This window comes from Urocampus carinirostris, chromosome 3 (genome assembly GCF_059441175.1).
Source record: "Urocampus carinirostris isolate Australia breed hairy pipefish chromosome 3, RoL_Ucar_1.0, whole genome shotgun sequence".
NCBI classification, from domain to species: domain Eukaryota; kingdom Metazoa; phylum Chordata; class Actinopteri; order Syngnathiformes; family Syngnathidae; genus Urocampus; species Urocampus carinirostris.
In genome coordinates, this window is record NC_142351.1 from 13,730,457 (window position 1) to 13,802,545 (window position 72,089).

At 41.4% G+C, this 72,089-nt stretch overlaps 2 protein-coding genes and 1 pseudogene across 2 annotated transcripts; 2 read left to right on the forward strand and 1 right to left on the reverse strand.

Annotated features, from left to right (window-relative positions):
* The first annotated feature begins 1,869 nt into the window (after window positions 1–1,869).
* Window positions 1,870–39,084, forward strand: LOC148368743 (voltage-dependent L-type calcium channel subunit beta-3-like). The gene is made up of 14 exons (XM_088330776.1): window positions 1,870–2,169; window positions 8,285–8,377; window positions 20,221–20,340; window positions 22,458–22,580; window positions 22,652–22,767; window positions 23,702–23,781; window positions 23,861–23,880; window positions 24,002–24,079; window positions 26,809–26,867; window positions 26,964–27,064; window positions 27,143–27,294; window positions 27,363–27,458; window positions 29,347–29,517; window positions 36,903–39,084. Exons 1-14 carry the CDS (start codon window positions 2,104–2,106, stop codon window positions 37,308–37,310), a joined length of 1,683 nt encoding a protein of 560 aa, XP_088186902.1. The 5' UTR covers window positions 1,870–2,103; the 3' UTR covers window positions 37,311–39,084.
* On the forward strand, window positions 34,832–34,974 carry LOC148368744 (U2 spliceosomal RNA; annotated as a pseudogene).
* A 7,330-nt stretch (window positions 39,085–46,414) lies between the features above and the next one.
* ddx23 (DEAD (Asp-Glu-Ala-Asp) box polypeptide 23) lies at window positions 46,415–62,490 on the reverse strand. Its single transcript, XM_088330777.1, has 17 exons — window positions 62,371–62,490; window positions 61,688–61,845; window positions 61,331–61,444; window positions 58,542–58,635; window positions 58,403–58,468; window positions 58,167–58,305; window positions 57,948–58,081; window positions 56,729–56,841; window positions 56,327–56,470; window positions 56,021–56,246; window positions 54,689–54,834; window positions 54,438–54,615; window positions 51,816–52,058; window positions 51,593–51,744; window positions 51,398–51,506; window positions 48,271–48,445; window positions 46,415–47,439 (listed from the first exon to the last, which is right to left on the reverse strand). The coding sequence occupies exons 2-17, from the start codon at window positions 61,843–61,845 to the stop codon at window positions 47,216–47,218; spliced, it is 2,415 nt and encodes an 804-aa protein (XP_088186903.1). The 5' UTR covers window positions 62,371–62,490; the 3' UTR covers window positions 46,415–47,215.
* Between the last annotated feature and the right edge of the window lie 9,599 nt (window positions 62,491–72,089).

Consider the following 72,089-nt stretch of genomic DNA (forward strand, 5'->3'; position numbering starts at 1 on the left):
CCCACACTTTTTGCTAAGGGTTGTATGGTTTGAAGCAGTATTCTGTCCATCTATTCATGATCTCCTTTCTTCAGATAGCTTATTCCCTCCCTCATCTTGAGTGTTGCTCACTTTTGCCTGTTTTGTTTGTGAGGTATTTTAGAATCTGGAAGGCTTTCTTTGAATTGTTCTTGTTGAGGCACTCTTCTAACCCTGAGCATTGGTCTTCGATCCATTTCTCCTTTGTTTCTCTCAAGCTTTTTCTGTTTTTCTTGCTGGCTGCTCTATACTTGGCTGGTCCTCCAGGGCTTTTTCTTTTGTTCTTTAGTTCTCGCCTCGTGTCGCACTGTTGGTAAATTTGTTTGTAACCCCTGGATTGAACTTCTTCTGGTGTTTTCCAACAATTTCTTCTGTTGCTTCAGTCATTGTCTCTGAGAAGTTGGTGGTCAGGGTTTCAACATCTTAGTCCAAAAAGAGCAAAGGAGCAAACTTCCCGCCGATAAAGGCTTGGAAGCTCTCGACATCCTGTGGGTCTTTCAGTCGCTCAAGGTCAAACTTGATCCGTGGGTTCCGTGACCTTCTGGAGGCGAACGCGGAAGTTCATCATGACAAGGTCATGATCGCTTCCCACATCGGCTCCTGGATATGTGTGCGTGCTTGCTGTCTTGATTTTCACTTTGAAACGTTGTGGAAACATGATGTAGTCAACCTGACTGTGGTCGATTCCATCCGGGTGGTGCCATGTCCATTTTCTGGAGTTCTTGTTGTTGCCAAGAGTGTTTGACAACACCAAGTTGTTGTAGCTAGCTAGTTCAAGAAGCTGTTGTCCTCTATAATTGTTTTGTAGGTTAGGGCTTGTTCCACATGTTTTGTTCCGGCCTCTATGAGCATTCACACCAATTTGGTTGTTCCAGTCGCCTTGCAGGATGATATCTTTCTTTGGTGCTCTGTTTATGATGTCATTTTCGTTGTATTTGTAATAATGTTTTTTAGTCAAGTCATGTTTATTTGTATAGCCCTTAATCACAAAGAGTCTCAAAGGGCTGCACAGACCACAGATTATGGCAAACCACAGGCTATTATGACACCATCCCCTGATCTAAAACCTACATGAGGGCAAGGAAAAACTCAAAAACCTCAACATGAGGAAAATGAAGAAACCTTGTGAAGGGACTGCACATGAGGTAATCCCCTTTCCAGGATAACCAGGCTGCAATGGATGTTGCAATAACAAATAATACACAGATATTGTCAACATGAAATATAGGTTATTCATGTGCTATAGAATAGAAGAGTGTTTTAAGCCTAATTGTTTTGTATTATACTATTACAGTAGAGGTCTTTTTGTAGTATTTATTTTACTAAATTTTGTGCAAGCTTGGGGAGCAACTGAACACATGGAACGGCAAAAATGATGTTGGCAATTACTTTCATTTTGTTTCTGTCGCATTTTATGTTAGTTTTGCCGGAGATCAAAGCCAGGAGAGAAAGCTTACCACGTGTTGTGAGTCATCATTTTATTCATATTTAGTTTCTTTTGTCTTTTGTTAGCATATTTGGTATTGGAGTAATCCAAAAGTAATTGAAAGTAATCAAGTTAAAGTAACCCTACCCAACACTGCTTGTGGTTGACAGGTATCAGTAATGGTCACGTGGCCACCCTATTAGCATCAGACTAGAAAATGCTATTTTGGTGAAACCTCACTTTTCATATCCACGACGTTCATAGAATATATAACCTATAAATATTACTGAATCAAAATTAAAAAAATAAAACTATCCAAACGGTTCCATTATCGAGAGAAAGTTGTTTCTTTTTCATAATACCGAAGCAGTTTGGACCGCCCCCGGCATGGGGGCACTTAGTACGGACCTGTGCTAGCAAGAAGCCTCAGCTTCAGTCCCAAAGGCGCGTCATCAGTTTCTTCCATTCCTTATTGCGCGCTATTCTCCCACACGCTTCTGAATGTGGTCGCCATCGCGTTGCGGCTTCTACGCGCCTTTTAAGCACGGATTTGGATGCCTTTTCTGTCGCCTTCCGTCTCCCTCCACCTTCAATAAGTAACCCATGTCTTCGTGCATCCTGCCTTCTGCTCACGCTCCGCGGTGCTCGCCGTCAGCAGCATGTCCACTCCGCCAGTAGAGCCGCTTTCGGCCGTGGAAAGCGGCCCCCAGTCGCATTACTTCCAGGTAGGTTGAAAGAGACGACGATATCTTGCTATATTCTGGCTGTTTTTGCGTGGAAATGAAGTAGTCGCATTTTGAGGTCGGACTAGTTTCTTCCTACGGAATCTGCAGTTGGCGATCAGTCGTCAAAAATGGAGATAGCATAGTGATGGGGAATTTATCACGCGATTTTGACAATATTGATACTGAAGCTGCTTTAAGTGTGTCGTTTGTCTGCAATACCTCAATGTAAATGAAGCGATTATCACCACTGTTGGTTTGCTTCACCTGTAGCCTCCATCTTCCAGGCCTGTAGCACGGATTTATTTCTTATTTTGAATTCAATAATTTGCCAAAAGAGCAGTGGTTAGCGCTTGTGCGGCACAGTTCATGTCATGGGAACCTGTCGTGGGTTCAAATCCAGCTCCAGACTTCCTGTGCGGAGTTTGTATGTTCTCCCCGTGCTTGCGTGGGTTTCCTCCGGGCACTCCGGTTTCCTCCCACGTTCCAAAAACATGCATTTCAGGTGAATTGGCCGGTCCAAATTGTCCCTAGGTGTGAATGGGCGAATGAGTTGTCTGTCCCTGTGTGCCCTGCGATTGGCTGGCAACCAGTTCAGGGTGTCCCCTGCCCACTGCCCGGAGATGGCTGGGATGGGCTCCAGCCCCCCCGCGACCCTAATGAGGATAAGCGGTACGGCTAATGAGATGAGATGAGAATTTGCCAAAAGGTGTATTCTAACTCTTCTCTTCTGAGTCCCGCCGTCTTCATTTGTGTTTTGAGGAGAACTCAAGCCCCCCTTTTCTATCAAAATGATGTCCGGATGGTACCTTCAAGTACAAAACAAGTCACTGAGTTTCCATCCATCCATTACAGTGGGACCTCGGTTATCGCGGTTAATGGGGACCAAAACCATCCGCAATAAGTGAAAATCCGCGAAGTAGCGGCGCACCTTCCAAAAAAAAAAGATATTTTTTTTCTTTTTTTCTTTTTAATTATTATTGTATTTTAGACCCGGTTAATAGGGACCAAAACCACCTGCGAAAAGTGAAAATCTGCGAAAATCCTTAAAATTTTTTTTGTTTTTTTTGTTTTTGTTTTTTGTTATTATTTTATTCTATTATTATTATTTTTTAGACCTTGCGAAGCTCTGAACCCGCGAACATGGAACCACGAAGTAGTGACGCCCCTTCAAAAATGCTTAAAAAAAACCCCACTTCTATTTTTTTAATTATTTTTTAAATTATTTTATTTTATTAATATTATTTTTTAGACCTGCGAAGCTCTGAACCCGCGAACATGGAACCACGAGGTAGCGACGCCCCTTCAAAAATGCTTAAAAAAAAAACTACACATTTTTTAAAAAAATTTTTTATTTTATTATTATTATTTTTTAGGTCCGCGAAGCTCTGAATCCGCGAACGTCAAAGCGCGAAGTAGCAAGGTTCCACTGTATATGCACCGCTTATCCTCAGTAGGGTCGCGGGAGTGCTGGAGCCCATCCAACCATCTCCGGGCAGTGGGCAGGGGACACCCTGAACTGGTTGCCAGCCAGTCGTAGGGCACACAGAGACAGACAATGCACTCGCTCATTCATATGTAGGGACAATTCGGACCAGCCATTTAACCTGACATGCATGATTTTGGAATGTAGAGTGCCCGGGAGGAAATCCACGGAAGCACGGGGAGAACATGCAAACTCCACACAGGAAGGTTCGATCTCATGACCTCAGAGCTGTGCCGCACACGCGCTAACCACTGCGCTGCCGTGCCGCCTCGCTGAGTTTCAATGCCTTAAAATTTAAGAGACGCTGTGTACTGTTTGAACACGAGATATCAGTGAGAATTGTGAAGTGCAACCGTAAAGTGCTATAAAGCACAAAGAAAAATACAGACTACGAATATTCATAATGACCAAACTGCAATAATAAACCTTAAATAAACAACACAACGCCTATTTACTCACAGCAAGACGGACTATGTAGAACAAAAACAAAGTTGATTTGTGTCAACAAGTTTATCTACTTTACCAAATAAAAAAACAAAACCACAGTTCTTTCAGCATCGTTGCTGCTTGCTGTAGATTCGGTTGTGCTTATTACATTTACAGTGAAGAGAATAAGTATTTTAACACCCTGCAATTTTGCTGTTTTACCCGCTTAGAAGTCATGGAGGGGTCTGAAATTTCTATTGTTGGTGCATATCCACTGTGAGAGAGATAAACTAAAAAGAAAAAGTCCAGGAAAAAAAAATGAATATATATATATATATTGGTGTACACTATTTGAAATGATCAAAAAATATACAAAATATGTATAATTTGACAGTTATGAAATCATATCCGGGTGGTACCTTCATGTCCAAAAGAGGTCACAGAATTTTAATGCCTCAAAATTAAAGGGACAATGTGTAATATTTAATATTGTTATATTTTGTCGTGCAACCGAAAACTACAAAGCACAAAAATAATTCAAACTATAAAGTGTCATACAGACCGAACCGCACGATTTTTCTTCGTATTTCTCAAACATCAGATTTGTTTGCACGTTTTTATGATAGTGTATTTTTGCTTATTGTTGAAATGAATATTGTTGTCATGAACCAAAACAGGATCAGGACCCAAACGTGTAACATTTCTCACACAAGCCGTTAATTGTATGGGAAATGGGGAGTCATGCACGTTAGGCAGCAGTCTGGCGTGAAATGATAGGAAGCCAGAGGCCGATGTGATCGATACCTATTGGTAAATTGTCTGCACAAAATCACAGATGTGAAAATAAAAAAAATAAAAAAATATTAAGACTCATATGAAAATAATTGGTGGACATGGAGAAGGCATTCGACCAAGTTCGGGAGTATGGGGTACCGCACAGTCCCTGTATGCCCGGTGCCAGAGGTTAGTCCGCATTGGCGGCAGTAAGTCGGATTCGTTTCCGGTGGGAGTTGGACTCCGCCAGGGCTGCCCTTTGTCACCGATTCTGTTCATAACTTTTATGGACAGAATTCCTAAGCGCAGCCTTGGTGGGGAAGGAGTCCGGTTTTGGGTGGCTCAGCATTGCATCACTGCTTTTTGCAGATGATGTAGTGCTGTAGGCTTCCTCTGGCCGTGATCTTCAGCTCTCACTGGAGCGATTCTCAGCCGAGTGTAATTCGGCCGGGATGAGGATCACCACCTCTAAGTCCGAGACCATGGTACTCAACCGGAAAAGGGTGGCATGCTCCCTCCGGGTTGGTGATGAGATCTTACCCCAAGTGGAGGAGTTCAAGTATCTTGGGGTCTTTGTCACAAGTGAGGGTAGGATGGAATGAGAGATCGACAGACGGGTTGGTGCAGCGTCTGCCGTCATTCGGACCCTGTACCGGTCCGTCATGGTGAAGAGGGACCTGAGACGAAAGGCAAAGCTCTCGATCTACCGGTCGATCTACGATCCTATGGTCATGAATTGTGGGTTATGACCGAAAGACCACGATCCCAGATATAAGTGGCTAAAATGAGTTTCCTCCGCAGGGTGGCTGGGCTCTTCCTTAGAGATAAGGTGAGAAGCTCAGTCACACGGTAGGAACTCTATGTAGAGCCACTGCTCTTCTGCATTGAGAGGAGTCAGTTGAGGTGGCTCGGGCATTTGATAAGGATGCCTTCTGGACGCCTCCCTCGGGAAGTGTTCCGGACATGTCCCACCGGCAGGAGGCGCCGGGGAAGACCCAGGACACGCTGGAGAGACAATGTCTCTATACTGGTCTGGGAACGCCTTGGGATCTCATCGGATGAGCTGGAGGAAGTGGCTGGGGATAGGGACGTCTGGGCTTCCCTGATTAGGCTGCTACCCCCGCGACCCGACCCCAGATAGGCTTAAGATAATGGATGGATGCATGAAAATAATGTAATGAATTGGTAATAGATTAATCTAAAATTCGTGTGGCCTGCACTCATATTAAAGGGACAGTGTTTCTCATTTAGCACCTCTCTAGTGGTTAAAATATTTTATTCTTTTAAGCCCCAGTGAGTAAAATTTGACTTATATGTAGGGATTTTGTAAAATGTATCAATTACATTTTTTATTAACTCCCAAAACACATAGCTACCCGGGCCAGTGACGTTTACTTTAGACCAGGGGTTTCCAACGTGGTGCCCGTGGGCTTCAGGGTGTCACCGGAGGACATTTGAGGTCCCTAATGGACCGGTTCTGAAAATAGCTCACCAATGCTGGGTCATTGTTATTTTCAATTAAAATTATTTTTTACTAGTTGACTGAATTAACACTATTATCAATTATTACCTGGTAACTTAGTAATAACATAGTGATAACATGATAATTTATTATGGAAATTCAAAAAATATATTTCAGTTCATCAGGCTTCATGGACAAAAAAGTTCTATTCAAGTATTGATAATTATTTTTAAGCAATGAATTAAAAGAGTAGAATGGGAATCGATTTGTGTATTGAACATTGAACTTGTTGTTAATTTATTTTTACAGGAAATTAGAGAAATTAAATTCCAATTTATGGGTTTTATAAGGCAAATGACAAAAAAATGTGCAGTTTTTAGCTATCTGGTTACTTTTTTAGCAAAACCCCGCACAGAAAGGTTTGTAGCTGGATTTGAACCCATGACCTCAGAACTGTGCTGCGGAGTGCTCACCACTCACCGTGCCGACCTAATTTTTAATAATTTTTTGTTATTTTTCTAGAAAAAAATACCAAAATAAGATTTGGGGAAAAAAAAGTCGAAAATGTAATAAAAACCATATTTAAAGAAAAATATTCACCAAAATAAATAACCTCTACTACCACCGGAACCCAAAGTGACAAAAGGATCTTAATAAAAAACTTAATCCGGTAATTTTAAGAGACCTGATGATTAAGTATTAAAGAAGAAAAAAAACATGAAACTGGTGCTGGGCAAATTTTATTAAACATTTTTGACGGACAGTGTACCTCAAGATTTTTTTGATGAATAAAAGTGTCAGTTGGCTTGAAAGAGGTTGACAATAATAATAATAATAATAATAATTTCCTTGTATTGTCATTCTGTGTAACAATGTACACAGAACGAAATGTCGATTGCACCTGACCCGTTGTAGCGAGCCGATGCAGCCGCAGCCAACAGAGGGCGCCGCCGACCACTTTTTCAGTCTTAGGAATGACTCGGCCGGGGCGCGAACCACCGACCTCCCAGTCTCAAAGCGGGCGCCTTACCATCTAACTGATGTAGATCATCGGTTCTGTACCCAATACCCCACCCTAACTAGGAGTCGCAACCTGATAGTCCTTATTGTCATGATAACAGGTGAGGCTGCTAGTTCAGGGTTGTCAAACTCATTTTAACTCGGGGGCCACACGATAGAACAAACATTCTGTTGGGGGCCGAACTAGTAGATTAAAGAGAAAGAAAAAGAGAGCTAAAGAAATAAGAGAAAGAGGGGGGGAAAAGAAGAGAGAGGGCAGGACAAAGAAAGAGAGAGAGGGAGAGAGCGTGAGAAACAAAAGATAAAAAGTCGCGAGAGAGGGGGAAAAGAAAAGGAGAGGAAGAAAGATATCCAAAGAGAAATAGAAAGACAGAAGGAGAGAAAAGAGAAAAGAAAGCGCGAAGGGTATGAAGAGAGAAAGAGAAAAGGAAAAAAGGAAGTTAGAGCAAAAGAGGTTAAAAGACAGAGAGAGAAAGAGCAACAAAGGAAGAGAAAAAGAGAGACACAGAGAGTGAAAGAGCGAGACAGAGTGGAAGAAAAGGTGTGGAAAAGAAATAAAGAGAGAGAGAGAGGGAAATAAATACAAGTACAGTGTCTTTGTTCGAGGCACCTGGCTTTGGCAACATCAAGTTGACATATTTCAACCTGCAGCTTGTTTTTCTCTTGCGCTTCTCTGAGTGTTGTCTCGCGGGCCGGATTCAATCCCTTAGCGGGCCTGATCTGGCCCGCGGGCAGCCTGTTTGACACTTGTGCGTTAGTTGATGTGAAAATATGCCTGGACTCATTTTGTAATTGATTAGCCGTGCTCTTTGGTCAGCGAGTGTCTTTTTCCTAAAATAACAGACAAAAGAATATCTGTTATTACCATAGCAATGTCAGAAAGCATATAAGTCAAATACATCTAAGGATATCAAAACGCATCGAAATATTGATCCGATTTTTGTCCACAGTTGCCCAGGAAGTTGCCGAAACGCAAAAGCCGCTTCAAACGGTCGGATGGCAGCACATCCTCAGACACAACGTCGAGTTTCATCAAACGCCAGGTACCACAATATTTTCATTACATTTGCCTTCCCTTTTCTTTGACATTTATATATATATATATATATATATATATATATATATATATATATATATATATATATATATATATATATATATATATATATATATATATATATATATTCAGTGTTCATTTTACCTGTGAAAAGTGATGGGTCCCGGGGACTCACATGCTCAAAAATCTATGGGTCCCAACAGAGATCTATGCGTCCCCAAAATTTTGTGTGCTCCATGTCGTATTTTCCCTTACAAAATACAAAAAAAAATCTTTTTTTTTTTTCCAAACATGTTTATTTATGTAGTTTAACATGTTATATTGTACATGTGTTTCCTTATATCATATATATTGTTTATGAACATTTTGTTGTGAGATCCTGAGTTGCTCGACAAAAGTTCAAAAATGAAGTCGCTTGGACTTTCACTGTAGAAGGAAAAAATACATGCAAATATAGTTAAGTAGAATAATACATTTTCTTATTCAAATTATTAATTCATTTTCTGCATTAAATTACTGTTGGTAATATACTGATTAAAAGGGATCACCACAAACCTGTCTTTTTTCATTTTCTCCATTCATACTTGCTTTTTTTCTTAACTTCTTCATACAACATAATCATTCGTAATATAATGCATCAAAGCAAGTAAGCCGTTTGAGAGCCGGCTCTCTTCAATGAGTTGAGCCGAAAAAGCCGGTTCTCTAAAAAGAAACGGACTTTCACTACACAATTTGAACTGGAGATCTGCATGCGGACAAAAACTCGAACCGCGAGACCCAAACAACAATGGCAAATCTGCCTGAAGAAAAGTTTGGAGTGCGGTAAATCTTTGTTTAAAAATGATAATGATAATTTCGTGTCAAAAAAGTTGCGTCCCGGGGACGCACGTTGATTTGACACGATGCGTCCCCAGCAAAAATAATGCATCTAGGACGCAGGGATGCGAGCAAACGCGAACACTGTAGATATAGATATAGATTCAAATAGAGTAATTTGTGGTGTTGCATTAATCAGAAAAAAATAATTGTCGTGCCTTCAAAATCAATGATGGACCGTGCAGTTTACACCCACGCCTTCACTACAGTCTGAATTAGCGATGTGTCGTTGGCAAACGAATCACCTAATTAAGCCGGTTCGTTTGCCAACGTCACATTTTTTCAAGGTGTTCTGTATCGTTGACTTTAAATGTGTTGAGTATAAAGTGGTTAAAACTGTTTTGTATTTTATTTTTAGAGGACATTTGTAATCTATGTTTCCTGTGTTTTTCATTCAATGTGTTTTACATTACAAATGTAATGTTCTTTCTTGTATTACATAGTTTATTTGTTGTTGCACTGAATAGTCAATATTTTTAATTAACATTTTTGTTTTTCAGAGATTCTAAGTTGCTTGAAGTTGACATTAAAGTTCCCTAATATAAGTTCAAATAATTTACACTAAGGTTGAGTGAAAAATAAATGCTACTATAATTTAGTGGAAGAATAGATTTTTTTTCTAAATTATTAATTAATTTTGTGTATTATGTAACATTGTTGGCAATATACTAATTAAGGAAACCACAAATACTGTCTTTTCTCTTTTTTCACCCACTTTTCTCTTCTATTTTTGTTGTTGCTTTATTTAATTTTTTGCAAGTGATTACTAGCCCTCAATAACTATTTTATGGCTATAAAACCTTTATTGCAGCTGCAGCTACAGCAGCAACATATAAAAAAGCATCAATATTAACGGCGGGCAGTTGAAGCGATAGTTTTGGTGAATTACCGCCCCCTATGTTTGTAATAGCGGTAACGTTTCTCCATGCCTTCCAGAATCCAAATTTGAACCAATTTGAAATCTGATTGGCTGAACCCACAGTGATATCACAGCGATGTTGTGCCGCCTTCTCAAAGAATATGGGGAGATTCCTGAGCCAAGCAACAAGCAATCCTGAAATGCGATTGGTTGAATGTTTACATATGAAAGCACACGTCTGGAAGTAGGGCATGCAGGGGAGAAGTAATTAAAGGAAGCTGACAGTCAATATGGAATTACTGTCCTCTGTTTACTATCATTTGTGGCTTTATTTGGGCAATGCACAAAAACAGCATCAGTCATTAATTAACAACTATTGCTCGACCTAATATAATTAACATCACATGATTCAGATATTTTTTAGGCCAGCAGAGAAGTCCTGGCAGGCCCTCACTGCCAGCCACTGTTAGAAATACAGTACAGTGGGACATTGTCTTCTTAGATGTAGTTTTTACTTTGATCAGAAGAGGGCACAACCATGTTTAAACCTGGTAGCTCTATGAAAAAAATCCCTGCAGAGGCTCAATTTGTAATTAAAGTTTTTGGGTCACGCACATTTAAGAGACCAAAATTAAGATTTGCGAAAGTGCTCGTGCTGTTGAATGACATTTCTGCCTATTAGAATATCTACTGTTGGGGTATTTCTTTAGTCGCTGCTTAGTTTATCACAGTTTATGTTATGTTAGTGCTTGACCCTGAAAAAGACATGACCCCAACAGACGTCACAGGGTTTTACTGAACTTAACAGAAGGCCGTGCTCAACTCTTACTAAAGCAATGCAATTCAAAGTATGTCTGATGGATTCATCATTTGATTGCAGTGCTATTTCAATTAGCGTACCGTAAATTCCGGACTATAGAGCGCACCTGATTATAAGCCGCACCCACCACATTTTAAGAGGAAAACTGATTTTGTACTTACACAAGCCGCACCTGTATATAAACCGCATGCGCACACATTAAAAAATGTAACACAAACACAAAATTAACCCAAACCCGACTTTAAGTCCCGCGATTGAAACGAAATGTCCTTCATTAAAGAACACAGTCCAAAAATCACAGCCGGCAAAATGAACGGAAAATGATATCGATACTTAAGGTTTCATGCAGACCTGCAGAGTCCGGGTCCCGTTGAAAGTAATCCAAAGAAAAAGTGTATATTTTCAAAGGTAAGCGTGGGAAAAATATATATCCACTATTGTCCGCCGCGTCCACAAACAGGTCTGTCTGTTCCTCACCTTTACCCCACTTCCCGTCACCCCCCGTTTGTTCCGCCCCTCCTTTTTCATTCGCCCGTGCAAAACATACCAGAATAGGTGTCTAAAATAAATACAAATAAATACATTACAAAAATATACAGTTGCAAATACATATTATACATGGGTTACACATATTTACAAAGAAAGACGGGACACCGAGAGAGTTTTCAAAGCTTTAATAATATAACTTTCATCCCAAACAGTGCCTGTGACAGGGCAGTTAATGGTAGCAACACGCTAGGAACACGCTCGCAACACAGTAAACGAGTCTGGTAAGAAAAAACATACCGTACTTGTAAAAATCACGGTAAACCGTCCTCATCTTCCTCCTTAGAACTGAAGCCATCAAAGTTGTCTTCCTCAGTGTCGGAAAGAAACTTTGTCATATAGACGTCGTCCCACGCTCCCTTATTCCAAAACACGCTAGCAACACGCTCGCAACGCAGTAAACGGCTCTGGTAAAGGTTACGTGCAGTAGCTCTGTTTCCTTCTTTATCGGACTGCTCGATTGCTTTTAGATTGAAAGCTGCGTCATGTTACTTTCTTTTTGCATTTTGCATGATGAGGGTATGTTTACGCTAATTTCATTTATGCACAAGCCAAGAAGTTGCAGTCTTCCTCGGCGCATATATTCCACCAGTCTAAATCTTACCTTTTGTACTCGAGTGCCGCTGGTGGCCGTTAGAAAGTTTACATAAATTGGCCGCATCACTGAATAAGCCGCAGGGTTGAAAGTTTGGGAAAAAAGTAGCGGCTTATAGTCCGGAATTTACGGTTATTGCATTTTTGTTTTTCATGACTGTGCAAGCATACAACATGTTTCTCTATGTGTGGTGTTCAGTAGCGTTTACACAAAGAAGTGGGGCAGCTGCAAGAAAAAGGGGAGCAAAAAAAGCCTGAGCAGACACCTTCTACGGCAGGGAACATTAGTTATCTTGATCAGGAGGGTTGGAACATAAAGACAACTTCCAAATCCCTTGAACATATTGCAATCGCGTGAAATATTCATGATATTCCGTGAAAAGGCGTCGGGGTGACATGATGCGTGGGTTTAATGCTCATACACGAGCGCCTCTCAGTCATTACCTCAGGTACACACTGGCACCTAAAGGTGATCTCACAAAATGTATTTAATGCAAAGAAGGCTGCCCCCCTCCAACAGAGCAGAGAGTGTTTCTTGTCTGTGTTTGGGTTGGGGAGGGGTGGGTGGTCCATGGAGGAGCTGTGGCGTATGACTCATTTCTGCAGCAGCACGCTGCCCGAAGTAGGACTCAATGTTGCTGGGCCTTTCTCTGATTTGGGAATTTGTTTAACAGTGGTTGCAAGTAGCGGATTTTCTGGCCTCAAAACACCAGATTGGACAGAAATTTGATAAGCCGTACGGCTTATATACCGCAGAATAAGCAGAATAAGATTAAAATTGCATTCAGTAAATATAGGTTTGCGTTGCCAAGTGAGGTTTTGGGGGGGGGTATTACTGTATTTGTGCAATGATCGATCAATCGATAAACATTGCTGACTAAAATCGATAAACATTGTATGCAGTGGGAATTGAACCAAGCCATTTGCAGTGAGATCATTGATACTTTACCACTAGACAACTAGTGGTACAGAAGACATATGAAAAGGCATTACAAGTTATCTCATTATCACATGATTTTAGGGTGCCAGAAACATTGATTTGCCTGGTGTACTTTGGTCTGCAACCCGATAGGTTAAACCGGAGGTTAGCAACCCTGTGACCCCACATGTGGCTCTGTAGTGCTACATTAGTGGCTCCTAAAAACATTTTCATAAATCATGTCATGGGTTCGAATCCAGCTACCAGCATTTCTGTGCAGAGTTTGCATGTTCTCCCCATGCTTGCTTGGGTTTTCCAGCACTCCAGTTTCTTCCTCCATTCCAAAAATGTGCATGGCAAGTTAATTGGTGACTCCAAATTTTCCCTAGGTATGAATGTGAATAGCTGACTGTCTCTGTGTGCCCTGCGACAGGTTAGTAACCAGTTTGGGGTGTCCACGGCCCGTAGATAGCTTGGATGGGCTCCAGCACCCCCGTAGATATTTTATATATATATATATATATATATATATATATATATATATATATATATATATATATATATATATATATATATATATATATATATATATATATATATATATATATATATATATATATATATAAAATACATTTTAGAGATCAGGGGTCTGAAATTTTCATCGTAGGTGCATGTCCACTGTGAGAGAGATAAATTAAAAAGAAAAATCTAGAAATCACAATGCATGATTTTTTAACAATTTATTTGTGTGATACAGCTGCAAATAATTATTTGAACACCAGTGTGTCATCTAGAATTCTGACCCTGAAAGACCTGTTATTCCGGCCATTAGAAGACCACCTGCAATCCATGTACCATCCTGAATTAGATGCACCTGTTTGAGGTTGTTAGCTTCATAAAGACACCTGTCAGTAATACTTCAACTTGTAACATGGCAAAGGTGGTAGCATCATGCTTTGGGGGTGTTTTTCTGCACATGGGACAGGACAAGTGCACTGCATTAAAGAGAGGATAACTGGGGCCGTGTATTGTGAGATTTTGGGGAACAACCAACTTCCCTCAGAGCATTGAAGATGGGTCGTAGCTGGGTCTTCCAACACGACAACGACCCGAAGCACACAGCCAGGAAAACCAAGGAGTGGCTCCGTAAGGAGCATATCAAGGTTCTAGCATGCCCCAGCCAGTCTCCGGAATCTTCGGATGGAGCTCAAACTCCGTGTTTCTCAGCGACAGCCCAGAAACCAAACTGATCTAGAGAAGATCTGTGTGGAGGAGTGGGCCAAGATCCCTCCTGCAGTGTGTGCAAAACTGGTGAAAATTTTGACATCTGTATTAGCCAACAAAGTCTCCTGTACCAGATATTGACATTCATTTTGTATGGTGTTCAAATACTTATTTTCAACTATATCACACAAATAATTCAATAAAAAAACATGCATTGCGATTGCAGGATTTTTCTTTTTAGTTTATCTCTTTCACAGTGGACATGCACCTACAATGAAAATTTCAGACCCATCCATGATTTTTAATTGGGTGAGGAGAGGGAGGGAGCAGTGACCAGCCACTACATTGAATTGACTTCATCAAAATGAATCCTGGCACATTGAGATTCTGTCTTTCACCATGGAACTCACTCCTTGTTGCATTACCGCTATCAGGTTTACCTTTCAATGACATGTTTGTTCCTTTCATTTCCATCCCCTAGATTTCTCCTCCAGACCACCTTCCTCCTCCTCCTCCTCCTTCTCCTCTTTCAATTGATCAATTGACAGATGTTGACTTAGCTGTTGATGTAACCACACAGTGATTAATGGCACTATGCACCAGAAAGCTATACCCGTGTCATTTTTTGACATTGAATTACGACTGTGCAGTTAATAGCATTTTTTTTTTCTTTTTTTTTTTGGTGACTGGTTTCTGAGGTGTGCATTTTTTTACTATTGTGAGACAAGGGGGAGATATTTGAACCTCCCGCATGATATATACTGGTTTTGTAAACTTTTACTGCATTTGATTGATTTAGTTGATGTTTGACAGGGGTGGATAAACAATGGCCCGCTGGGCACACGCGACTTTTTAGGATTTTTCTTTTGGACTGCCAAACAAAGATGTTCAAATATAATGATGATGTGTTTTAAATGGTTAGAAAAAAATACTACTCATTAAAACATTGTATTGGTGCCACTCTTGTCCCCAGTGTATGCAACATTCAAATAGCAGGCAAAAAGTTCCTTCCATTGCTATTTTTCTCATGTATTTATTTTATTTAACAAGATATCTATCAGGGCAGCACGGCGGTGCGGTGGTTAGCGCGTGTGCGGCACAGTTCTGAGGTCATGGGTTTGAATCCAGCTACCAACCTTCCTGTCCGGAGTTTGCATGTTCTCCCCGTGCTTGCGTGGGTTTCCTCCCACATTCTAAAAACATGCATGTCAGGTTAATTGGCCGGTCAAAATTGTCCCTAGGTGTGAATGAGCGAGCGAATTCTCTGTCCCTGTGTGCCCTGCGACTGGCTGGCAACCAGTTCAGGGTGTCCCCTGCCCACTGCCCGGAGATGGCTGGGATGGGCTCCAGCACTGCCGCGACCCTACTGAGGATAAGCGGTGCAGATAATGGATGGATGGAAGATATCTATCAAATTTTATGAAAGAAAAAAACTTCGGAGCTAGCTGTATTGCATTTGGAGTTTCTCAATGCATATTATCCAATGTAGTGCTTAAAAAGGGGACATAATTTATACTTTGATCTAATTTTGAGCTATTTACAACCAATTTGAATAGATGGTTTATTTAAAGAAAAAAAAAGCAAATAAAAATAACATGTACTTGTACATGTCTGCTTGTTTTTATTTATAAATGCATATTGTCGATGCTAAAAAGACCTATCTCCATTTGCTTTTTGTTTCTTTCCCGAGGGGAATGTGCAAAAAAAAAGAAAGAAAAAAAAAGAGCAAATGTAAAGAAGTTAAAAAAAAGCCATTTGAAACTGCAGATGGGGCAAATTGGAGAGGCATACATTATCTTTTACCTCATATTGTCACGACCAACACAAAGGGTAGACCCAATCGCGTAAAGTTTATTGAGATAGAGGGGAAAGGCAGCGCCCGCGATCCGGTGCTCGCTGGACGCGGGAAGCAAGCCGCGCACAGAATCGGAACGGGTTCCGAATGCGGAAGTGGAGCAGAAGATCGTGGTGTCGAGGACAGGAAAAAAACAGGTCGATAGCCGGGACAGGAGAGCAAAACGTGGTCAGGATCAAAAACGGGTCGTAAGCCGGGACGGGAGAGCAAAATATGGTTGGGATCCAAAACGGGTCGGAGCCAGAGACAAACGGGAAGATCAGGAACGGACGGGTGGAAAAATGGGACAGGCGGGAGTCAGGGTCAAAATACTTGCCTTGTAACAACAGAGGTTTGGTGACGGACCTACCACCGGCGAGTGACAGGATTGGGCTATAAATTGCATTTATAGGCATGTCTAAATTGTCGCTATTGTTAATGTTCACCCTGTGTGCTCTGTGAAGGGCTGGGTGCATGCACCCTATTGACCAAAACGTTGTTGTAATGATTTTAAAATACATTTATGAGAACATGTGAAGACCTTTTATTTTTATCATGTTGTTTAAAAATTTGCAAAGTCTTGAAATGTACACCAAAGAGCTGACTTAAAATTATTTGATCCACACTCTGGGTTAGCCCCAAAACTGACTTTCTGTCTCCAGGGAGCTACCTGTGTGGCGAGTTGGTTTATTAACATGCATAGTAGATGTGAGTTAAGGTTTATAAAGGCAATCCAAAACAAGTACAGGAGAAAATTGCCTCAATTTTAAATTAGAATAAAGATAACATTAGCGAGTCTTCAACACAGCCTGATGTTCATCAGTAGAGAATACTGGAACCAGATCCAGCTTGAGACAAATTATCCGATACATTAACCATCCATCCATCCATCCATTATCTGCACCGCTTATCTTCAGTAGGATCGCGGGGGTGCTGGAGCCCATCCCAGCTATCTTCGGGCAGTGGGCAGGGGACACCCTGAACTGGTTGCCAGCAGGTCGCTGGGCATGAAGAGAGAAAACTCACTGGCTCATTTACACCCAGAAACAATTTGGACCGGCCAATTAACCTGACATGCATGTTTTTAGAATGTGGGAGGAAACCGGAGTGCCCGGAGGAACCCCACGCAGGCACGGGGAGAACATACAAACTCCACACAAGAAGGTTCGATCTTATGACCTCAGAATTGTGCCGCACACGTGCTAACCACTGCCCCGTCGTGCTGCCCTACAACAAGACCAATGAAGAGGAAATGGGGGGGAAGTTGGAGTCAATGTATATGACAGAACTGTGCAAAATCGCCTGAAGGAAAAAGGATTTTAACATCGGAAAGCAAAAAGGAAACCATTGTTGATGCTTAAACACAAAACAACAAGAGTGCAATGGGCTAAGGAGAGGCAATCATGGACTGTGGATGACTGGATGAAGATTATCTTCAGTGATGAGTCACAAATCTGCATTGGACAAGGTGATAATGCTGGAACTTTTGTTTAACGCTGTTCCAATGAGATTTACAAAGAGGACTGCCTAAAGAAAACATCAAAATTCCCACAGTCCTTAATGATATGGGGCTGCCTGTCAGGCAAAGGCACTGAGGCTGTGGTGAAATCTGCAATAAATGCACAAGTTTACATTGACATTTTGGACAGCTTTCTTATTCCTTCAAGGAATAAGGAAACACACGCAAGCACAGGGAGAACATGCAAACCCCACACAGGGGGTTCGATCTCAGAACTGTGCCGCACACTCGGTAACCACTGCGCCGCTGTGCTGCCCCCTTACTAATACAGCAATATCAGAATTCCACAAAGCGTGAACAAAAATAAAATTGATTGGAAACTCCCAACCCTACATCATATGCCTAACACAGAGGTGTCAAACTTGTTTTAGCTCAGGGTCCATATGGTAGGATAAACACGGTGGTCTGACAAGGTAAATTAATAGCATAAAAACTGTGTTAGCCATGGACCTGCAGGTCTTTCGGAGGTTAACAATTAAATCATGATTAAATTATGATTCGGGGCGGTAAGATTCAAATGCTCTGGTTGACAGACATCCACGTACCACACGTGAGTACAATCATACTGCCTTAACCAGCATGTCCATGACTTCTATTTTAAGTAAACTAACATCTGGATGGGTGGTTCCTCAATCGTTCTCTGGTTGAGAAATGGTAGTCAGAAAATACAGCTACAGAGGGTGGTGTGCTTTACCAGTGGCTCCAGGCTTTGGTGACATCCAATGGACATAAAAACTGCAGGTCATAGTTTGACATGATTTCGTTTATTTTCCTTTAGTACTACTCTCAGCGGATTTTTGTTGGACACCCATAGCCTAACATCTAAAACTGTTTTGGAATGTGTTGTTTTTTTCTGTTTTTTTAATGTGGTTGCACCACATTACCTATTTTACTGTACATTTTACATGATTTTTTTCCAGGCGCTCCAGTTAATCCCACATTCCTAAAAGATCTCATAGGTGGGCATTCTAGGTTTGCACATGTATGGATTGTTTGTGTGACCTGGACTGGCTCATTACCAGTCTGGGGTGTCTGCTGTCCCAGTTTAAAGTCAGCTGTTGTCTGTTCCACCATTATGAGGATAAAGCGGTTAAACAACCAATGAATAACTTATAAAGTGTATCCCATGTTGGCCTTGGAAGAACATCTTAGTGTGGTCTGAAAAATTCTTTCCAAAGTCGTGTCAAAGTGGTTCAAGATTTGCTACGACGATAGACATTCCTCACGAAGTTGCCACAGTCATAAATTGATGATGACCCTCATCTTTAACCTGTCACACATGCTTATTCCCAGGACTCGGAAATGGTCTTCTCTTACTGTATATCCAAGATTTCACTTGATATCCTAGTTTTTCCTTAACTGATACAGTACTGCCTTTTGCAGCATTGCTTGCTTTGCAGAGAAATCTGTTCTAACATTTACAAAAACACACGGACCTAGGAGAGTGTCTCGCTACCTGGTTCACTGCAATGTGTCAAATAATATGTGACATTAGGAATTCTAGGTGATGGGCTTTGCATGCCTAATTTACAGTACTCTTTATCTGTTTTTTTGTATCACTTTTAGTTTGATTGACAGCCAGGACTTTTTTTGTTTTGTTATGAAAACTCAGTTACACGAATACAAACACAAATGATGACCGTCAATAGTTGTCATGAAACCGATGTGACTCACCTGTGCCCGCTCATTTGGTGCCAACCGCTGCGGGCTCTGATTGGCTCCCTGACCCTACTTAAACCCAGTCCTGTCAATCCCCTGTTTTCAGTCCGTCTGTGAACTTCTGTTTATACAAGGCAAGCCTTTTTGGACCCTGACTCCCGCCTGTCCCGTTTATGCTCCCATTTGTCTCCGGCTACGACCTGTTTTGATCCCGACCACGTCTGCTCTCCCGTCCCGACTTACAACCCATTTTTGATCCCGACTACGTCTATTCTCCCGTCCTGGCTTACGACTCGTTCCCGACCACGCTTTGCTCTCCCAGTCCCGGGTACCGACCAGTTTTTCCCTCCCTGACACTGCTATCGCTCGCTACGGAAGATCCACTTCTGTGTTCGGATCCCAATCCGAGTGCGAGAGCGACTTGCTTCCCGCGTCCAGCGAACACCGGATCGTGGGTGCTGCCCTTCCTCATTCTTTCAATAAAACTTGTGGTAAACGTTACACAATTGGGTCCTGTTTCCGTTCTGGTCCTGACAATAGTGCATCACTTAATTGTAAAGTTTACTTTTTTAAGTTTTTTGAGCACAGTGGAACAGAAGCCAACTTAGGATGTGTCCCTAAACAACTGAGGGTGATTAATGTGAACAGGTACATGTTTTGCTCATGAGACTTCCTTTGAGATTAAACAGGGCAAAAAGGGATGTATATATGCTGCATTGTGGGGGATGCTAGGATGGAATGGGGCCAAGCAAACGAGAAGAGGAAGCAGTTTACTCCTTTGTGCTATATTTGGTTTTCCAGAGGATGGCGGGTGTGGGAGAGCAGCACATTGTGTTGTTCATACACACAAGCTCCCTCATGAGCGTTTCGGGGTGTACAGACACCTGCAAAAGTGCGCAGCTGCACAATCCATTGTCACCACGCAAAGGAGAAAATGACAGCTTAAAGAATTTCCCTTTCTCCTGCACTGTCACCATAGGGCTCGGCTGATTCCTATACCAGTAGACCGTCGGATTCCGACCTGTCAGCAGAGGAGGACCGCGAGGCGTATCGGCGTGAAGCCGAGCGCCAGGCACAACTTCAGCTCGACAGAGCTAAGGTACTATACAGGCAGATTTTCTAGGAGAAAGCATGTTTTTTTTCTGTCAACTCGGTAGCACTGTGTATTAATCATTGTTTATTTTTGAAAATTCATTGTTTTGTCATCTGCGCTCACATATTTGTTTTTCACACTCCACTCAGCAAAATCGCCAGTCTAATGAATATCACAAAGTGTGTACATGAGTCCTCTCCCATGTTAGTTAATAAAACACTTTTCAAATTAATTTTTTTTAGCTCAAATCTTTTTATCTTCGGCGCCAAGTTGTTTTTGTATTTAGGTCAGTTTTTTAAAAAAAACATAAGGTTATGGTTTAGTAGAAACTCAAAATAAAGAGAGAAGGCATCAATGAATTTTAAACTTGCAAGGAGAACAGCAGAGGACTCTACAAAACACTCTCACAATGTTAGGTTCTAAATCTGTTCTAAAAGCCCTCCTTTGCACCCTTTCTTTTTATTCAATCTCCTAGGTTACAAAAGCAGATCTGCCCTTAAGGGTGTGAAAATCAAAGGACGGCAACATTATTGGCTGCAAAACAGTCCAAATAACTACAACCGTGATGAATATTAGTCAGAATAACAAACTGGTATCCTATAAATTCTATTAGTAAATTACATTCTATACCAGGTGCAGGTGTCCAATATTAAAAACAGAAACAAACAGAATAACTCCCACCAATTGCATTATTTTTCTTTAAACAATGCTAGCAATACCGGACAGGACGGGACAGATAGGAGCGATACCAGATACTGGAGACTGGAGTCAAATATCAGACATGACGAGACAGACGGGATCAATACTGGACACTGGCGCAGGATATTGGACAGGATGAGAAAGGCAGAACCGATACCAGATGCTGGAGACTAGCAAGATATCAGAAAGGACGAGACGGACTGGATCGATATCAGACAGGATTCACAAGCAGGATACTGGACAGAGTCAAAACAAACGTCTTGCGGGTGCAGAGGTTCGTTGATGGACTGACAAGGGGTGAGTGAGAGCACTGAGCTTAAATAGGAGGGGAAGCCAATCAGGCAACAAGGCGAAGCTGGCGCCAAACGAGCGGGGCCAAGTGAGGGCAATGGACAACCATGACAAAAAACATTTCCAAAATGTTCGTGTTTTATTTGAGATATCAACCCCTAAACAATCTGTAACTTAGGAAAAAAAGCAAAATTATATATTTTTCAAAGGTGCGCAGCCTTTGTAAAGAGCTAGCCTAGAATCATTTCTGGTATAAATGATTAATATCACGTTTTATTGCATGTTTATCCTGGACTGCCACGTCTAACTTCGTTGTAAACAACATTGTTATCAATGGCGATAAAGACGGTTAAAGTTCTCAAATTCTAACTTAAGGGTAGTCACTATGCCTATACATTCCGAAATGATAATTTTCTGTGAAATTAAATACAATTATTGACAACATATTTTTACTCTTTTTATTTCTTCATTATAGAATGCACACTTCAGTACAACCAAAACTAGAGTTTACCACCTTAAAACAATCGGTGCTGGTATGTTTTAATGTTTAATGTATCTGTACTCAGTCATCCCTAATCTTCGGAAAACAAAGTGACTACAAACCATCAGGGTTGGGTAGGGTTACTTTAACTTGATTACTTTCAATTACTTTTGGATTACTCCATTACCAAATATGCTAATAAAAGACAAAACAATCTAAATATGAATAAAATTATGACTCACAACACGTGGTAAGCTTTCTCTCCTGGCTTTGATCTCCGGCAAAACTAACATAAAATGCGACAGAAACCAAATGAAAATAAATCCAAACAGCTTGCCAACATCATTTTTGCCGTTCCATGTGTTCCGTTACTCCCCAAGCCTGCACAAAATTTAGTAATTTTATTCATATTAAGTTTCTTTTGCCTTTTATCAGCATATTTAGTATTGGAGTAATCCAAAAGTAATTGAAAGTAATCAAGTTAAAGTAACCCTACCCAACCCTGCAAACCATAACCACAAAACTAACGTACAAATCCCAGTGGTTTCGGTATTTCATATATTCCTTTTTAACACTAATCCTTTGTTGCCAAACTATATGTGTAACAATTTAATCAAGCAACTTTTATCATTGTGTTTGTTTTTCAATTCAGTCCAAACCTGTAGCATTTGCAGTAAAAACAAATGTGAGTTACTGTGGAGCTCTCGATGAGGACTGTCCTGTACAAGGAGCTGCAGTCAACTTTGATGCCAAAGACTTCCTGCACATCAAAGAAGTGAGCCAGTGTTCCCTTCCCTCAGTCGTACGTCACATATCGGTTTGATGCTGAAACTGTCGATTTTACAGAAGTACAGCAATGACTGGTGGATCGGCCGGCTTGTCAAAGAGGGAGGCGACATCGCCTTCATCCCAAGCCCACTGCGCCTGGAAGCGATGAGACTCAAGCAAGAGCAGAAACAGAGGTGATTTGCCTTTTGACCAACAATTTCTATGTCAGGTTTATTGCTAAATGATATTTTTTTTCTTGTAATGGTAAAAAAATAACTGTTCCATTAGTTTTTGTTTATTATAGTTTGGACAGGGCAGCACGGCGGCGCAGTGGTTAGTGCGTGTGCGGCACAGTTCTGAGGTCATGAGATCGAACCTCCAGTGTGGAGTTTGCATGTTCTCCCAGTGGTTGCGTGGGTTTCCTCCGGGCTCTCCGGTTTCCTCCCACATTCCAAAAACATGGATGACAGGTTAATTGGCCAGTCCAAATTGTCCCTAGGTGTGACAGAGCGAGCGAATTGTCTGTCCCTGTGTGCCCTGCGACTGGCTGGCTACCAGTTCAGGGTGTCCCCTGCCCACTGCCCAAGGATAGCTGGGATGGGCTCCAGCACCCCCGCGACCCTACTGAGGATAAGCGGTCCACATAATTTGAGTCAGTGCTTATGAATAAAGTGATAAGATTATAACTTAGTAGACAATTAAAAAAGAAGAGAAGACCCTAATGGATTTTGAACTTGCGAGGAAAACAGCAGAGGATGATACCCAAACCTCACATAAGAAACCGGTTCTAAAAGTTCCTCCCCAGAGCCCTTCCTTTTTATGAAAACCCCTTGGTTACAAAGATCAGATCTGCGCTGAAGGTTTGGAAATCACAGCAACAGAACCAGCAACATTATTGGCTGATAGTGACCATGATGTAAATAGTGCATACTAGTCAAAATAAGGAACAACAGTGTGAAATAACAGTCAAAACTACAAACAGTGAGTCCAAATAAAGAACAACTGTGCGCAATAATAGTCAAAATAACGAAAATCCTTGGCATCCTCAGCAAACTTCTCTATTATTCCCCTCCTTTGTATGGAGGAACACTTCATTGAAAAGCTGTAATATTGTGCTTGGCTTTTTAGGAAATCAGGGGGCAACTCCTCCAGTTTAGGAGACATGGTGACTGGGAACTGGAGGACCACACCACCATCTGGAGGGGAAAGTAAGTATTGCACACACAGAATGCCAGCCTTCCGTAACGTCTTTCTTAACTGAAACAATCGCTATTTTATTTTTAAAAGCTAAACAGAAGCAAAAACAGGTAGGTTTACTCCATCTACTTTTTCCGTGGACGTTTTTTCGCCAATTTCCTTTAACCATCCTTTGCGCCCACTCCCCAAGGCATCGACTCTTTACATTTTACTTTGGCTATTGTGTGGCAGGAGCACGTTCCTCCGTATGATGTGGTGCCGTCCATGAGGCCGGTGGTCCTCGTGGGACCCTCACTCAAGGGTTATGAGGTTGGTGCGCCAATAAGTTTTGCATTTGCCCATTTACTGTCAAAGATACTCAGGGTTTGTATAGGTGCTTAAAATCATTGGAAAAGCTTCAATTTCATTGTTGTATTTTCAAAGATTTAAGAAGGAAATCAAGAAAGACCGATCTCATCTTGCCCATTTCATCTTTAATCCGGAACGTCTTGGTCACTGGTAGCAGACGAGACCGTCATCTTAGATTACTAACTTTATCGCGGTATTCTACATAGTCTGTCTTGCTGTGAGTAAATAGGTGCCGCTCTGTGTTTGTAGGGTTAGTTATCGCTTAACAAGGAGGATTTGCAATCATTAATAATGGGAGCATTTGGCAGAGGTCGACAGGTATAAGATCGAGAGACTGTTGCGTTAGGTAAGCACTTACTGTATGCTTAAAATTTATTGTAACTTTAAACTAACGTACAGCACATTTTTTTATTTTTCCTCTGTAGTAGTTTCCACGTGCAAACAGGAATCAGCTGATGCTGGCAGTGAGCAGTCACGGGCTAGTGCTAGACTGGACTGCTTGTGAACTGGATTTTCTCTCATATAGCAAGACAGAAATTGAAAATACCAAAATATACGTTTTTTTATAAACATACTTTTAAATTATAATTCAAAAAAATATCTCGCTGTTATATGGAGCTACTGATTCCAAAAAGAGGGGAAATTAATTTCAGGACACCACATTTTTACTTCTGATAATATTTTGTGGCCATTTGTCATTGGGTAACAAAAAAAGTGGCATTGAAATATCAATTTGATTAGGACATTACAAACAACAAATATAAGTAGTGTACTTTATAAAAGTTTTTTTAGATAACTTCTGTACCGTCAAATTATAAATCTGAAAATAATCTTGCTGATTTATTGCACTAGATAGATAGATAGATAGATAGATAGATAGATAGATAGATAGATAGATAGATAGATAGATAGATAGATAGATAGATAGATACTTTATTCATCCCCGTAGGGAAATTCACACTTCCAGCAGTCTACCCCGTTGTTTATTAACAGATGAACATGATGCCCTAGGGGTGCTTGTAGCGAAGTGGATAACGTCACGCCAGTCCAAAAATTCGACATCCCTGCGGCAGATGGAAAACTTTTCTTTGTGAAAATCCAGGGATACACCACCTCGTGTTAGCAAGTCCGCCTCCTCTCCGATTCCCCCCGGCTTTCGTGTCTCTGTTTAGCGGCGTTGAAGCCGGATTACTCCGGGTAGCTCCGGGTGGCTACACGTTAGCGTCCGGAATGCTCAACGTGAGCCACGTTTCCGCACAACACAGCAACTGCGCTCCCTGTGCGCTTCTATGTTTTCCACCAGCACTCGATGATCTTATTTGGTTGTGAGTTCGCATTTACCATGATTACGGATGGTACCGAAGACTTATAACGCCGCTAGCCGCTTCGCTAGCTCCGGCTCTTCCTCCACGATAGGCCCCTTCATCACGCCGGCACGAGAATTCTTCAGGGCAAGGAGTTGAAATTCCTTGAATACACGCATTTCTTGTGCGTTAAAACCCATGTCCATAGGATAGAAGTAATCCATAGTGTAGTTGTCAAAACGGGAAGAAAAAACACCGAAGATAGGAGCAGACAATAAAACAATAGGGCAGCTGCTGGAAAAGGCAGCCGCTCGTGGCAGCGCCGCTTTGATCTTATTGATTCCAAAAGGGGTGGAAATAATTTCAGGACAACACTTTTTTACTTCAGATAATATTTAGTGGCCATCTTTGGACGTTATACAGAAAACAAAAAATGTGGCTTAAAATGATCTCACCTTCCTTTAGCATGTGGAGAAGTCAGACTTTGTGATTGAAAGCATGTTCCTTTGGCTTTTTCATGATGGCTTTTAGAAAAAGTGGAAATTTAAAAGATTTGCGCATACAGGATCATCAAGCTGTTTTATGTACGTGTACAACTTGGATGGCAATGTTACTGACACACAGGAAGACCCAGGCAGAAAAGGGACGGGGAGACTGTTTGGCCAAAAAGAAGGCAGAACACAATGTCATGTCAAGTCAAGTCATGTTTATTTGTATAGCCCTTAATCACAAGGAGTCTCAAAGGGCTGCACAGACTATTGCAAACTCCAGACTATTATTACACCATCCCCTGATTCAAAACCTACATGAGGGCAAGGAAAAACTCAAAAACCTCAACATGAGTAAAATGAAGAATGAGTTAATCCCCCTTCCAGGATGACCAGGCTGCAACTGATATTGCAATAACAAATAATACACAGATATTGTCAACATGAAATATAGGTCATTCTTAAGCTATAGAATAGAAGTATGTTTTAAGTCTAGATTTAAACAGTTCCACTCAGGTTACAGATCGAATCTCACTGTGCAGATCATTCCACAGCACCCGGGCCCTAATGAGGAACGGAACCGGTGGCTATCTTCTTGGCTCTTGGGATCACTAGTAGATCAGCATTTTCAGAGCGAAGGCTCCAGACCGGAACAAAGGGGGAAATTAAATCTGAAAGATATGAGGGAGCAAGTCCATGCATGATTTTGTATACCACCAACATAACCTTAAAATCACATCTTAAGCTAACAGGGAGCCAATGCAGGTTAGCTGAAATCGGGATCATGTGATCAAACTTTCTTGAGAGACCGGAGATAAAAAATTGCAAGTAAACCATGATACAGAAAGGGATTACTGTAATGGCTATGTTAAAATTGTTTTTTCCCTCTTTCCTCCAGGTTACCGATATGATGCAGAAAGCCCTTTTTGATTTCCTGAAACACAGATTCGAAGGGAGGTCTGTTGATGTCATCAATTGTTTCTGTAGTTTAAAGAATGGGGTTAAAATATTTCACTAACTGTCTATTTTTATTCACTTTTATCGATACTGCAGAATCTCAATTACTCGCGTCACTGCCGACTTGTCCCTGGCCAAAAGATCGGTCCTCAATAAAAGACCCATAATGGAGAGGTCCAACACACGCTCTAGTTTAGGTAAAAGTCCCAATTGAAAAGGTAGATTTTTTGAGAAGAAGGGCTGAACATTGAAAATGTCTGCTTCTCTTTTTAAAGCGGAGGTACAGAGTGAAATCGAGAGGATATTCGAACTGGCCAAAACGCTGCAGCTGGTGATTTTGGATGCGGATACCATCAACCATCCCACACAGCTCGCCAAAACTTCCTTGGCGCCCATCATTGTCTATGTTAAAGTCTCTTCACCAAAGGTAGCATTCATAGCGGCTACCTTTTTAACCATTCAGAGACCAACTCTGCTTTTTTTGGCTTCTTTTAGGTGCTTCAGAGGCTAATCAAGTCGAGGGGGAAGTCCCAGAGCAAGCACCTAAATGTGCAGTTGATGGCTGCTGACAAACTCTCTCAGTGTCCCCCTGTGAGTCAACTGTTGTCTCCTATCAGAATATATTTTACCTATTTGTCAAGACCAGAACAGAAGGAGGACCCAGATGCGTAACGTTACTCACAAGTTTATTGAAATATAGAGGAAAGGCAGTGCCAGCAATCCAGTGGACGCGGGAAGCAAGCCGCTCACAGGATCGGAGCGTGTTCTGAATGAGGAAGTGGATCCTCCGGAGCGGGAGATCGTAGCGTAGTTAGACAGAAAAACAGGTCGTTAGCCGGGACGGGAGATCAGAATGTGGTTGGGGTCAAAAAACAGGTCGTTAGCCGGGACAGGAGAGCAAAACGTGTTCGGAATCAAAAACAGGTCGTAGCCAGAGACAAACGGGGAAATCAGGAACGGACCACTGGAAAACGGGTAAAAAAAGCGGGACCGACGGGAGTCAAAGTCAAAATGCTTGCCTTGTACAAACAGAGGTTGGCTGACGGACTGACAACGGGCGAGTGAAAGGACTGAGCTTAAGTAGGGTAACCAATCGGGTAACCAGCAGCAGCTGGCGCCAAAGGAGCGGGCACAGATGGGTGTAATGAGTAATCATGACAAAAAAATTGTGTATCGAAATTCTCGTGTGTAGAGGCGCTCGTATTTAGAGATATCAGTGTATTTATGATCATTGTGAGGTTTCACTGGTAACAAGTACACGGCCTTACAACTCGATTCAGCAGCGAAGGGATCATTCCATGTCAATTGGAACCGAGCCCATATTCATTTTCATGAATTGTTTTGTATTTGTTAATTGTTAATGGTCATTATTTAATCTAAAGTTAAAATAAATACATTTGGATTCACATGGAATGACCCACAGCTAGCTGTAACACTAGTGGCAATAAGTTGTTAAGAAAATCCATTTTGATGGTCACTCCTGTTTCATAATGAATTTTCAGTTGAAATGATTCAGAATACGTCCATCACAGATGTTTGAGTGTAAAGCTGCTGGGAAATTGGAGTAGTTGATATTTAACACCTGCAAATGTTAGTGATAAGTTTATTATTGTTTAGTTTTTTAGACACTCAAAATAAGGAGTGTAAAGAACCGGAACAGGAGGAGAACCCAAATGTGTGACGTTTCTCAACCAAGTTTTTTTTTTACGGGAAATGGGGAATTCATGCACGTTAACCCAAACGCCAGTGATGGTTGGTAAGAAGACGTGCGGCAGCATTCTGGCGTGGAATGACAGGATCGATACCAATTGCTCGAGCAGATATCGGACAGATGGAGCGATACAGGACGGGACAGACAGGATTGATATCATAACTCGATAGCGTAATTAAACAGGACAAACTAGACAGGAACGAAACTGGAGATCGATATTAAACAGGACAAAATAGACGGGAACAATACCGGACAGGAAACACATGCAGGGAACCAGACAGAGTAAAGACTCGTGTCTTGCGGGGCAGAATTTTGTTGAAGGACTGACAAAGGAAGAGTGAGAGCACTGAGCTTAAATAGAAGGGAAGCTAATCTGTCAACGAGCCACAGCTAGCGCCACACGGGCGGGGCCAATTGGGCGGCATGGCAACCGTGACTGAGAGAAAGTATCAATGAATACACAAGACACAAAAGGGGTTCGTAAAATAATAATGATAAGATGTAAAACTACAAAAATCGTGTACATGAACCCAAACGAACCACACAGCAAAACAGCTTATTTGATTATCGAGTCTCATAAAGCACAATGAGGAACGGGAAGTGTAAAGTCATCATTCAGATGATTAATTAGTTGTTAAAACTTTCATTGATTTTCCCAAAACCGATTTGTTTTAATCACAGGAACTGAAGCAACATTGAGCATGACGAGCTGACGCACTTTCTATGCATCCATTTTTCTCCCTATCGCTCAAACGCTCTACTTGTTAGGATTTGTTTGACGTCATTTTGGATGAAAACCAGCTAGAGGACGCTTGTGAGCATTTGGCCGAGTACCTGGAGATCTACTGGCGGGCCACCCATCTCCCCGGGACCACTCCTCTCAATCCTCTTTTGGAGCAGACTCTGATGACGCCACTTTCGGCCATCTCCAGCCTCCAGGTGAGCTTTTTTCGAACCCTTCTCCATTTTTTTCTACGTTATGTTGTCGCCGTCTCTCAGTTCTCACTCTTGTTTTTTATATAATTGTCTTCGCTTGTGTGTCCTCTCGCTCATCCATGCCTAACCTTTTTCTGAAATTCAGGAATTAATTGAATGATGGCTTGACCAACTGGGGTGAGTAGTAGGGTATACACAACACACACACACCAATTACTGTAAATTCCGTACCATAAGCCGCTACTTTTTTGCAACGTTTAAACCACTGCGGCTTGTTTTTTTTTCGTGGCGGCACCAAGGAAAACAGCAAGCTGCTCTTTCCCACAAAGCATGCGCGATAAAAGGAAAACACCGCAGTGACATCTGGATACATTTATTACAATGTTTAGAGGAGAAATTACTCCATATTTTACAACATTATTCATTTAATTCATAACAGGAGCAAAACAGGAGTTTCAAAAGTACTTTTGAGTATTTACACTGTATTTCACCTTTTCATCCATAAATCAAGTCCCCGATTATACATCCAATTTGAACAGCAGTGGAAGTTATCTATCAAAAAAGCTACACTTCTCTTTTTGTATCATCAGTGTCAATTTCAAGTCGCTAAAGTTTCCTTTAGTCCTCGAGGAACGATAACAAGCGAATGTAATTTGGTCTGGTACCACAGAAACAGCCAAATGACAACAAAATGAGACACGTCTGTGTTGCAATCGGGCACTATTCTCCACAGTTTGGCTGCCCTGGCGCTGTTGTGTAGAAATATAGGGCTGGCATTTTACGCGACGCAGCTCTGCGCAGTGGTAAATAGGTGCTCGTCTTTGTAATCGCCATCTTGAATGGTCACATTGTGTGAAAACGTTTTAAATGAGAAACATAACTGAAAAACTATAGCAGAAAAGGCTTTAAGTGTGCGCCGGGCCTAAAGAAGTGGATGTGAATTCCTTCATTTTTTGGATGTTTAGCTTTGCAGCTTTAAACAGGTGAGGCTCGTACAAATACAAAATCGAGTTTCGGATTTGTCGTCCGGAATTTATGGTAACCCTCGACCCAAGTTGGTAGTACAGAGGCTACCCTACTAACAAACAACATAAGTTCCGGACAATAGTTCGTAAGTTGAATTTGTTCGTAAGTTGCCTCAGTACTATAGTTTGTATGGAATGTATGTTTAATGCTTGCATAAGTAACCTTTATTGTTTTGTACTAAAAAATAAACGTTTCATAAAATAATATGCTCTATAAAGATAAATAAAGTTAAGTTTAACTTACTTTTGGAAGATGAGCTTCAAGAGTTAGGCGTCTTCCTCCTCCGTGGTAGAAAGTGGCCGAAAAAAAGTGATCCAACAATTTTCTCAACCGCATCAAGCTTTCTTATTCCACTTTCTTTTAAAAAGAAACAGCTCGCCTCTTCTTTACACTTCACACCAACCATATTGAATGGATGCACGAGATATTAAACAATAAAAATGTCAACGTTTTTAGCGCGCTGGAGATACAGTACAGTATGATTACACACGAACTAGGAAGAGGAAGTGGATTTATTCTTCGGGGTGGATGCTGGGTAACCTCTCACAGCGCCACACCACAAGAAGCACTACAGTAATGTCCTGTACTTGGAAAAAGGTGCACACAATACAAAATCCAACTTACAGCAATGTCCGGACATTTTTCGACATCCCGAAAAAAAATGTTCGTATCTCCTGTTTTCGTAACTCGAATGTTCGCTAGTAGGGGAGCGTCTGTATTTTCTTGGTGCGCCACATCCCTCTTCTCTCTAAGTTGATGCTCTCAAGTGAATCAACACTTGGATGAATGACACATGGAACCTACCTCGAGTGTCATTTGGCAGAACTTTCTCATTTCTTCTACTTGTCTGATAAGCCGTTTCCTTGCATGCCAAATAAGTGTGCCAGCCATCACAATGGCACATGACGCTATCAGGAATGTGTGTTCTTTCTTTTCACACAATAATAAGAACACAATACGGTATGTTTACAATAGACTAACACCTCTGCCACCTATGCCTCCCAATTGCCTCCATTCCCATCACCTATTCCATTTGTTGTAAGTATTTGTACACTAGGGCAAAACTTTGCAAACACCTTGCTGAATAAGACTTGTGCTGCATTTGGACAGTGGGAAATCTGACTTCCCCGTTTATCTGACATGGAAAGTGTGTGATGTTGAATACCGTAAATTCCGGACTATAGAGCGCACCTGATTATAAGCCGCACCCACCACATTTAAAGAGGAAAACTGATTTTGTACATACACAAGCCGCACCTCTATATAAGCCGCATGCGCCCACATTTAAACATGTAACACAAACACAAAATTAACCCAAACCCGACTTCAAGTCCCGCGATTGAAACTAAATGTCGTTCATTAAAGTCCACAGTCCAAAAATCACAGCCGGCAAAATGAACGGAAAATGATACCGGTACTTAAGGTTTGATGCAGACCTGCAGAGTCCGGGTCCCGTTGAAAGTAATCCAAGGAAAAAAGTGTATATTTCCGAAGGTAAGGGTGGGAAAAATATATCAGATGAACACATTTACTCACGCAACTCCTTTTTCTTTAACCAACTTTTTACCCCCTCTTCTTTCCTTGTCTGTCCCTCACCTTTAGCGGTCCCCACTTAAGCTCAGCACCCCGCGTTTGTTCCGCCCCTCATTTTTTGTTCACCCGTGCAAAATGTATCAAAATAAGTGTCTCAAATAAATACATTACAAAAATATACAGTGGCAAATACATATTATACATGGGTTACACATATTAACAAAGAAAGACGATACACCGAGAGAGTTTTCAAAGCTTTAATAATAATAATATAGCTTTGACAGGGCAGTTAATGGTAGCAACACTTGAGCGCTGCTAGCGGCCGTTAGAAAAATTACATAAATTGGCCGCATCCTTGAGTAAGCCGCAGGGTTGAAAGTTAGGGAAAAAAGTAGCAGCTTATAGCCCGGAATTTACGGTAACTAGGGAAAAAAGCATCCCCTTCACTGGTTCTTACATAATTTACAAGGTTTTAAATAGTTGTCTAGAAAAAGAGAGCGAGAGAGCCCAACTTCCCACCTTCCTCGAATGCGGCATGGTAATGTAAGGAAAACAAGTCATTGATTAACTCAATAGAATGGCTATTAGAAATGCATTTGGAAAGAACGTCGTTGGGCGTCGCCCCCAAAAATACGCAGAGATGAGATATGGCGAAAAGGGAACGCGCTTTATTGCATTCGTGACACGTTCAAAGTTCCAGACGTTCAACATTCAACGTTCTCAAATAAAGTTAAGATATCTTGTGAAGGTCGTCCGCCCCGACTTCCTCAGCATATCAGCTCGTGACCTCTTGCAACAACGTCATCCCATGACCTTCACCAGATGCCTACATACTTATCATTAGTGATTTTCCACATTCCACAACAGTCAGTTAAGCTCCCACACGGATGAAAAATACAACTGAAAAATAAAATTTAAAAATGTAATACAGAATAAAGGTAAAGTAAACTAAATCATAGCTGTACTTCTAATACACGGACAGAATGACCCAAATTGTACTCTTAGCTGCTGGCGCATCAGTCTTCTGAAATTGATTGATATAACTTTTATTGTAAATGCTTTGCTTGAAAAAAAAAAAAAAAAAAGGGGGGGGAAAAAAAAAGACCTCCGTTATTTCAAACACTTACTTAAAGGTTTTAAACCATGTATATGCTGTAGTCTCAGAAATCACGACCTTCACCAGATGCCTACACACATCTCATCTCATCTAATTAGCTGCACCGCTTATCCTCAGTAGGGTCGCGGGGGTGCTGGAGCCCATCCCAGTAATCATCGGGCAGTGGGCAGGGGACACCCTGAACTGGTTGCCAGCCAATCGCAGGGCACACAGGGACAGACAACTCACTCGTTCAATCACACCTAGGGACAATTTGAATCGGCCAATCCACCTGAAATGCATGTCTTTGGAATGTGGGAGGAAACCGGAGTGCCCGTAGGAAACCCACGCAAGCACGGGGAGAACATGCAAACTCCGCACAGGAAGGTTGGTAGCGGGATTTGAACCCATGACCTCAGAACTGTGCCGCACACGCGCTAACCACTGCGCCGCCGTGGTGCCCGCCTACATACTTTTTATTAGTTATTTTCCACATTCCACAACAATGCAACATCAAATTTTATGAAATATAAGACTGTGCCTGTTTGCCATTCTGTGCGCTACTTAGAATACGCAATGGTTGTGTAGGTAGAATACAGGATTTCCAAACCCCTCAAGAAATGTACGCTGACACAGATTGCGTTCAATTTTGAATAACACTTCTGATAGTGTAGCTATGTTGCGTGTTCAAACAGACTAATGCATGAAGCACCAATCCGTTAATTTAAGGTTTCTGTCTCTCCTATTTCATGCTAATTATGTCACGAATCCTTTCATATGGTTGAATGACTTTACCTAGTCTGCAACTCATCGTCATTTTTTAATATACTATACTTTCTGGACTATAAGGCGCACAAAAAAGAATCCATAAATTTGAGCGTGCGCCTGATAAACCTGCGCACGTTATGCACAGACAATTGAAAATGCTTTACCATGTTTGTGTAATTCAGTCCATGAATTTCGACCACAATTACCTAACAAACGTGTAACAGGAATGGAGCCAAATAGCACTAAGAATGGTTGTCCACTATTGCATAACCTTGGATGCTATAGGAATCAAACCCGATTGCGGTAGGGAGATTGCCATATTCTTGACTAGAGCACTAGGAATGCAGACGACACATGAAAAGGCATTAGGTATCATGTCATTAACAGACTATTTTTAGTCACGGTACCATATAGGTTGGGCAGCACGGCGGCGCAGTGGTTAGCGCGGGTGCGGCACAGTTCTGAGGTCATGAGATCAGACCTCCTGTGTGGAATTTGCATGTTCTTCCCGTGCTTGCGTGGGTTTCCTTCGGGCACTCCGGTGTCCTCACACATTCCAAAAACATGCATGTGAGGTTAATTGGTCGGTCCAAATTGTCCCTAGGTGTGAATGTCCCCGTGTGCCCAGCGACTGGCTGGCAACCAGTTCAGTTCGAAGACTGATGAGACGGGCTCCAGCACCCCCGCGACCCTACTGAGGATAAGCGGTGCAGATAATGGATGGATGGACCATATAGGTTTAACTGTTTCTCAGCTCAAAACTAGGCATTTTAAGTGCCTGTTAGAATAAAGCATCCCGTAGGCTTTGTAGCGCGCAGCAAGGCTTTAGGGCTAGGACCAAAAGTAGCAAAGCTTTGATGCTAGGTCCTTAGCTTGGCCGTATAGTTCATCATAATTGAGCCTTGGCCTTTTGCTTTGATGCTAGGTCCTTAGCTTGGCCTTTGATTTTTGCATTCCGGAGATGGAATAAGAGCTTGTTCTGTCCACTCCACGCATCGGCCCGGTATTGCAGTACCTCCGGGAACGGTGCATTCGCAATGATCGCAGCAAAGCTTTAGGCTAGGACCTTAGCTTGGCCTTTTGGCTGAGAGTAAGTGTCCCGGCTCCTAGGCTTTGTAGCGTATTATGAACTGACCGATAACGGATAATGGATAATGAATAACGAAGATAGATCAATAACCCTTAAAAAACCCCCCCGACAAACATTGTAAAATACATGCAGCTATGCGTTTATAACTTTCAGGGCGACAGAATTACTTCCCACAATGTCTTTCAGACTCCTGTGTGCTTTGTAAAAAGACTTTGCCAGTCGGCTATACGAAACAGTATTTCAGTATTCCTCAATCCCAATAATAACATCGCTGTGGCAATAAAAAGTGTTATAATGAGATAAAACTGTCAGAACCAGAACGGAGACAGGACCCAATTGCGTTGCGTTTCTAATAAGTTTTATTGGAAGAAAGAGAGGGTTGCACCCACGATCCGGTGAGTGCTAGACGCGGGAAGCAGGTCGCTCTGAACGCGGAAGTGGATCTTCCGTGGCGAGCGATGGCGGTGTCGGGAAGTCAGCAACAGAAAAAAGGGTCAGTAGCCGGGACAGGAGAGCAAAAACGTGGTCGGGGTCGGAAGCAAGTCGTAAGCCAGGAAAGGAGAGTAGACGTGGTCGGGGACAAAAAAAATGTCTAAAGCCGGGACGGGAGAGTAGGCGTGCTTATGATCAAAAATGGGTCGAAGCCGGGGGACAAACGAGAGCAAAAAACAGGTGGGAGTCAGGGTCGAAAAAAGCTTGCCTAGTGTTAAGTGAGGTTCACAGACGGACTGACAAAAGTGAACAGATAGAAGTGGGTTTAAATAGGGACAGGGAGCCAATCAGATTCCAAGGCAGTTGGCGCCAAAGGAGCAGGCACAGGTGATTCACATCGGTAATCATGACAAAAACCTAATGCCTTTTTATGCATCGTCTCGTGGATGAATTCCGGCGCGCTTCCCACTGCGATCTGGGTTCAATTCCCGTTGTATCCAATGTTATGCCATGTTATGGACCATACAGTGTATGAACTAAGGTATATACCTGTACTTGAAGAAAATACTAAATGTCATATTCGTCTAAAATCCTCTTTTGGCTCCATCAAAGTGATCAGAAGTGCTGTCACAAAGTCCTTGTTCGTACGGTGTTTGCATTCTTTTGTCAACCTTATATGTTTGCATCTACCAAACTTTGAGCCGACAGAACAACTCCCAAATGTAAGAAGTGTGCAGGGTTGGGTAGGGTTACTTTAACTGGATTACTTTCAATTACTTTTGGATTACTCCACTACCAAATATGTTAATAAAAGACAAAAGAATCTATGAATAAAATGATAACTCACAACACGTGGTAAGCTTTCTCTCCTGGCTTTGATCTCTTTGATCTCCTGCAAAACTAACATTAAATGCGACGGAAACAAAATGAAAATAAATCCAAACAGCTTGCCAACATCATTTTTGCCGGTCCATGTAATGAAACGAAATGAAATGATTTGCATTTATATAGCGCTTTTCAAGTCAAGACTTCCCAAAGCGCTTTACAGTGTGCTTCACATTTCCCAATTGCGGCCATGCAGCCATGTAAGGCGCTAACCTGCATATTGGGGGTATTAGGGGTTCAGTGTCTTACCCAAGGACACTTCGACATGTAACACGGAGGAGCTGGGATTCGAACTGCGATCTCTCGATCCCAAGACGAGCGCTCTACCTCCTGAGCCACTGCCGCCCCTGTATTCCGTCACTCCCCAAGCCTGCACAAAATTGAGTAATGTTATTCATATTTAGTTTCTTTTGTCTTTTATTAGCATATTTGGTATCGGAGTAATCCAAAAGTAATTGAAAGTAATTCAGTTAAAGTAACCCTACCCAACCCTGGAAGTGTGAAGCCGCCCTGTTTTAAAGGGGCCCCACGTTGGTCACCTTGCATTTACTCTTCCAGAACAAGAACCAGCCTCAGTCGAGCGAGGCTGCGGAGATGGAGGACGAAGAGCAAGGAGAAGAGGGGGAGGAAGAAGAAGAGGCATGCGAAGAGGCCGCCTCCCCTTTGGAGCAGGACAGCCTGATGCCGTCGGATGAAGCCAGCGACTCCCTGTCCCACGGTCATCGGGGTAGCCCGTGCCGCCGGGGGCGGGAAGACAACGAAGAGGAGGAGGAGGAAGAATACGGCTCCCCTTGCGGTGGCCGGGCGTACCGGGGCGCGTACCCCGCCCGGCGGGGGCACGGCGAAGCCCGCAACGCCAACAACCAAGAGGCGCAGGACCGGCTGCTCCAAAGCGAAGCCCAGCAGGGCCACAACCAGAGGAACAACCGCCAGCGCAGCCGCCCTTGGCCGCGAGACACCTACTGAGAAATCCACACAAGTCCAGGTCTATTTTTAGAGCTTCACTTTATCTCCAGCGAGGGGGCGTTTCGACGTCTCCGGGAAAATGGTCAACAGGGCTCCTCTGCAGCCGGAGGTTTTCAGGCAAACCTGAGCTGCTTTGCCTGCTGTACCATGTCTCCTTCAACACGCAGTGCTCCAGCCTTAAAGCCAAACATGGGTTCAGGGGTGTCCCGAAACCACTTTTTAGCACCTCTAATTCCGTACGGATTTTGCAACCTCAAGAATTGTTCAATCCAGATTTCAGCCGATCTGATAACTGCAGTAATTCCACATGCTTTTGTTTGTAGTTGATACGTTTATAGTTTAGTAGACACGTCAAGTCATTTTTATTTGTATAGCCCTTAATCACAAAGAGTCTCAAAGGGCTGCACAGACTATTATTTCAGACTATTATTACACCATCCCCTGATCTGAAACCAACATGAGGGCAAGGAAAAACTCAAAAACCTCAACATGAGGAAAATGAAGAAACCTTGAGAAGAGACCGCACATGTGGTAATCCCCCTTCCAGGATGACTTTTAGCTGGAGAGCTTCGAGCCACAACTAGGAGAACAGGGGAGAGACCCCAAACTTCAGATAACTGAGCCCTATTTTATTAAAAGCAGATCCACTCTAGGGGATGTGGAAATTAAAAAAAATGCAACTTTAATGGTGGCAATTTAAAAAAAAATTATAACAAAAGTCATAGTAAAACAATCAGCATTTTTTTAATATTCAAATTGGGCACAAAGTAGTTGGGTGATTTTGGTTCCGCCAGTGGATTTAGCTTAACATTAATTTTAGTTCTGCTCCACTTATTTCTTAGTTGATTTGCTTCAAGGGACAGAGTGTATTGTTTAGCCTCTTCTAGTGATATAATAAAGTGAATTCATGAAATAAAAACGATATTGAATAATGATAATAACTATATAATAACAATAATTAAATAATAATAAAAGTCCATGATCAAATAAACATGCATTTTTAAATACTTGAAGGTCAAGAAATTAGCATTAACATAAGCCTCACCTGGAGGGAAGTCGGGTATAAAAATGAGGAATTCATTGCTACATTTTGGTCATTTCGAGTTTCCGTAGTTTGCATTCTTCATTGTGCTTGTAGCACTTGTTTTCGATTCCACTCCAAATTACAGCAGCATCTAGTGATCAAATACATACTGTCCCTTTTATCTCACATTCAACATCCAGTTCTGCTGGGTAAAAGAGTAGGATCGGAACCAGGAACTGCTTACATATGAGAACCACTGTTAATGTAATTTTGTGGGGTTGCTTTTCGATATCAAGTTCGGCTCGGGACACCCCTAGATGGTTATCGTTGCATGTGCGACTACTAATGTATCGTCATTTTGAGACAATTCGTACACTGATGCCAGAATAGGAGCTAAAAGATCTTTACAGCGACATGCAGATATATTAATGCATTTCCCGATTATGTAAATATGAATGGGCATCTAGTTTGAGTTATAATACTTCTTTATTTGCTTGCTTGTTTCAGATGCGCTCTGCGACCTAAGTTGTTTTTCTTTTCATTTAATGGATGGCGAATGGCACACTTCCATTTTGTCACGTTTTAGGAGGTGGACCCAAATGCAGGAAAGCTGAAACAGAGGCACCTTTGCTGAATAAAGGACGGTATAGATCAGGGGTGTCAAACTCTTTGGGGCCACACGATAGAACAAACATTCTGTCGGGGGCCGGACTAGTAGATTAAAGAGAAAGAAAAAGAGAGATAAAAAAATAAGACAAAGAGGGAGGGAAAAGGAGAGAGGGCGGGACAAAGAAAGAAAAAGAGAGAGCGTGAGAAACAAAAGAGTCGTGAGAGAGGGGGAAAGGGGGGAAAAAAAAGAGGGGGAAAAGAAAGGGAGAGGAAGAAAGAAATCCAAAGAGAAATAGAAAGACAGAAAGAGAGAAAAGAGAAAAGAAAGCGCGAAGGGTATGAAGAGAGAAAGAGACAGAGTGGGAGAAAAAGGGTGGGAAAGAAAGAGAGAGAAATACATACAAGTACAGTGTCTTTGTGAGAGGCACCTGGCTTTGGCAACATCAAGTTGACATATTTCAACCTGCAGCTTGTTTTTCTCTTGCGCTTCTCTGAGTGTTGTCTCGCGGGCCGGATTCAATCCCTTAGCGGGCCTGATCTGGCCCGCGGGCCGCCTGTTTGACACCTGTGGTATAGATAGGCAAAAAACAGAAACAAACCAGGTCTAAAACAACTACCAAAGTGTCCAAACCAGAAACAAAAAAAAAACCACACCTAACATGATATCAGAAGACGGAATGGAAGTGGCGTAAAAATGGCAATCACGATGTCAATGGCAATGACCCGACCCCGTGTGCTGTTCGGTCATTATAAAGGGTCAGGGTCATCACTGTAAGGTGTGGGGAGATTGGACACACCTGTAGTTGGCGCTCTTTTGCAAAGGTGCCATGCCAGATCCTGACAGAACCTCTCCGTTGAGGCCTGCATTCCAGACGGCCGGTAAACACAAAAAGATCACGGATGCTACAGCTAACCTCGCCCGGAACAGGTGACCGCTAAAAGTCCTCATCCGTCCTCGCTGAAACAGGGTCAGTACGGTCGTGGGTCCTGGTCCCGGAACAGGCACCAGAAGCAGCGTAGAGACCTAGTCCTCGCCTCCATAACAAGAACTTTGTTGCCGTCGGGACCAGTGTTCCCTCTAAACTGCGCGCACATTATCGGCGCACAAGATAATCTAGCCAGGGCACAAAAATGAGAACTCAAAATTACTAATTAAGAAGCGACTTAAGTCAAAGTTACAGTGCATGAAGGTAAAAATACACGGGTTCCCCTGACGTTGTGTCCTAAATACGGTATTTTGAAGTCGAGTCGAAGGGGAACGAAGTTGAGTAAAGTTAGTAGAGTTTGTCGAGAACCGGCTTCTTCGGCTCGGCTCACTAAAAGGAACCGGCTCTTTCGGGTCCTAAACGGCTCTTCGGGTTGTTTTTGCTTCTTTAATCCCTACATGACCAAATATTATGTAAAATTATGCACAACATGACTTAAAGGAAGGGGGGAATAGAACAAAAAAGAAAAAAATATCAAAATGAAAAACTAGTGAAAAGCTGAGGAAAAAAAGAAACAAAAGGACGAGAAAAAAAGAAGGAAACATTTAGAAAAAAAGAAAAGAAAGAAATGTAGGAAAAAAGTAAATAGAGAACAAAAAGTAAAAAGGAACAGCTCGGAAAAAATAAACACAATGAGATTTTTTTTAAAGGAATTTTTTTTTAAAAGTCGGAAAAAAGAAGATAAAGTTTGTGTTGCATTCAAATAATTTCCAGTTATATCAAGTGAATCTTGTTGGCAACATTGTACTTCCACTAAAAAATGTGATTAAGTACAGTTCTGTATCTTACAACCGACTAAATAAGCCCCCAAAAATGTTAATATTATGCGACAAAATATATCAGGAAATAAAAAGAAATGGAAATCTTGTGAAAGAATTGTATAAACAAATGACGTTTGTAGGCAATCGTACAATAGTCAATCCATTCAAAAGAGAAAAATAATTTTGCATTGCCGGAAACTCAGCAAAATGTAACTTGATGTCAAGTTTTGGACATGTTTGATAATTAATTATCTTGCCACACTTGGGATTATGGTTTCTCACTGTTGTTTCAAGCGTCGCTCACCGACTTTGTGTGAACGCTCAGACCCGTGGAAAATTACAGGGATCAGAAGCGGCCGAGGGATGCTCCCCTCGCCGCCAGGTAATGTCTGTGGTCTTTTGGTGGTTGGGTCTTTGCCATCGTCATCCTGGTTGTGCCATAGCCATGTCATTTCTGTAGGGGTGATGACAGGTATGGTTTTGTTTTTGAACCCTTGTTTGTTACTTTGTACCTCCTTATTAAATACCATCCCTCTTTTGAGCAACCCTGCCTCTGTTCTGGCTTCTCTGCATTCGGGTGCAGCCACAAAACCTGACACATTTCACCGCCGTCTCGTTCCGACGTTGCACAATCACTTGCTTACACTTCTAAAGAACTGACGAGCACAGAGAATGTAAACACATGTATTTAAAAAAAAAAAAAAAAAAAAAGAGGAATGTCAGTGACTTCATTGCTTGTTTATGTTGACTGATCCTCACGCCGCCCAGTGGCGGCTTTGGAGAATGTACGCTAATTTGCATGGCTCAGGGTGTCCCCCCCCCCATTATCCGATTGTAGCAGTCTTTGATTGTAGCATCCCGGATCTTTCGCCCACTTTGTGTTCTGCAGTTTTACCACAGCCGACCCTCAGGTGTCCCTCAACTTCACGTGGCACGCGCGGTGCGGCTAAGGACCACTTCGGAGCCGTAGCAGCAAAACGGCATGACTCTGTTGTGCTCTTACATCTCACAGGGTCCATCCGAACTGACTTAAGGAAATCATCGGTTAGCGCTGTCGCACACGTATCTAGTGATGTATGTATATTTTTGACAAAAAACTGCATGATGAAGACAAAAAAACTATGCAAGTTCTGCATGAATTCCGATTCTTTTTTTACCGTTTCGGTAACGCATTGTTCCCGGGTATGCCCGTAGTCTTGGGGGGCGGTTTTACTTTCTCCACTTAGAACTAACAGCACTCTTATCACTCCCTCGAGTTCAAAACGAGCTGGGCAGCACTTTGATATTCCAACGGTTTCTGATTAAAATCAACGAATGATGTCCTGCATGTCTCAGTTCTACAATTTTGTTTCTATAACGCCAGAGCGGACCAACGAGGATCGAAAGTTTCTTATTTACCAAGCACAAGGTTATCCTTTCATTTTCTCTGTCCTATTCTGTATGCAATACTAACGTGGAAAAATGAAAAGCCTTACACCATCTGGACTTCCTTTTTAGTGTGAATCGGGGGGGAAAGTGAAAAAAGAAATTGCACTACTTAGTTTTGGGGATGGTCGCTTTGTAATGCAATAAATGCACTAAATCCAAATCGTATATCCGACACAACACACCTCTTTCCGTTCTTGATCAAAAGGTGTACAAAGTGAAACATTTCCTGCCTGATGCTGTAAAGAATGCTTTTTATTCTCGGAAAAGATATTTACGATGCTGAGAAAACGATGACTTCAAAAATAAACATTTTATGTACTTGGCTTGTGTGTATTTTGTTTACTCTTAGTACAAGATTTGCATAAAAATCTACTTTTGGCTCCTGCTTTTTGCAGGTGAAAAGGCAGGAGTGCAAGAAATGATATACAGTGGGACCTCGCTACTTCGCGGTTCCACGTTCGCGGGTTCAAAGCTTCGCGGGTCTAAAAAATAATAATGATATTAAATTTAAGAAAATTATTATTATTTTTTAAGCATTTTGAAGGGGCGTCACTACTTTGCAGAGTTTCACTTTTTGCGGGTGGTTTTGGTCCCCATTAACCGGGTCTACAAAATTATAATAATAAAATTAAAAAAAAAAATATATATATATATATATATATATATATATATATATTTAGAAAAAATAATAATAAAAAAATAAATAAATATTATTTTTTTAAAGCATTTTTGAAGGGGCGTCGCTACTTTGCAGATTTTCACTTTTTGCAGGTGGTTTTGGTCCCCATCAACCGGGTCTAAAAAATAATAATAAAAAAAAAATATATATATATTTTTTTAAGCATTTTTGAAGGGGCGTCGCTACTTCGCGGATTTTCACTTTACGCAGGTGGTTTTGGTCCCCATTAACCGCGATAACCGAGGGATTACTTTAATGCTTTGTAGTATTCTCTGAAATTGAGTAACTATTTGACATTTGGCGGTTAGATTTTAGTGTGTGTATTGCCGATCATTTTCTATAAATAGGTCCTACGGATAAATGCCTATTTGGTTGAATTATGGTGTCACTTTACAAACCCGTTTACACACAAACCACACTGAGAACTGCTTTCTGTGTTCTCTGTGCTGATTGGAGGCAAGTCATGTTTATTTTTTATAGCCCTCTATCATAAGGAGTCTCAAAGAGCTGCGCAGACCACAGATTATTGCAAACCAGACTATTATTACACCATCACCTGATCTAAAACCTACATGAGGGCAAGGAAAAACTCAAATCCTGAACATGTGGTAAATGAAGAAACCTTGAGCAGGGAATGCACATGAGGTAATTCCCCTTTCAGGATGACCAGGCTGCAATGAATGTTGCAATAACAATATACAGATATCGTCAACAGGAAATTTAGGTCGTTCATAAGCTATGGAATAGAAGTGTGTTTTAAGCCTCGATTTAAACAGTTCCACTGAGGTTGCAGATCGAATCTCAGGGGCATTCCACAGTACCGGGGCCGGAATGGAGAACGCTCTCGAACCTGCGGATCTCTTCTTGGCTCTTGGGATCACTAGTAGATCAGCATTTTCAGAGGAAAGGCTCCGGACCAAAACATATTAACCCCATATTCATGCTGTTAGTGAACATTCCAGTCTGGGGCAAGCATGAGCAACATCAATTAGCATGATTGTCAATGAAAATTAGAATCTGTGAAAGCAATTTTCTGTAATGCAATTTAAACAAGGGCTCACAATCCGGATTTATCACAAATGAACAGAAATTACAGAATTTCAATGCTCATATTTTAATATTTCTGATTATCGCTTTTAGCATTACTAGTATTTTTCCTGATTTTTTTAATATTTTAAGGTGTAGATATGAGTTTTTGTGAATAGTGAAACGATAAAAGCCATGCAATTTCTCAGATGATTTGTCATGATCCAGACTGAATGACATTTGTTTCTAAATTTCGTTACAAGAAATAAATAATAATAATCAGAATATTGTAATTGTCTGAAATAGTCAGGCATAATTACTTTCTGCATTTAACATTAGATGAAAGAATATTTTCTTCATGTCATCAAATTTAAAAGTACCGTGTTTGTTTTCTCTTGCTTCAGAATTGTGCTTCATTACCGAGTCCCATGTGTTTAGAAGTTCTCTTTATAATAATAATAATGCATTTTATTTAAAAGTGTTTGTAGCTGATGCGATGTTGAACAGGAAGCCAGTGTAGCTGTTGGAGAACGGGGGTGATGTGCTGCTGGGAAGATGTTTTTGTGATGATGCGAGCAAGGAAGGCCGAAGAAGAGAGCATTGCAGTAGTCAAGGCGAGATGTGACAAGACTGTGGACGAGAATAGCAGTGGTGCGGGGGGTGAGGGAAGGGGGGAGTCTGGTAATATTGCGGAGGTGGAAATAAGCAGTGCGGGTGATGGTGTTGATATGTGAGTGGAAGGTAAGCATGCTGTCCAGGATGACACCCAGACTCTTGACCAGGAGGGAGGGGGACACTAAGGAGCTGTCGATGTTGAGAGAGAAATTGTTTACTTTGGATAAAGTGGATTTGGTGCCAAGGAGGATTTGTTTTATTGGCATTTAATTTAAGAAAGTTTGTCGTGAACCATGTTTTGAGTTCGGAAAGGCAAGAGGTGAGGGAGGGAGGTGGGAGTATGGAGTTTGGTTTGCAGGAGAGGTAGAGTTGGGTTTCATCAGCAGAGCAATGAAAGTGGATATTAAATTTGCGGAGGATTTGACCAAGAGGCAAGAGGTAGATGATGAAGAGAAGAGGACCTAAGACAGATCCCTGGGGTACACCTGTGGTGACTGGGGAGGGCTTTGAGGTGAAGGATTTCAGCTGGACAAACAGTGCGGCCAGTGAGGTCTTTGTACATGGCTTGCCAGGAGAGTAGACTAACACTGTATATGGATGGATACAACTGAGGCATCACTTATGAATGAATTGGGTACAACTGCGCCATTTTCTCCTTGAGGGCAGAAAATGGAAAACGTCCTAGAGATATGAAACAATACACAAGGGCTTTTTTTGTTATCACGCCAGCAAGAGTTTGCATGTGTCATTCGTCCCTGTCCTGAAAGTACAGAGTGCTTTGTAACATAACAATATCACTGGTGATAGAAACTGCATGCTTATAAAGCAGATTAACAAAGAAAATCCATCCATCCATCCATCCATTGTCTTCCGCTTATCCGAGGTCGGGTCGCGGGGGCAGCAGCGTTAAAAGGGAAGCCCAGACGTCCCTATCCCCAGCCACTTCCTCCAGCTCATCCGACGGGACCCCGAGGCGTTCCCAAGCCAGCCGAGAGACATAGTCTCTCCAACGTGTCCTGGGCCGCCCCCTGGGCCTCCTGCCGGTGGGACATGCCCGGAACACCTCCCGAGGGAGGCGTCCAGGAGGCATCCTTATTAGATGCCCGAGCCACCTCAACTGGCTCCTCTCAACGCGGAGGAGCAGTGGCTCTACTCCGAGTCCCTCCCGGATGACTGAGCTTCTCACCCTATCTCTGAGGGAGAACCCAACCACCCTGCGGAGGAAAGAAAGAAACAAAGAAAATCGTTCCTCCAAATTTGCAGTCAGAAACTGAGATTTATGTTCGTCTTTAGTGAAAAAAAGTCACTGTAAGGCAATAGTAATAGTAGTAATAGTTACCTAAATGTGAGAATTGCAGTCCAGGCGCTCCCCTACTTACGAACATTCGAATTACGAAAAACGGTAGATACAAACTTTTTTTCGGGATGTCGAAAAATACTTGGACATTGCTGTAAGTTAGATTTTGTATTTATCACCTTTTTCCGATTACAGGTCAGTCCTGTAGTGCTTCCTTCTGCCGCTACCGGCATCCACCCCAAAGAAGAAATCTGGCTTCCTCTTCCTAGTTCGTGTGTAAACATACTACGTATATAGTACTATATCTCTTGCGTGCTAAGAACGTTGATGTTTTTATTGTTTAATATCTTGTGCATCCATTCAATATGGTTGATGTAGAGTAAAGAAGAGGCGAGCCGTTTCTTTTGAAAAAAAAAAAAAAAAAAGTTGAATAGGAAAGCTTGATGCCGTTAAGAAAATGGTTGGATCGCTTTTTTCAGACACTTTTTACCAAGGAGGAGGATGTCACCCAACTCTTGAAGCTCATCTTACAAAAGTAAGTTACTTAACTTTATTTATCTTTATAGAGCCTATTATTTTATTAAATGTTTATTATTTAGTATGAAAAAAATGCAGGCTACTACTACAAGCCTTAAACATACTTATATAAACCTTAAACACACACAATATAGCACTGAAGCAACTTACCATCAGCTTTTTATTTTGAAAAGAGCTCATGAACATCCTGCAAAATAAAGTGAGATGTTCCTCTTGTAATGTGTTTGCTATCACTTTATGGCCGTGGTTCTCTTTCAGTTTACATAAAAAAACAGATCTTCCAATGCAGTCTTCGCCAAGCAGTCTTGAGTTTGGAAAGTTACAAACAAATTCAACTTACAAACGATCGTCCTGAACCTATTTCGTTGGTAAGTAGGGCCTGCAAAAACGTGCACTGTTTTGTCGTAAACACTAAATGGGATAAACTTTTGATTTCCATGCTTTAATGTTAAAGCATCTCTTTAAATAGGGGCTACATGATAACATAACAGCTTAAAATTGTTCTACAAATAAGGAAAGAGTGTGGCAACCCCATTTTTATGCTAGCAGATAAAGGCAAAACTTCCCAAATTTCAATCATGCATCACATAGACACAAAATGCTGGAAATTTCGGCAACCAGCTACAACAAAAACAAAAATGTAGATGTTGATTTATTCACAAGACAAATGAATGTTTTCATAGAAATGTTTACACTAAAATGTTGCATTATGTTGTATTTTTCAAAGTAAAAGCAGAAGTCTTTTTTGTTTCCAAAAAGAGTAGAATAAGAGTAATAGGGTAGGGATAACTAGTAGACTACTGGTCTGTAGGTATCCTGACTTACTTCCAGCACAGCAAACGACATTCGTTCAAACACATTACATCATAGATCTTCAAGATGAGGATCCCCTTTTTATGACGCTTACTGAACCGACAAATGTAAAATTGAGGGGTAAAAAAACTCAGGCAAAAATAGTCTCTTCTCGCCTCTTCTTGGTCAAGATGGTTCCAGGTTTGTGCTGTGCATCCGGGTGGTTAGTCAACTCTGGCGGGCATGTGGACACGGGGCTCTCCAGGATGGCCTGCTTCAAGTCGTAGAAGACAGCAGAGTCTTCTTTGGTGAGGAAGGTCATGGCCACGCCGCTCTTACCAGCACGACCAGTACGGCCGATACGATGGATGTAATCTACAAGAAATGGTCAGCAGAATGTTACCTAAGTGATGAGGTGCAACGACACAAATACCGTATTTTCCGCACTATAAGGCGCACCTAAAAGCCTTTATTTTTTTCAAAAGCTGACCATGCGCCTTATAATACAGTGCGCCTTATTTATGGATCAATATTAAGTCGCAAAGTCTTCCAACTAACTTGCAGCCGCCGACTAGATTTTCCCCCGAACGCAAAGTAGTCCGCGATGTATGCTGGGATTTATCTACCGGCGTTTCATTGGCTAACCAACGTGTCAATCATGATTTGAATCGATCACTATTGGCTAAAGTTATTCGGAGGTCAAGGGGCGGATCCTTTTTATCATTTACAGGCTGGCATAGGCTTAAGCGGCAAAACAAAGCCTGCAATTGGCCGAAAAAGATGAATGTGAATAGCACGTGGTGGACGGCATAGAGAAAGCATTTTTTACTATTCTGTATTTGTAAATATTTTATTCTCCTGGATTTACTACACTCACGGATATAAGAGGACCATGGCTGCACATTATTATTGAACACAACGACTTCGGTGAGCTACTCCGGCTATATATTTTCCCTGTATCTTGTTTTAGACTGAACTCGATGTTTCTGTGATAAGCGGTGCAGATAATGGATGGAATGGAGTGTCTATTTTTAAATTAAACTCAATTCCAAGTGATTATTGTCATATGCACAGTAAAGTTACGAGCGAGGCTTAATTTGCAGTTATCAATTTTAAAATGTATTTAAAATGTAACAAAAGAGTAGGGGCTTGTATGAAATTTCTTAACAATCCATAATGGATGGCTGTAACAACAGAGAGACTTACCCTCAATGTTCTTGGCCATGTCGTAATTGAGGACCATGGACACATCCTGGATGTCGATACCTCGACCAGCCACATCTGTGGCCACCAAAATGTCCTTGGCACCAGCCTTGAGGTTGGAGAGGGCAAACTCTCGCTGCTCCTGACCTTTGCCACCGTGCAGCGTGCAAGCGTTGTACTGCGAAAGAGAAGAATTGTAACATTTATTACTCGTGTCTTCCATTACCATAGATCAGTGGTTCCCAAAGTGGGCGGTACCGCCCCCCTGGGGGCAGTGGAAAGATCTGGGGACAGTGAGGAAGAAGGGGGCGGTAGGGAGGCGGTAGGGGGGCGGCAGTCCGAAGTGGAAGTCAGAAGTTTAAACGTAGTGCGGTTGTGAAACCGCAAAGCACTGCAGTTTTTTCAAAGTTTTGTAGTGAGTGATGGAGTTTTGGCCAACCACAAGTTCGAGTTTTAAAAGCGCCGACCAATCAGATGCAAGTTTTAATAATAGCACAAGGCAAAAAACGCGATTCAAAGTTTGCAAGCACCACACTATGCCACACCCACCGTGTGAGCTCATTAAGTTTCATGGCGGACTACGTAAACATAGTCCCAGAGTCAACAAACGAGAACGAAACGAAGCTTGAACTGAAGAAGGGCGGTACATCACTTGTTTCCGTACTAAGCCTCCCCTGCATGTGCCACTGTCAATTAATGGTAGTGAGGTGGAACTGGTCCATTCATTCAAGTTTCTGGGTACTTACTTGTCAGCTGACCTCACATGGACTGTCAATGCTACTGATATTCTAAAGTCAGCCGGACAAAGGCTCTACTTCCTTCGTCAACTCAAATCATTCGGAGTCCGTCAATCCATTCTCGTCATTTTTTATCGTGCTATAATTGAATCCGTTTTAACTAGGTCAATCAGAAAGAATTGACGGCAGAGGAAATAATAGGTACTGGCCTCCCGACCTATTCTACTCTAGTCTTGTTATTTACATATTCTTTCTTTTTAAACTATTCTATATAATTACCTTGTATTATACACTACAATATCTTTTTTACTCTATTCTTTTTATTCTTTTAAATCTATTATTTTATCATTATTGAGTGTTTACGTGTCAAATTATTTCTTGTATATATCATGTTTATGGTTTATACTGGCTGAATAAAATAAATACAAATACAAAGTTTGGACCTATTTTGGTTTTGACGAAGCTGACGTGGAATGGAAGAAAACGCTCATTGCAGAATTTACTTTCGCGTAGTCGCTAGGTCCAGAGGAAACATGTAATTTGTACCAGCACCTTAAAAATGATCACACATAACAATACAAAGCATGTCAAAATGGATTACACATAAAAGACCAAGAAGGTGCATCTACAATTGGACTGGGAGGTAAACAAACCTCCATCAATGGGGCATTTGCGACCTTCTCACTGTACGAAAAAAGTTCGCCAAGGCACAAAGAAATAACCAATGCTGTGACTAGCTAAGGAATACACTGCGGGAGCCAAGGGAGCGCCAGCCTGCAAAAGTTTGGGAACCAAGACCATTGATGAACACGAAAATATATTTCTATATCATTAATTACTGTGTTTTATTTTATTTTTTTCCAGACCTGTTGCAACAAACATCACTTCACAAAAATAAAAAATCACCCAAAACGAAAAGGGGTGACGGGCTTTTAGGAAACCAGTCCCCTTAATTACTGTAGATGCTTCCGCTTTCAATTATTACAACTCATTGATTCACAGAGCAAGTGTGAAAAGCAACCTTTCTCATAAGATGCCGGAAGTGGAGTGAAAATTAGCACGATTAGACAATTATTCACTATCTGCACACAGCAATGTGCATTACACCACATCTTAAATAACCACTCTCATGAGGAACTGAATAGTAATTAATGGCATTAAAAGAGTGTTTAAGGTGTAGAGATGAGGATCTAACGTAAACTCACTATTAGATTACGACTCAGGGGTGTAAAACCAATATTGTTGGGGGATTAGTTCCTCATTCATTTATATTTCCTTCAATAAGACGTATTAATCTCTTGTAGTGTTTTGTTAACTGTGCAATTGTAAAAAATAAAATGAAAAAATAAAAATTGAATTAATTTCCATTACAGTTTACTTAACTCAGGGAAGCTGGAACGTGACAGGAATAGCACAAAAAACCCAATTTAAAAGGAAATGATTTAATAATTTTGAAAAAGTCATTTTGCTTTTTACTTTTTTTATGAAAAGTTTAACTGAAATCAGAACCTTTGCTGTTAAATTTTACATCTACTATAAAGAAATAAGCTTCTTCAAAGACACCAAGGTGCTAATTTTCATTTTGTATTTTTCAATCCAGGTGCGAACCGATAATTTTCAGTCACTGGAGATAAAAAACATAGTTTAGTAGGAATTTTTGAGGTTGTGAGGAACATCCACGCACCACACTTTAATGCAACCTTATAGCCTTAAGCAGCACATCCGAAACTTCTGTTTTAAATCAAGTAACATTGCGACGGATGGTTTCCTCAAATGTTCTCTGGTTGATAAATGGTTGTCAGCAAATACAGTTAGAGTAGGTGGTTTTCTTTGGGAGTGGCATTTGGCTTTGGAGACATCCAGTGGACATATTTAGGACTGCAGGTCATTGTTTGACGTGATGTGGCTCATTTTTCTCTTAGATAGATAGATAGATAGATAGATACTTTATTCATCCCCTAAGGGAAATTCACATTTCCAGCAGCATCCCTGTGCTGTGAAACAATACAATAATAAAGCCAAAAGAATACAATATACAAATACCCAGTGTGACGTGCAAATGCCCACTGTAGCGTGTTATATAGAGTAACTAAATAGTGCTACACAGAATACATATTGTGCTCCTATTAGCATTTTCTCGCAGGCGAATTAAATCCGTTGGCCGGCCTGATACAGGCAGAATGTTTGACACCCTTTCTTTGATACCCATAAAATAATTTACATGAAAAAGTTCTATCACACCTTTTTGCTATAAGGGTGAATATCATATAAGCTACGATATATGTAATTGCATACCGTAGCATATCATGTATCGCATATCGCATTGTATCATGCTATATCTTATGTGGTTCGTGGTTTATTAATGAAAAGTCTAAAAATCTGCAAACACTTACGCCCATCTTCTCCAAGGATTTAGCCAGCACATCACAGCCCTTCTTTTGGTTGACAAAGATAATGATAGGTGGCTCGAATCCACGAGACAACACTTCCAGCAGTTTCTTCCTGTACAACACAAAACAGAGGACAATCACGAATGGAGGAATTTGAGCAGCAAAGATGATGCTAGATGTTTACGCCATATTTCTCACCTTTTCTCACCCTCGGACATGAGCAGCACTTTTTGTTCTACTCTCTCGTGAGGTTTGCCCGCAGACCCGATGTACACCACCGCGGCGCGTCTCAGGTAACTCCTAGCCAGTCTCTCCACAGCGGGAGGCATAGTTGCCGTGAACATGACGGTCTGAAAAGCAAAATGTGTTTTAGGTTTACAAAAATTGAGCGGTGGATCACAGGCAAAAGGATTCGGCGTACTTGTCTGTATTTATGTTTCCCAGACTCAAAGTTCATTGTCATTTTCTCAGGGTCCTCTGCTTCTTCTGTGTCCGGTTTCTGATTGGTCACCGGGATGTACTCCAGAATTTTTTGGACGTCGGGTTCGAAGCCCATATCGATCATACGGTCGGCTTCGTCCAGGACCACGTAGGTGCAGCGGCCCAGCACCAGGTAGCGATTCTCAAGTACGTCGATCAGACGGCCAGGGGTGGCAATTACAATCTGTTGGAGCAAGTCAGCATCGTAAAATTGAGCAAAAGGGCTACAGAACCCCACATTTTTCATATGTGCATTGGCTAAACCCTACTTAAGTCTAAAATAAAATGTTTTCAAAATCAAGACAGTTCTTCTACTGGTGCACATAATGAACTATGCAGATAAAAAAACACCATAGAGCATGAAATCACAATAAGTCACAGAGCTACAAATCAGTGTGACCGGTGGTGTTGCCTTTAAGAGACCAGTTATGATGTAATATGTAATATTACATGTCATATCACCCAGAGTGACTCAGTCAAAAATGTAGGTGTCATATTTGACCCTGATTTGTCCTTTAAACACATGTTAAGAATATTACTAGAACAGCTTTTTTCCATCTTCGCAACATTGCTAAAATTCGCCGCTTGCTGTCTCAGTCCGATGCAGAGATTATAATTAATGCGTTTGTTACCTTTCGTCCCGATTACTGTAATGCACTACTCTCCGGTCTCCCGAAGTCCAAAATCAAAAGCCTTCAGCTGGTACAAAATGCTGCAGTGAGGCTTTTAACTAAGACAAGAAAGTTTCATCACATTACCCCGATTTTAGCTAGCATTGGCTCCCTGTTAGCTTAAAATGTGATTTTAAAGTTCTGTTGGTAGTATACAAAATCATGCATGGACTTGCTCACTCATCTTTCGGATTTAATTTCCCCCAATGTTCTGGTCCGAAGCCTTCGCTCTGAAAATGCTGGTCTCCTAGTGATCCCAAGAGCCAAAAGGAGATCCGCAGGTTCGAGAGCGTTCTCCATTCGGGCACCGGTGCTGTGGAATGCTCTTCCTACTGAGATTCAATCTGCAACCTCAGTGGAAATGTTTGAATCTTAGCTTAAAACACACTTCTATTCTATAGCATTTGAAAAACCTATATTTTATGTTGCCAATATCTGTGTATTATTTGCCCTCATGTAGGTTTTAGATCAGGGAATGGTGTAATAATAGTCTGTGGTTCGCCATAATCTGGGGTCTGCGCAGCCCTTTGAGACTCTTTGTGATTAAGGGCTATACAAATAAACATGACTTGACTAGATATGCTTGGCTTTCATCAAGGTATTCATCATTAACTTCTGCTGCCTCTACGTCAAACGTAATGGCTGTCTCACCCATGCTGGGTATGAGTCCCGTGCAGGTACTGTAGGTATTTGTTGAAGAATTCACAAGCAACACTGATTGGCCAAGCAAATATCACATGATCATCTGCAGCCAGTGATGGGCTAAGTGCGCCATGTCAATGCTTATAGACATAAGTCAGTGTGTCTTGACCTCAGCGGCAGAAGCGCCACCAAACCCCTGAGACTGACCCACCTAACCCTTGGGGTCAATCGAATCCAGGTCAAGAACCACTGTACCAGACAATAAAATGGTCTGCTTGATTAAGAGTTATCCTTTAATCCTGAATATCATAAAGTCATGTTAAAACTACACATTACCTAACAAGCTTTATTTGTTCAGAGACCAGGATGTTAGCGGCAGTTATTTAAATCAATTTAATTTTTTTCTTCATTAGGTTTGGAAATTTTGGAATTTCAGTTTGTTTTGGCAATTTTCATACTCCGCAGCCAATCAGAAGCCTGCATCGAAAAACTTCGTGCTTCCGGACTTTTCCGAGCGTTATAAAGTCATACATTTGCATATAGACGCACAGAGAACACAAGAAAAATGGATAAGTGGATAGGAATCAAGCCAAAGCCTCAGCCCCAGAAGATTCAAAAGAAGCTAACAAAATTTATGACGCTACAAAACGTAAACATACATAAAAGCATCTTGGAAAGAGGAGTTCACGTGGCTTGTAGCAGACGACGCAACGCAAACATTGCATGAATGAAGATGAGAAAATACAGGTATATACTGATGGCAGATGGAAAACAGCGATGTCATATAAATGCAATGAAACTTAATTTTAAAGTGTTGTTCTGTTATATATTCTGATTATCAATCCTCAATACTTTGCAACAATGTTTTTTTTTGCGATTAGTCGTCTTATTGTGTTTCAAGTTGTGAAAAATGGGGCAGGCAACTTTATGGCTGGGCAGGCAACGTTTTAGAGTTGTATGCCCTGGTGTCCGCTAACTTTTTGTCATGAGTTTCAGACACTGATAAAGATGAAGGATTCCTCCATTGTCCTCGCATATTTGGCTTTTGCTTTGTTTAACAAAAGGCCGAAAAACCACTAAACACAGCAACTCGTTTTTCTCTAAATCCACTCTGATTCGAAAGCTCGCTCCAAAGAACAATTTCACCAGAATTACACTGAATTAAATTTGAAGTCTAGCTTTGAATTTGATTCCCCAAAAAATAGTTTTGCATCCAAACAGCCCATTCAGAATAAAAGGCAACATCTGACCTCACAGCCCATCCTGAGACGGAAGCCCTGGTCCTCTCTGGAGATTCCACCAATAACAGCCACCGTACGAATGCCGAGCGGTTTCCCAAACTTGATCGTTTCTTCCTCGATCTGCTGCGCCAACTCTCGAGTCGGTGCCAGGATCACGGCGTAAGGACCCTGATCAGAGTCCTCAATCCTGTACCGAATAGATATTGCGTGTCACACAGAAGGACAAGTTTGCCTGTTTACTTTGGCGGGCATAGCATCACCTGTCAATTTTTGGAAGGGTTGTGATCCAAACAAGCAGCGGGATGAGGAAAGCAGCCGTTTTACCGCTACCGGTCTCAGCCACGCCGATGATGTCGCGGTTCTGTAAGCCAATAGGAATGGCCTGCCTCTGAATAGGAGTGGGATCCTAAAATTCCAAGAAAAGACAATGAATCTGATGAAGAACATGCTCAGAACACAGCCTGCAATTAAATAGTAGGATTTAAACAAATTAGGACTGCAATTCATGAGTATTTTAATAGTCGAATAGTCACAGACTATTGAAACGATTGGTTGAATAATAGAATAATTATCAAATTTTCTTAAATTTTGTAGAAGTTTGATCTAATTATGTGTTAACACAAGAAAAATTGGTATGTATTCTAAGGCAGCATATTAAAAGTCTAGTCTGGACTTGTTCTTGTTCCTGATATCTAGCATCTTTTATGCCTGTACAAATGCTTCAATAGCAGGTGTCATGCCCAGACTAGCTGACACTTTAGAATGTCATTTAAGTGCTTGTTTGTGAGCTTTAAACGCATTTTTGTTTTATTGATATTCATTACTGAGAAGATTTGTTCACAAAGGTAGGTTGCTGTAAACATGCACAAAATTCTAGCAGCTAGGGATGTTAATTTGGAGTACCCTGGTAGTAGATGCTGATAAAATTTATCCAGACCTACGCCTCAAATCTGCATCACACTACATTGATCGAAACAGCAGCACTCTGCACCCTAGTGGACAATCCGTGAATTGCATCTTATTAAAAATATGCATTCCATGTCGTTTGTGCCTTTTTTCCACTTTTATATTATCCTGCGGGCCTGATCGGACCTCCTTGGGGGCCGGTTCCGGGCCGCGGGCCGTATGTATGACACCACTGCCTTGGACCTAGGTCTATTCTGAAAGGCCCGACTGAAACAAGTTCTGTTATTGTAGTTATGCGATGTTGCCACAAGTGTAAATCGGTGAATTAGTATAAAAGACAATTAATAAATATTAGTTCAAACAAATAAAAATCTTTAGTGTTCATATTTTTAAGACTTTCAAAATTGGATTCAAGACATGTTATTGCCAATCAAGGCCTTATTTTTACAAAAGTAAATTTAATTCATTTAAGACTTTTCAAGGACCCGTGGGAACCCTGAACAATAGTTGACAATGGAACTCATTGTCAGCCATCTATAATCAATTTTTGTCAAGTCAAGTTTATTTGTAAAGCCCTTAATCACAAAGACATCGACTAATTGTTGCAGCCCTAAAACAAATGTGTCATTCCGAAAAATCTTTTTACAGGAAACACATATAATGTCAATTTTGGCAGACGTACTGACCTTGTATCCACATTTGTCGATAACCTCGAGGATATGTGCTGGAAGCTGGTACTCTTTCCAGTTCCTGATGGGGTTGGGGATTTTCCCTCCCTTTGTGGTGATGCTGTAGTCCTCACGGAAGATTCTCCAGTCTCTGTCGGTCATCTCGTCCAACTTTTTCTGAGACCAGTGTCTGTCGTCCCAGCGCTGCTTGGCTTCTTTCTTGCGCATCTTCTTCAGTCTCGTCCTAAGATAAGCAATGTGGCATGGCACTCAAACAGAGGGTAAACTGTCAGGAAAGGAAATCGTTGAAAAATGTCTACTAACTCTTCCTGCTCTTTTTCTTCCATTGTGCGCCTTTTCTCCATCAGGTCCCCATAGAAACGCGATTGCTCTCTTTTCTGCTGCTTGAGGTCGATACCGGCGATGAAGCCACGTCCATAAAGCTGCACCGAATGTTTTTCTTTGTATCTGTAACAAAATAAATGAATACTGCCTTTGGTAAGAGAAAATTAGACATAATATGGCAAAGATCTCATGGGTTGAATAAATGAATACACTAGTATTTGCATCAACTATAAAAAATATGTTGCAGAAAACAGAAAAACATTGTGTTATTATCTTTTTTATGGTAGCTTCACTGATCCCATGACAGAATAAAAGTCGCGTATTCTTCAGATAGAGTTCTCAAATCCGATTGGAAAGATAACATATGCAAATATAACATACATGGGGTTGTAATCAACAGACGTATCTTCAGATGCATCCCACTCAAATACAAATTTCCTGTCGTTTAGGTGACGTGTTCGGCGACGTTTCTTCATCCCACCCAAGTAACGCTCCTGTAAAGTGCAAAATGTTTATTAAATTTTGAATGCCCTGAGAGTGTAAACATATCAAAATATCTCCATACAACAAACACATCAATATATATTAAAAAAAACAGGATATTGTAACAAATAAAAACATGGGGAAGAAAAGTTATAATGTGTTTTTGAATATTGTAATTGATTGCAAATGTCATGTTAGGTAACGTCAACGTGCGCTCCAATTGGCTGAGAACAAAATCAATTGCAGTTAATGCAGTTCACAATGCTGTGTTCTCCTTAAGTTTATCTTAATGTATACGGATAACAATAGTGGCTGGTATTATGGATTAATGGGAACCACAATGCCCAAACTGACTTCCAATAAATTAAATGTTAAATAAAGCAATGGCAGATGTAACTGAATGGTACAGACGCTGCCCTACTTACGAACGAGATAGGTTCCGGACGATCCTTCATAAGTTGTGGGTTTAAGGCTTATATACGAAAGCAGTATTGTTTTGTACTAAGAAAATAAACATTTCATGAAATAATATGCTCTACAAAGATAAAAAAAAAAGTTGAGTTTAACTTACTTCTGGAAGATTGGCTTCAAGATTTAGGCCACTTCCTCCTCTGTGGTAGAAAGTGGCCGAAAAAAAAGCGAACCAAACATTTTCTCAACCGCATCAGGCTTTCTTATTCAACTTTCATTTCAAGAGAAACGTCTCGCCTACACTTTACACCAACCATATTAAATGGATGCATGAGTTATTAAACAATAAAAATGTCAAACACAAACTAGGAAGAGAAGGCCGGATTTCTTCTTTGGGGTGGATGCTTGGTGAGCTCTCACAGTGCCACACGCCGGTAGCGGCGGAAAGAAGCACTAATTTTGTCCTGTACTTGGAAAAAGGTGCACACAATAAAAAGTCTAACTGACAGCAATGTCTGGATATTTTTCAAAGTCCCAAAAATAATGTTCGTATCTACCATTTTTCATAAGTGAATGGTCGTCAGTAGGGGAGCGTCTGTATGCCTTATGGTGCTGAAAGCACTGCGAGCTTAATCAGTGCCACTATTCTAATGACTACAAGTCCATTGCGGGACAATACGTTTTTGAAGCGTGACAAACTTCCAACCTTGATAGCCTGTAGTTCTTTGCCCTTGTCTTTTTCCTCTCTAATCTTTTGCCGTCCATCGTCCTCTTCGTTCCCGTTGCTCTCCCGATCCATCCGCTCTCGTCGTTCCCGTCTCTCCCTTTCTTGTGGATCCTCTGCAATATGCAATACAGCTTTGAACCGTCACTTCTTGGGTGTTACAGAAGACAGTGACCGAGCAAATTAAAGAATGACACACACCGAGCATTTTTCTTCCAATGTCCTGAAAAGCCCTTCTCTTCTTCCTCTCCTCATCCATCATTTTCTTTTTCTCTTCTACCTCTTGCTCCCGCCGCTTAAGAGCCTCTGCTTCTCTCTCTGCTTTTGACAGGAACTTTGGCTGTAATAATGTGAAATTAAAGGGGTGAGAAAATAAGCAAGTCCCAGAAACTGTATCGGTGTTTTTTTTTTTTTTTTTTTTCAAGAAAATGTGTCACCTTTGATTGTGCTTCTTCTTCTGCTTTCTTCTTAGCTAGAAGCTCCTCCAAAGATAATGGCTGTACCTGAGAAGAAGGAACGTATGTCTCGACACTTGTACCGGGACACAGAATAAAATTCAGAGCTCAAACACTCAACCTTCACTTTTTTCTTTTTTTCATCTTCTTCTTCCTCTGGTTTTATTTCCTTTTCGTTCTTTATCTTGGTATCCTTCGACTTGGGTGAGAGACTTCTAAACAAAACATGACAAACCAGTATCGTTAGGCACTTGAGCAAGACTGGGCACTAAGGCCTCCCCCAAAATAGTCATTTTATCAGTCAGTCAACAACACTCCAGACAAACAAACAAACAAAACTGTCATGTAGTTAAAGATTTAGGACATAGCCTAATGTCTATTCTAAAAGCCATTTGTAGTCGATATAGGCAGGTCAAATGCCAGAGTTAAAGGAAAACTTATATTAATCTAATAACCTTGCTATAAATAAAATCAGGAAGATTATTTGACCGAAGACTCAATGCTTACAGTATAATGTTATTTATAAAGAACCTTTAAAAACTGAAGACCTGTACACATAAAATCCAAGGAAGTCATATTTAACCTTAGGAGGATGAGCATGGACCCAGCTCCATTCATGACCAATGGAGACTGTGCATTGTAGGTGTCATAAACCTGCAGCCAAGGGGTCAATTGTGGCCCGAATGGATTATAGTTTGAGGCCCATGCCTTAATATAAAAGTTTAAGGGGACAACGTGTATTACAAATCTGCACAATAAACTGTAACAACCCAAAGAAAAACGTAAAGTTCATCTCATCTCATTAGCCGTACCTCTTATCCTCATTAGGGTCGCGGGGGGGCTGGAGCCCATCCCAGCCATCTTCAGGCAGTGGGCAGGGGACACCCTGAACTGGTTGCTAGCCAATTGCAGGGCACACAGGGACAGACAACTCATTCGCTCATTCACACCTAGGGACAATTTGGACCGGCCAATTCACCTGAAATGCATGTTTTTGGAATGTGGGAGGAAACCCACGCAAGCACGGGGAGAACATACAAACTCCGCACAGGAAGTCTGGAGCTGGATTTGAACCCACGACAGGTTCCCATGACATGAACTGTGCCGCACAAGCGCTAACCACTGATATTGAATTAGTTTAACGCTAAAGTAACACTCATAGCTGGCCCAAAAAAAGAAGCTATTTATAGCCTTTGATAAACTTCCTTAAATAACAAAATTTAGGGGCTTACTGAACGCCTTACTATTGGTACTTTTTTAAAAGTTTGGGAAAATCACAATACATAAGCTCTACAAGTTTTCCCCGGAAAAGATTAGGGATGAAATAAGTGTGGTTGGTTTTTGGCAAATTGTATAAATTGAGCAGCCAGCTTGATTGACACAGCCTGATAAGTCACAAAAAGAAAGCAAGCAGCCTTTACAATATTGTGCCATTCTTTGCACGGTGCTGCATTATATGGTTGAAGAGTTTAAAACATAGAAAAAAGCTAAACAAGTATATTGTAGCCCAATGGAGTGAAGTTCCAAATAGACAAGTCCTGTGTTTCTCCTGTGACGTGCTCCAAAACATTTCGAGGTGGGGGAAAGTTTTGAAGGTATTTCGGGGTGCTTGTTCTAGCAGCAAAAGATGTTCCCAGATATTTTTGTAATACATTTAAGTGTAGTGCAACTGAAAATGACTGCTCCAAAGCACAGGGAAGGTTACAAACTACAAAGACTCAAAGGGACCAAACCACACCATTTTATTTTTTAACCAGCTTTTTTCTTTTTGTTTTTTGGGGGTACCCTTAACAGCAAAATGGCAAACAGTCATGTCAGCTCTCTTTAAGTGAGCCTCATGATCTATAATGTAAAAAGTAATTTCTTGACCTACATTTCAAAAAATACAGGTTTATATGATCGTTCAGGTATTTTTGCTTATTATTCAAATAATATATGTATACTTTTCTGATCACGTATATTACTACTAGGAGGGGCTAAATACTACAGAATATCCCTTTAATATTTCTTGTCATAGAACCATTGGACAATAATTTTGACAATCAAAGAAAACTTATTTAAATTGAGCCACGGGGTTGACACTTATTACATTGTTTATTTAGGTTAAATTTGTTTGGTAGGCGCTCTGCATGGCTTTCTCCGCTATCGGTGTGTGAGTGTGAATGGTAAGTGTGAAGTACATAGTAAAGCGCTTTGGGAGGTTGTCAGTGGCTTAAAAAGCAGACCATTTACTATTTACCATTTAAAATTCAAAATATACAAAAGTTGAATGTTTCTCATCAAAACACACACACAAAAATAGTTAAAAATGAGTAAAGAAATGAGACTTCCAGTCTCGTTCTCTAGTAACTATCGTTTGATAAACAGCAGTAATTTTGATAGTTAGAAATCAGGTATTAATGTCTTACCCTCGATTTTAGTAACACATTTTCAAATTGTCAACTTTTTAAATGACAAATTAATCATATGATCTCAATTATTTGCCCAGCCTTAACTTAGACTGATGCTTATTTGTTGTTGTCCGTCCCACCTACCCTTCATTTCTTTGTCCATCTACTCACGTCACATATATTTGTACAGCCCTTACTCACAAAATGTCTCCAAGGACTGCTCATCCCCAGATCAGAAACCAGCATGCGGGCAAGGAAAAACTAAAAAACCTCAGCATGAGGAAAATATAGACAGCAATAAAACACCTATCGATTTTATCGACATAAGTTTGCAGATGGAGTAAACGACAGCCTATCACTATAGGCAAATTATACACTATTGACTAGCTGCCAGTTGTTAAGTGTACTGAACGTAGTTACAGCGAATGCTAACAAAAGCAAACACACAATCATACCTATTTTTTTTTTTTTTTCATCAAAAAAATTGGTCCACCAATGATGGGCCAACAAGTCTACAGACCTGGAGCGGCGGCCCCGATCCTTGTCGCGTCGATGGCTGTCTCTGTCTTTTCTGCTTCTGTCTCGCTCCTTCTCTCGTTCACGATCCTTCTCTCTGTCTTTCATTCGGCGATCTCTGCATTCATAAAAAGAGATAAAACCTTAAATTTCTGGAGTCTAAATGCCCCTAAAAAAGACAATTGCTCAAGCATGAGATAGCTTCACTTCTTGTCTCTTGCTTAATATGACCCATGCCTCTGTTCTGTGCACCAGGATTCAAAATAATACAGTCATGTCTTTTCTAGCTTTTGCAGATCCACCAGTTGAGGATCATTATTTATTTTTACAATTTTCCAATGTTCGAAACTGGAGATCATACCTTTCAACAGATTTTGAGCGATTTCGCTCCCGAGATCTACGACGTTTGCGCATAGGTGATGATTTCCGATCCCTTTCCCGTGATCGGCTGTGTTTCCCCTCTCGATCTTTGGTCCCTGAGGAGTCAACATCTTTTTTCTCCAAGGAATCGGCTGCCATCTGAAAGCAAAAGCATAAAATGGTAAAGAATAGTCACATTTTATCCTGCAGATATTTCGACAACATTCGTTATTATTAGGAATGCTTGTTTATATTTCATAGTATATATTATATAAATCACTATGTACGAGAGTTAGAAGCATGGGATGTAAATAGTTCTGTAGGACAATTCAACTTATATAGTAATGTCAGCACGCAATACAAGCAACACATGGTTGGGCAATATAAATGCATGTCTTATTGATATTGGACCTTATTTCGCGGATCTTACTCAGGTGTCAGGAAGCTGTGACACGAACAGACTACAAGTGTGTCTTTCAAACCACCGTTTTAATTGCTTATTGCTAAATTACGTATATGCTACTTTGCTTGAATAACCACTGTGAGCAAAGTGAGGAACAACTGGAACGGCACTCAAGAAAACAAGCCATATAAAAACAAAAATATTTTGCATGAGGTATAGCACAAACGTTTACCACTACTTTGGACAAGCAAATGGAATAAAAAACAATATTTTAGGTATACCGTGTTGACTTGTAAACAAAACGCTTGCGATCCGTGTACGCTTCAACAAGACGCCATATTGCTCGACACAAGGAAAGGACAGATAGAACTGTGGGAATTGTAGTGCTAAAAGACTATAGTGGCCGTTAGAACCCCAGTTTAAGACTACGTTTCCCTGTAAGAGGAAGTCTCATAGAGCCATTTTTTATGAACACTTAAATGCCTGTCGAGAAATCTACTACTTCTACTAAAATTTAGCACAAGGTGGCGACAATGTTTCAATGAGGAAAATAACTCATTATCAAGTGATTTCATTTAGCTTTGAAATTTAAAGATTATAAGATTAGTTTTCGTGGGGCAAATGTAATGAAACAATTTTTGATATAATCACTCGTGACAAAATGTTCAAAAATGTGTTGTTGTTGTTGTTGTAATTTATTTATAAAGCAAATAATTTTTTTTTCTAGTGAAACTTGGTCGATATTTTAGTGTAACATTCAAAAAAACATTTTAAAAGTTCCAGAGAGTGTCATTTACATAAAAAAATCACGATATGACCTATATTTCACGTTGACAATATCTGTGTGTTATTTGTTATTGCAACATCCTCATGTGCTGTCCCTTCTCTGTCATAATTTTGGTTGCAAGGCACCTGTGCCCGCTCCTTTGGCGCCAACTGCTTTGGACGCCGATTGGCTCCCTGTCACTTTTTAAACCCCCGTCTTTCCGTCACCGGTTGTCAGTCCGTCTGCGAACCTCAGTTGATGCCAGGCAAGCTTTTCGACCCTGACTCACTCCTGTTCTGTCCCCCGTCTGTTTCCCGGCTTCGACCTATTTTCTGTTCTGAACCAGGTTTTTTGCTCTCCTGTCCCAGCTACTGACCTGTTTTTTCCACTCTCGACACCGCCATCGCTCGCCACAGAAATACCACCTCCGCGTCTCAGCAACCTGCTCCCCGATCGTGTGTACAATCCTTTCCCTTCTTCCAAATAAAACTAAGAGAAACAAACACAAGTGGGTCCTGTCTCCGTTCTGGTCCTTGACATTCTCACGGTTTCTTCATTTTCCTTATGTTGTGGTTTTTGAGTTTTTCCTTGCCCTCATGTAGGTTTTAGATCAGGGGATGGTGTAATAATAGTCTGTGGTGTGCAATAATCTGTGGTCTGTGCAGCCATTTGAGAATCCTTGCGATAGAGGGCTATCCAAATAAACATGACTTGACATGATGTGAAAACAAAAATATATTATAAGATCAAACTTCTCCCTTTGGTCATTTTTAGCACAATATAAGATCAGGGTATTTGTTGTTGATTGAATGCAGAAAATGTTCTTTTATTTGTTGCTGGAAAACAATAAAGAAATACATAGATTGCTTTATACAAGATTTGTTAAAAACATCAGGTCGAGACAGGGCACAACACTAAGCAAAATTACATTTACTGATCATTTTCGTATAATATAAACGGCATTCAGAATACACTTAAACTACTAGAATTGAGACGTTTCTGTTGCAGTCAGATTGTAATCCACATAAAACCACGGAAGCAAATAACAGATTGGCAAATTTGCAGACAAAAATCTCTCTAATTAATAACGGCAAAGTGGGCAACTTCCCCCACTGGCCACACAAGAATCAATCCTGTACATAAAACCTCAAATGGCAGCCAGGCGTTTTTTACTCGTGTTTATAATCTGAATCATGTATACTGTAAAGAAATCACAATTTGCATGATCAAAACAAATACATTTTTAAAGAGGTTTTTACTATTTCTTAAAAATTGGAATTACAGTAATCCCTCACTATAACGCTGTTCATCTTTCACAGTCTTGCATTGTGTTCTGCATTCTGATTGGCTTAACATTCCCCAAGAGAGTTTGTATTGTTAAAAATAGAAATGTTAACAAGTGCAATAAACAGTAATTTTTGTCACGACCAGAACGGAATCAGGACCCGATTGCGTAACGTTTACCACAAGTTTTATTGAAAAAAAAAAGGGAAGGGCTGCGCCCGCGATCCGGTGTTCGATGGACGCGGGAAGTAAGTCGCTCTCGCACTCGGATTGTGATCCGAATACGGAAGTGGATCTTCTTTAGCGAGCGATGGCGGTGTCAGGGAAGGAAAAACAGGTCGGTAGCCGGGACGGGGAGAGCAAAAACGGGGTCTGAAACGAGTCGTAAGCCAGGATGGGAGAGAAGACGTAGTCGGGATCAAAAATAGGTCGTAAGCCAGGACGGGGGGCAGACTTGGTCGGGATCAAAACAGGTCGTGGCCGGAGACAGAGGGGAGCAAAAACGGGACAGGCGGGAGTCAGGGTCAAAAAAGGCTTGCCTTGTATCAACAGAGGTTTGCAGACGGACTGACAACAGGAGAATGACAGGACTGGGTTTAACTAGGGACAGGGAGCCAATCAGAGCCCGCAGCGGTTGGCGCCAAATGTGCGGGCACAGGTGATTCACATCGGTAATCATGACACTTTTTTTGTTAAACAAATGCTCAGGCTTATAAAAACGGTTTGTTTTTGGGTTTCAGTGTATAAAAGAGTATTTTATTGCATAACAATTGTTAAAGATTTAAGTCTCTACTTCACATATTTCGCCTATCACTGGTCATTTTTGGAACGTAACCCAGAGGGTTCGTTGTATAGGTCTTTGTCTTTTAGGTCCGCAAAATCGTCTCTTAAAAGAAAATACATGTATCTCTACACATACATGCTAATTTCATAAACCTTGTTACATTTCTGTATTCTTGTCAAGTCAAGTCAAGTCATGTTTATTTGTATAGCCCTAATCCCAAGAAGTCTCAAAGGGCTGCACAGACTACAGATTTTTGCATACTACAGACTATTATTGGACCTCCCCTGATATAAAACCTACATGAGGGCAAGGAAAAACCCAAAAACCTCAACATGAGGAAAATGAACAAAACCTTGAGAAGGGACCAGGTTACAAAAGAACTGGAGGACCCCAAAAATGTTCCCCATCACCCACACCTAACTCTAAACAAGAACCCAGTTTTAAAGGACTGTTTAAACAGCAAAAGCTGTCGGATCATTGTTGGACCTTATCAACATGGGTATCTTTGCTCAATCTATTCTGGGCGTCATGAACAAGCCGTAAGTTTTTTTCATACTGTTATTTGTTACTGGTTTTCTCCCCACTGCCATGTGTGGAGCACCTTTTGTTATTTTCATTTGTAAGCTATGTTTGTTATCTGCTTTAGGCTTTTTAATTATTTCCTGCCTGTATATATTGTTTATACATGTTTACGCCTGGCTTCATTTAGATCCCAAATGTGCTATTTGTAATACCTAAATACGGAGAGAAGAGAAAGGGTGGGAGTTTAACAAATTGTGCCGATGAAAATAATTTTCCTCTGGATCTAAAATGGAAAAAAGCCACGGATCAGCAAACTTTGAGCATGTTTTAGCTGAAGTTGAATGACAAGATGGCACAAAAACCAACATCAGTCGCACTTCCAATTTAGGCACTGTTTGTACCCCATCTTTGGCTCCCCTTATCCCTGCTTGATGCCAAGCTAGACTCTATAATCGAATAATTGGTAGAGCACTCTCGGTTAACGTGCTGTATGGCTGTGCCAAACACAGCGGAAAGATATTAAAGCATCTTTATCTGGATGAGGATGCGGTGTGTTCAATAACATGGCTTACATTCTGCACTGTAACACTATGTAGAGCAGACAACATGAACTGCTTAGGATACACAACAGATTTGACACACATTCATACACCACTTCACATGTGTGCATGAATGCACCGCGCCACAAATAATGCACAGGCAAACCTGAACTAATTGCAGACAGAATGATAACAAGGCTATCGCAGCAGAAGCCATCTGTTTAACAATAAATTCAAGCATCTGCTTTTATGGTTAAAGACGACCGATGTTTTCGGTGTGGGAGCGGCAGTGGCTCAGGAGGTAGAGCGCTCATCTTGGGATCAAGAGATCGGAGTCCGTGTTACATGTCAAAGTGTCCTTGGGTAAGACACTGAACCCATAATACCCCGAATAAACAGGTTAGCGCCCTGCATGGCTGCACGGCCGCTATTGGGAAATGTGAAGCACAATGAAGAGCGCTTTGGGAAGTCTTGACTTGAAAAGCGCTATATAAATGCAGATCATTTCATTTTATTTCATTTCATTTCATCATGTTGCTGTGGCTTGGAAGGTGCTCCATGTCTAAGCTTTTTTGCAAGCCAAAGGTGGGCAAACTTTTTGAGTTGCATGCTACAATGGGGATAAAAAATTTGGCCAAGGGCCCTCAGACCAATCCAATTTTTCGAAGCTGGTCAGGTTACCAGTAACACGATCCATGAGCCATAGTTTGCCAACCCTTGCCATGAGCAGTCTTTCATAATTTGAGGATAGAATTATTTGACTCATTGAGAGCAGACAATGGATAATATATTCATAATAAGCATAATCACAAATGATTTAGACTCGGACACCAGCTCGGTAGCCTAGATGGTTGGGCGCCCGCTCCGAGACTGGGAGGTCGCTGGTTCAAGCCTCGGCCGAGTCATACCTAAGACTTACAACATTGGTACTCATTGCCTCCCTGCTTGATGCTCGGCATTAAGGATTGGAATTGGGGGTTTTGGTCACCTAATGACTCCCAAGACAGCAGTTGAGTCTAAAATGGCGCTGCGGCTGCATCGGCTCGCTACAGTTTAACTGTAGGGGTCAGGTGTATCGACATTTCTTTCTGTGTGCATGGTTACAAAGAATGACAATAAAAGTAAATTCTATTCTATTCTATTATTCTATTCTCATCAAGCGAGCCATGTGGATGGACATCACGGTTTTTCTGAGACACAACCGCATAATGACACTCTGGAGAGCTTCTCTTTCCACACAGCTGAGCCCGATACATACCCTCACGTTCCCCAATGCAGATACGAGTTATGATGCTGTTAGCGCAGCTGTGACACTGCTCACTATATTGTGTGTATGTGCACTGGCAGGGGATTTGAGGGAATTTGATCTATATGTCAGCAGGCAGCACCAAGTTGCAAACCCCATCAGCACCTCTGCTTACTTTTTCTGCCGCTGTATCTCTTGAATAGAGACGGCATCATCTGAGTGTTGTTTGTCATGTTTGATAGATGATGCACCCGTGTCGTAATGAGAGACGCGGCACGGGGTCCATTCCTTCCGTCCTGCTCTCAGAGGGTTTCGGGCAGAAACGGAGCTTGGAACGAATTCATCCTTCTAACAATGTTGCGAATCCACAGCCAGCTCATATCCTTGCTCCAGGTTTTAGTTCATCTGGAACATGGGTCAGTGTGGAGTGCCACTTTCAAATTTCCTTGTAAATCAGTGTGCCACACCAACACACGCTTTCTACCAACCCCTCCTCGTGACGTTCAACACTTCTGGCTGACATGGGGATGTGTTTTATTCTTGTTTTTGATTGTCTATTTTTTAGGCAAGCCACCAAACAAAACCTCAGAGCTAAAAAAAAACCCGCTTCTTTAATATATTCGGTATCGATCCCGTCTGTCCCGTCCTGTCTGGTGTATTGTTCGTGTTTCCAGATTCCTGTTGTACAATTCGCATTGCATCAGTTGTGGCTTTTAAATATTTTTTGGGAATAACAAACTATAGCGATGACATTCCGTCCTTTGCTTTTATGATATAAGGTTCTTTCTCTGGTAAATAATTTTGTGTATTGGGTGATTATTTGTGTAGTTATTTTGATGAACATTGAGGAATATTTAGTTTGAACCTTATTTTTAAGTATAAAATTGTATTTTTTTTATGTGTATTTTCTTTTTACATAGGCATTAAATAATTAACAAATATACTGGAAGTTAAAAATGTATTTAAAACATGTCACGGTTGCCATGGCGCCCAATTGATCCCGCCCTTACGGCACCAGCTGCGGCTCGTTGACAGATGGGCTTTCCGTCTATTTAAGCTCAGTGCTTTCACTTTTTCTTGGTCAGTCCGTCAACGAACCTCTGCTCCGCAAGACGTGGGTTCTGACTCGGTCCTGTTTCCTGGGGGTATTTCCTGACCGGTATTGTTCCCGTTTATTTTGTCCTGTTTAATATCAGTTTCCAGTTTCGTTCCAGTCTATTTTTGTCCTGTTTATTATTCTCTACAGTTTTCATTTCCGTCTAGTTTGTCCTGTTTAATTTCGATATCCTGTTTAAATATCAACCTGTCCGTCCCGTCCTGTCCGGTATCGACCCCATCTGTCCGATGTCTGCTTGGGCAATTGGTATCGATCTCGACGGTGTCTGGCTTCCTGTCTTCACACGCCAGACCGCTGCCTAACGTGCATGACTCCTCATTTTCCTTAAAATTAAAGCTTGTGTGAGAAACGTCACACATTTGGGTCCTGTTCCTGTTCCGGTTCATGACACATTTTTTGTACATCATTATCATATTCCGCAGTGCAGTAGTACCAGCTAAAAACATTACAATAACAAATAATATGAAGTCAGTACTACTTACTGTATGTGTGATATGTGTGCTTATGATTGATTAACGTTATGAATAAATATACAAGTGAAGGAAAAAATCTTCATTTGATTCATGTTTAGTGTGACGTGCTTGAGCTGTTTACCACTTAAATCTTACCTGCTACTTACAATCAAATGTTTTTCCCGGTATGGTGATAATTCTATCCATAAAGGGGTGTCATTTTCATCCTCTTCATGCAGATGCTAGTAAAAATAAAACATAAAAGCCATAATAAATACTTGCAAGGCAACCTTTTATTGCCCAAATGGTTTTGTGCCTCCTACACTTGAGTAGTGTTATCGTTTAATTGACTGTCGTAAATATGAGTTGATCAGTGGCAGGTTGTGCATTTGCAACCTGAGCCTTTGTGGGTGATTTATTCATCCAAATTCAGTAATGCTATCATCTTAACATCACAAAATTATAAATTGCAAACAGCAACTGTGCCCGGAACCTCATGTTTATGTCAGGGCCAGAACGGAAACAGGACCCACTTGCGTAACGTTTACCACAAGTTTTATTGAAGGAACGAGGAAGAGCTGCGCCCACGATCCGGTGTTCGCTCTCGTACTCGGTTTGTGATCCGAACACGGAAGTGGATCTTCCTTGGCGAGCGATGACGGTGTCGGGGTCCGAAAAAAACGGGTCGGTAGCCGGGACAGGAGAGCAAAAACGTGGTCGGAGTCGGAAGTGAGTCGTAATCAAGAGTGGGAGAGCAGATGTGGTCGGGATCAAAACGGGTCATAGGCGGAGATAAACGGAAGCAAAAACGAGGCGAGAGTCAGGGTCAAAAAAGGCTTGCCTTGTATCACAGAGATTCGCAGACGGACTGACAACAGGGCATTGACAGGACTGGGTTCGAATACTGACAGGGAGCCAATCAGAACCCGCGGCAGTTGGCGCCAAATGAGCGGGCACAGGTGATTCCAATCGGTAATCATGACAGTTTAACTGTGTGTAAACTATTCATATGACTCGTTTGTTTTCCGAGGCTGTGATCGGTTAGTTGAGCCATGCTAAATTGACGCAAAGATTGATAATCGGAGGAATTTTGGACGTTACTTGAATTCTTATCATAATATTAATGAGGATGTTATTTTTAGACTAGTGACTTTGCGTGAAACATATTGTAAATACATATTTTGGGGTGGACTTTTTCCTACAACAAGCCAGTGTCACGGTTGCCATGGTGCCCAATTGGCCCGGCCCGTATGGCGCCAGCTGCGGCTCGTTAACAGATTGGCTTCCCTTCAATTTAAGGTCAGTGCTCTCACTCTCCCTTTGTCAGTCCGTCAATGAACCTCTGCCCCGCAAGATGTGGGTCTTGACTCTGTCCGGTTTCCAGCCTGTGTTTCCTGTCCAGTATCGTTCCCACCTATTTTGGTCCTGTTTATCATTGATCCCCAGTTTCGTTCCCATCTAGTTTGTCTACTTTAATTTCGATATGCTGTTTTGACAAAAATCCTGTCCGTCCCGTCCTGTCCGGTATCGACCCCATCTCTCCGATATATACTCGGGCAATTGGTATCGATCTCGTCGGCCTCTGGCTTCCTGTCATTCCACGCCAGACTGCTGCCTAACGTGCATGACTGCCCCATTTCCCGTAAAATAAAAGTCTTGTGTGAGAAACATCACGCATTTGGGTTCTTCCCCTGTTCCAGTTCATGACAGCCAGGCTCAAATGACTTCCCAAGGAAGGATTAAAAAACATTTTAAAACATTTTTCACAATAATCTTTTCCTCTGAATCAGTCCTTGGGCTGCATTTTCGGTTTAGTCAATCGTAGGGATTATGTTTCCATTGAGTGGTAAAATGCTCTGAGTCTTTGTAAGTGCACAGAGTGAAGAATTTTGAAAAAGACCCTCGTGGTTCAAAAGTCAGATTCCAGCTGCATTTGTGGATCTTTGATAGCCATCAGGATTGATAGGGATTTGGGGCAATAGTGTTTGGAGCAATAAAGATGTAAAGTAACGCAACTAAGACGCATACTATTAAAAAAAGCCTCCAGGAGAACTCCCTATCATCATATGCGGTATATTTGGTAGGGTGGGCATCAACCAATTATGTCACTGCAAATACTTTTTATGCCCAGCTTCCCTAAAAAGGGACTATTCTGAGATACCAAGGGTGGCCGGGAACAAAATATAGGTCAGTTTTTCTGATAATGTTTGGAAAAAAAGACCCGAAAGCCCTGATGTGCAAGACACTGCCAAGAATCTTGACTACCCGATGTATGCAAATGTGTTTAGTGCCTAGAATTTGGCTTTCGTTGACCAACCGAGCATAAAATTGGGGAAAATGCCGACATTGCTTGGGGCCAGACAGCTGGCCCACAAAAGGGATTTGAAATGTGATTAGAACGAAAGTAACAGAGCCAATGTGAATATACCGTAGTTTGCTGTCACGACCAGAATGGAAGTAGGACCCAGATGCGTAACATTAATCACAAGTTTATTGAGCTATAGAGGAAAGAAAGTGCCGCTCACAGAATCGGAACGTGTTCCGAATGCGGAAGAGGATCCTCCGGAGCGGGAGATTGCAGCGTAGTAGACGGAAAAAAAGGTCGTTAGCCGGGACGGGAGATCAAAACGAGGTCGGGGTCAAAAAACGTGTCGTAGCAGGAGATAAACTGGGAAATCAGGAACGGACAGGTGGAAAACGGGTGAAAAACGGGACCGACGGGAGTCAGATTAAAAAATGCTTGCCTTGTGAAAACAGAGGTTCACTGACGGACTGACAACAGGCGAGTGAAGGGACTTAGCTTTAGTAGGACGGGGAACCAATCAGGTAGCCAGCAGTAGCTGGCGCCAAACGAGCGGGCACAGGTGAATATAATCAGTCATCATGAGTGTGTCTACTACAAAAAATATAAAACTAAATATCAAATGTAGTGCACAAAACAGGGACATTATATATTGTTTTCATTTATTCTGAAAAGATGTTGGAGGCGGGTCAGACATAGAATGTATCAGACATAGAATTACTGATTCTAAAGTCCTTAAGAAGATAGTTCTCATGATGGCTAGAGTATTTGATCAGAAAGTCTTTTTTATTTTGAAAAACAGAGAGTGACCGTAAATGTTAGGGTTTTTTTTGCCATTATGCGCCATCCTTTTGCATTACATGGTTGAGTGAAACTGAATCTCAAACAAACTTATGATGGCATTAATGTGGAGATGGTTTAACGTGGGAACATGAAATATGCGCATGTATCATGAGGATAGTGGCAGGGATACAGAAGAAGACATTTG

Excerpts from the sequence above, each read along its gene's own strand:
- LOC148368743 (XM_088330776.1), top strand. The coding sequence starts at position 2,104 with ATGTCCACTCCGCCAGTAGAGCCGCTTTCGGCCGTGGAAAGCGGCCCC. Across the intron at positions 2,170-8,284 it reads CCCAGTCGCATTACTTCCAG|TTGCCCAGGAAGTTGCCGAA; the intron begins GTAGGTTGAAAG and ends TTTTGTCCACAG. Across the intron at positions 27,295-27,362 it reads TTAAAGTCTCTTCACCAAAG|GTGCTTCAGAGGCTAATCAA; the intron begins GTAGCATTCATA and ends GGCTTCTTTTAG.
- ddx23 (XM_088330777.1), bottom strand. The coding sequence starts at position 61,845 with ATGGCAGCCGATTCCTTGGAGAAAAAAGATGTTGACTCCTCAGGGACC. Across the intron at positions 56,842-57,947 it reads AAGAACTACAGGCTATCAAG|GAGCGTTACTTGGGTGGGAT; the intron begins GTTGGAAGTTTG and ends TGCACTTTACAG. Across the intron at positions 54,835-56,020 it reads TCGACAAATGTGGATACAAG|GATCCCACTCCTATTCAGAG; the intron begins GTCAGTACGTCT and ends TTGGAATTTTAG.